At 39.8% G+C, this 53,384-nt stretch overlaps 1 protein-coding gene across 2 annotated transcripts; it reads right to left on the bottom strand.

The window, feature by feature from the left end:
* Nucleotides 1-10,831: 10,831 nt before the first annotated feature.
* MCM10 (minichromosome maintenance 10 replication initiation factor) lies at nt 10,832-51,360 on the bottom strand. 2 transcript variants are annotated; one of them, XM_036908087.2, is made up of 19 exons: nt 51,259-51,360; nt 46,749-47,087; nt 45,857-45,958; nt 45,598-45,738; nt 43,399-43,570; nt 31,622-31,787; nt 29,556-29,723; nt 28,191-28,307; nt 26,013-26,212; nt 24,050-24,150; nt 23,280-23,387; nt 23,075-23,192; nt 21,196-21,424; nt 19,993-20,137; nt 19,261-19,379; nt 17,455-17,568; nt 15,157-15,302; nt 13,450-13,492; nt 10,832-13,363 (listed from the first exon to the last, which is right to left on the bottom strand). In XM_036908087.2, the coding sequence occupies exons 1-19, from the start codon at nt 51,263-51,265 to the stop codon at nt 13,280-13,282; spliced, it is 2,619 nt and encodes an 872-aa protein (XP_036763982.2). In that variant the 5' UTR covers nt 51,266-51,360; the 3' UTR covers nt 10,832-13,279. The 2 variants fall into 2 exon arrangements, with proteins under 2 accessions (XP_036763982.2, XP_036763983.2); XM_036908088.2 differs by having other exon boundaries at nt 45,598-45,735.
* Nucleotides 51,361-53,384: the final 2,024 nt, after the last annotated feature.

Genomic DNA, 53,384 nt, shown 5'->3' with positions numbered 1-53,384 from the left:
CACCTGAGAAAGGATCTGCAGAGGCAGACCTAACCAGTCTCCCTGAAAAAGAATTCAAAATAAAAATCATAAACATGCTGACAGAGCTGCAGAGAAATATGCAAGAGCTAAGGGATGAAGTCTGGAGGGAGATTACAGACATCCGGAGGGAGATTACAGAAGTGAAACAAACTCTGGAAGGATTTATAAGCAGAATGGATAAGATGCAAGAGGCCATTGATGGAATAGAATCCAGAGAACAGGAACGCATAGAAGCTGATACAGAGAGAGATAAAAGGATCTCCAGGAATGAAACAATATTAAGAGAACTGTGTGACCAATCCAAAAGGAACAATATCCGCATTATAGGGGTACCAGAGGAAGAAGAGAGAGAAAAAGGGATAGAAAGTGTCTTTGAAGGAATAATTGCTGAGAACTTCCCCCAACTGGGGGAGGAAATAGTTGCTGAGACTACGGAGGCACAAAGAACTCCCAACAGAAGGGACCCAAAGAGGACAACACCAAGACACATAATAATTAAAATGGCAAAGATCAAGGACAAGGACAGATTATTAAAGGCAGCAAAAGAGAGAAAAAAGGTCACCTACAAAGGAAAACCCATCAGGCTATCATCAGACTTCTCAACAGAAACCTTACAGGCCAGAACAGAATGGCATGATATATTTGATGCAATGAAACACAAGGGCCTTGAACCAAGGATACTGTATCCAGCACGATTATCATTTTAATATGAAGGAAGGATTAAACAATTCCCAGACAAGCAAAAGTTGAGGGAATTTGCCTCTCACAAACCACCTCTACAGAGTATCTTAGAGGGACTGCTCTAGATGGGAGCACTCCTAAAAAGAGCACAGAACAAAACACCCAACATATGAAGAATGGAGGAGGAGGAAAAAGAAAGGAAAGAAATAATCATCAGACTGTGTTTATAACAGCTAAATAAGCGAGTGAGGTCAGGCAGTAAGTTAGTAAACAAGCTAACCTCGAACCTTTGGTAACCACAAATCTAAAGCCTGCAATGGCAATAAGTACATATCTTTCAATAATCACCCTAAATGTAAATGGACTGAATGCACCAATCAAAAGACACAGAGTAATAGAATGGATAAAAAAGCAAGACCCATCTATATGCTGCTTACAAGAGACTCACCTAAAAACCCAAAGACATGCACAGATTAAAAGTCAAGGGATGGAGAAAGATATTTCATGCAAACAACAGAGAGAAAAAAGCAGGTGTGCAATACTAGTAGCAGACAAAACAGAGTTCAAAATAAAGAAAGTAACAAGAGATAAAGGACATTACATAATGATAAAGCGCTCAGTCCAACAAGAGGATATAACCATTATAAACATATATGCACCCAAAACATTAGCACCAATATATGTGAAACAAATACTAAGAGACTTAAAGGAGGAAACAGAATGCAATGCATTCATTTTGGGAGACTTTAACACACCACTCACTCCAAAGGACAGATCCACCAGACAGAAAATAAGTAAGGACACAGAGGCACTGAACAACACACTAGAACACATGGACCTAATAGACATCTATAGAATCTACATCCAAAAGCAACAGGATACACATTCTTCTCAAGTGCACATGGAACATTCTCCAGAATAGACCACATACTAGGCCACAAAAAGAGCCTCAGTAAATTCCAAAAGATTGAAACCCTACCAACCAACTTTTCAGACCACAAAGGTATAAAACTAGAAATAAATTCCACAAAGAAAGCAAAAAGGCTAACAAACATACAGAGGCTTAACAACATGCTCCTAAATAATCAATGGAGCAATGACCAAATTAAAATGGAGATCCAGCAATATATGGAAACAAATGACAATAACAACACAAAGCCCCAACTTCTGTGGACGCAGCAAAAGCAGTCTTAAGAGGAAAGTATATAGCAATCCAGGCATATTTAAAGAAGGAAGAACAATCCCAAATGAAAAGTCTAATGTCACAATTATTGAAATTGGAAAATGAAGAACAAATGAGGCCTAAGGTCAGCAGATGGAGGGACATAATAAAGATCAGAGAAGAAATAAATAAAATTGAGAAGAATAAAACAATAGAAAAAAATCAATGAAACCAAGAGCTGGTTCTTTGAGAAAATAAACAAAATAGATGAGCCTCTAGCCAGATTTATTAAGAGAAAAAGAGAGTCAACACACATCAACAGAATCAGAAACGAGAAAGGAAAAATCACGATGGACCCCACAGAAATACAAAGAATTATTAGAGAATATTATGAAAACCTATATGCTAACAAGCTGGAAAACCTAGGAGAAATGGACAACTTCCTAGAAAAATATAACCTTCCAAGACTGACCCAGAAAGAAACAGAAAATCTAAACAGACCAATTACCAGCAACGAAATTGAAGTGGTAATCAAAAAACTACCCAAGAACAAAACCCCCAGGCCAGATGGATTTACCTCAGAATTTTATCAGACATACAGAGAAGACATAACACCCATTCTCCTTAAAGTTTTCCAAAAAATAGAAGAGGAGGCAATACTCCCAAACTCATTCTATGAAGCCAACATCACCCTAATACCAAAACCAGGCAAAGACCCCACCAAAAAAGAAAACTACAGACCAATATCCCTCATGAACATAGATGCAAAAATACTCAACAAAATATTAGCAAACCAAATTCAAAAATACATTAAGAGGATCATACACCATGACCAAATGGGATTCATCCCAGGGATGCAAGGATGGTACAACATTAGAAAATCCATCAACATCATCAACCACATCAACAAAAAGAAGGACAAAAACCACATGATCATCTCCATAGATGCTGAAAAAGCATTCGACAAAATTCAACATCCATTCATGATAAAAACTCACAACAAAATGGGCATAGAGGGCAAGTACCTCAACATAATAAAGGCCATCTATGATAAACCCACAGCCAACATCATACTGAACAGCAATAGGCTGAAACCTTTTCCTCTGAGATCGGGAACAAGACAGGGATGCCCACTCTCCCCATTGTTATTCAACGTGGTACTGGAGGTCCGAGCCACGGCAATCAGACAAAACAAAGAAATACAAGAAATCCAGATTGGTAAAGAAGAAGTCAAACTGTCACTATTTGCAGATGACATGATATTGTATATAAAAAACCCTAAAGACTCCACTCCAAAACTACTAGAACTAATATCTGAATTCAGCAAAGTTGCAGGATACAAAATTAACACACAGAAATCTGTAGCTTTCCTATACACTAACAATGAACTAATAGAAAGAGAAATCAGGAAAACAATTCCATTCACAATTGCATCAAAAAGAATAAAATACCTAGGAATAAACCTAACCAAGGAAGTGAAAGACCTATACCCTGAAAACTACAAGACACTCTTAAGAGAAATTAAAGAGGTCACTAGCAAATGGAAACTCATCCCATGCTCCCGGCACGGAAGAACTAATATTGTCAAAATGGCCATCCTGCCCAAAGCAATATACAGATTTGATGCAATCCCTATCAAATTACCAACAGCATCCTTCAATGAACTGGAACAAATAGTTCAAAAATTCATATGGAACCGTCAAAGACCCCGAATAGCCAAAGCAATCCTGAGAAGGAAGAATAAAGTGGGGGGGATCTCGCTTCCCAACTTCAAGCTCTACTACAAAGCCACAGTAATCAAGACAATTTGGTACTGGCACAAGAACAGAGCCACAGACCAGTGGAACAGAATGGAGACTCCAGACATTAACCCAAACATATATGGCCAATTAATATACGATAAAGGATCCATGGACATACAATGGGGAAATGACAGTCTCTTCAATAGATGGTGCTGGCAAAACTGGACAGCTACATGTAAGAGAATGAAACTGGATCACTGTCTAACCCCATACACAAAAGTAAACTCCAAATGGATCAAAGACCTGAATGTAAGTCATGAAACCATAAAACTCCTAGAAAAAAACACAGGCAAAAATCTTATGGACATAAACATGAGTGACTTCTTTATGAACATATCTCCCCGGGCAAGGGAAACAAAAGCAAAAATGAACAAGTGGGACTATATCAAGCTGAAAAGCTTCTGTACAGCAAAGGACACCATCAATAGAACAAAAAGGTATCCTACAGTATGGGAGAACATATGCATAAATGACAGATCCGATAAAGGATTGACATCCAAAATATATAAAGAGCTCACATGCCTCAACAAACAAAAAGCAAATAATCCAATCAAAAAATGGGCAGAGGAGCTGAATAGACAGTTCTCTAAAGAAGAAGTCCAGATGGCCAACAGGCACATAAACAGATGCTCCACATCGCTAATCATCAGAGAAATGCAAATTAAAACCACAATGAGATATCACCTCACACCAGTAAGGATCGCCATCATCGAAAAGACAAACAACAAATGTTGGCGAGGTTGTGGAGAAAGGGGAACCCTCCTACACTGTTGGTGGGAATGTAAATTAGTTCAACCACTGTGGAAAGCAGTATGAAGACTCCTCAGAATGCTCAAAACAGAAATACCATTTGACCCAGGAATTCCACTTCTACGAATTTACCCTAAGAATGCAGCACTCCAGTTTGAAAAAGACAGATGCACCCCTATGTTTATCGCTGCACTATTTACAATAGCCAAGATATGGAAGCAACCTAAATGTCCATCAGTAGATGAATGGATAAAGAAGATGTGGTACATACACACAATGGAATATTACTCAGCCAAAAGAAAAAAACAGATCCTACCATTCGGAACAACATGGATGGAGCTAGAGGGTATTATGCTGTGTAGTAAGCCAGGTGGAGAAAGACAAGTATCAAATGATTTCGCTCATATGTGGAGTATAAGAACAAAGAAAAACTGAAGGAACAAAACAGCAGCAGAATCACAGAACTCAAGAATGAACTAATAGTTACCAAAGGGAAAGGGACTGGGGAGGATGGGAGGGAAGGGAGGGATAAGGGTGGGGAAAAAGAAAGAGGGCATTGCGATTAGCATGTATAGTGTGTGGGGGGTACAGGGAGGGCTGTGCAACACAGAGAAGACAAGTAGTGATTTTACAGCATCTTACTATGCAGATGGACAGTGACTGTGAAGGGGTATGTGAGGGGGACTTGGTGAAGGGGGGAGCCTAGTAAACATAATGTTCTTCATGTAATTGTAGATTAATGATATCAAAAAAAAACAGAGGAAAAAATTAAATCAAAAAATTAATTGGATGATTGGAAAAGAAAAAAAAAAAAAAGAAAGGAATAGAGGGCTGCTTGTTTGCCTTCCATGTCTGATCTGGACTGGAGTCAATTGACACAAGTGGAACAAAGGTCAGAGATGTTCCTCTTGGTACTACTAGACGGGAGACACATGCAGGATCCCATCTGCTTCCTGCTGCTCCCTGGCAGAACGGGGAGCCTGAGCAAACCGGCCAGATCTACCCCTGGCTCAAAGTCTGTTCTCTTGGGATGGGTTCTTCATATCCCTAATTCCACACCTGGGTAATTTATGAACAGGCACATAGGAATGATGCATGCTCACCCTGAGGTTGTTTAACAAAGTGAAGCCAGAGATGGCAAACCAACCAACAGGGCTTGGTAGTCGGATAGCAGTGCAAGTTTAGCTGACTGTGAGCTCAGATCCTGAGTCATCCTGTGGCAACAGCAACAGGGTTAGAAGTGAGCTTGTTTCTACCCACATGAAATTGCCCTCTTGGTTGGCCAGATGCTGAGTCAGGCCTTGAGGGCCAGAATGTTTTGACCCTACAGGTTGGTAACCCCAATTTATAAGGGGTGTGTGTTTACACACCCAGTTGTACAAGAGAGAAGAGGTACAGCACTGCTCTCTCACCTCCAGCCAGGAAAATGGAGCAGCAATCAGCCTAGACTGGTGATAACCACACACTGAAATGCATTCTGGCAGGAGGGCCAGCGACCTGGTAGATGGCAGTCAATGGATTCAGACTTTCAGCCATACTTATACTCGTCTCAAAAGGCCAGCTGTGTCCACAGGGAGGAATGCTGGAGCCATATAGGTATCAAGAATCAAGAATGGTCTGTGGATGAGCCAGTTTAAAAGAACAAAACAGGCTGCCCTTGCCTCCTTGGTGTCCACATCAGTGTGCTGGCCCTAGATAAAGAGATTGGCAGCAATAGGAATTCTGTTACCTCATTCTACCCGTCCTTATACCTCAGGGTTTGCAAACTCCACTCAGAATTCCTTCACTAAAAGCCAATCACTGTCATTTCCTGGGCAGGGAGAAGCATGCCAGAGGGAGCACAACCCGAATCTGTGCAGCCACGTCTAACAGGAAATTAGCAATGGAGCTATCTGTATTTTTAGAGACTCGCTTGTCAAAAGATAGGCCTTTGGGATATTATTTTAACTGCCTCCTCTCTGTTCTCTCTTTATTATTTCCTAATAATAGGAAACTTATTTTTTATTCTCTAGTTTTGTAAACTGCCATTCTCTTTTCTTCTTCTTTTGGAGTGTATGTATGCTCCAGAGATTTTACAGCTTACTATCATGTGCCTTTATTTATTCCAGATTTCTTCAGAGAAGGTGGTAATTTTTGTGAGCCTCTGAATGATTTTTGAAAATCTAAAGAACTTGCTCTATGCTTTGTACTAGTTTCATTTGGTTGGACTATTTCATTTCTCATACATTTTCAACCAATTATGCTAATTACTTGGCAAGTTTTTCATAATTTATAACTTAAGGGATTTGTCCAAAAGCAAATTGATTAAAAATATGGATGCTCTAGTTCACAACTGGTAACTCTGGGATCTTACATACTAACACTTCAAAAAAAGTATTATCCATTTTCTACATTGTTTTGATTTTTTTTTAATTAAAAATGTGGTAATGTATACACATGGTTAAAAATTTTTAAAGGGCAAAATAAGAGTGTCCTTGTCTTGTCTCCCAAAGGAAACCACTATTCCCATCTTGAATATCCTTCAAGTGATACTCAAGACATCTAAGTATCTAACTATACTTTTTTTCCCTATTTTTACTTTTTAAACATTAAAATTCATTTTTGCCAGTGATGCCTACTTTACCTAGTGAGCCAATTTTCTACCATTTAAAAATATGGAGCAGAACAAAGGTCAGAGATGTTCTTCTTAGTTCTACCAGACAGGAGACACATGCATAGTTAATTTATAACTTAACAGTTTTCATGAAGTTTTCTTAAAGAAAAAGTTTCCCATGGGAATGACAATGTTTGAGGGGACAAACATGTCTGAAAAGAACACTGATATAATTGTAAAACAAAAGTGAAAAGTACATTTCTAGAAAAGTTTTCAATATTATTTAGACACAGTAATAGAGAGTCTCAAGTAACACATGAGGAAGTCTGAATCACTTAGTGTGTAAATGCAAAACTTTCCTAAATAAAAATGGCACCCTCATTAATATGAGGCAGTGAGGTCAGGGAGCAGTGTTTGAAATTCACCAATGAGTGAGCCCTGAAACCCTAGGCCTGACCCTGACCCTGTAAAATCAGAACCCCAGGACAGTGAGCACTTCCAATCTCTTTACTAGCAGCCTTGCTGTGTGGTCCCAGGTGTGTTAATGTAATCTCCTAAGAAACCTTATTTTATAAGTTCCCAGCTGGTTATTGCCAAAGAGCACTTTGCATTCATACTAAGAACCACAAGGACCTATCCAGTCACAGCACTGGTTATTAATAGGCTGAGACTGGTGTATAACACTGCTAAATGATGCTGAGAAAAATGAAAGAAGACCCAAATACACAGATATGTTATATTCATAGATAAAGTTTTAGTATTAAGGTGTCAATTCTCTCCAACTTGATCTGCACATTAAACATAATCTTAAAAATGCTGGCAGGAGTGTTTTGGATAGAAATCAACAAGCTAATTCTAAAATTTACACTGAAATGCAAAGGACCTAGAATTGCAAAACAAATTTTAAAAAGAACAAAGTTGGAAGACTAATACTACCTGATTCCAAGACTTATTTCAGAGTTCCTGTAAATTACGACAGTGTGGTACAGGCATAGCAGTGATATATACATTAATTTAATGGAACTGAGTTTAGAAGTAGACCCCAAAATACATGGTCACCTGGCTTTTGGACAAAGAAGTCAAAATAATCCAATGGGAAATTACAATCTTTTCACTGAGTGGTGCAGTAACAAGTGAACATCCATCTGGAAAATAATGACCCTCAACCTTTACACCTCACATCTTATACAAAAACTAACTTGAACTGGATCACAGAAAAAGTGAAAGCTATATTATATTAATAATCTATAAGAACATCTTTGTAATGTTAAGGGAGGTAAAGATTTCTTATCTAGATACAAAATGCATGAACCAAAAAGAAGGAACTGATAAAGCAGACTTGAACAGAAGGAAAATGGCTCTTTGAAAGACACTGCTAAAATATAAAAAGACAAGCCACAAAGGAGGAGTAAATATTCCTCACACACATCTGCCAAATACCTGTATCAAGAATGGAGAAAGAATTCCTAATCAACCCAATAAATAAGTTCACCAAAGGAGATGGGAGAATGGGCAAGAGCACATGAAAAGACACCCAATATTAAGTCATGAGGGAAATGTAAAGTAAGACCAGTGAGATACCAGCACACTCCTGTCAGAATGGTTAAAAATTAACGACTCACAATGTCAAATACTGGTGAGGATGTGGAACAAACAGAACTCTCATACATTACTAGTGTATGTAGGGTGTGTAAATTGGTACAACCATTTTGGAAAACAGTCCAACAGTTTCATATAAAGCTAAACACACACTTACCATATGCTCCAGAAATTCCACTCCTAGATATTTACTTGAGAAACAAAAATACATATCCACAAAAAGGCTTCTACCTGAATGCTGGTAGCAGATTTACTTGTGACAGTCCCAAACTGAAACAATTCAACCCCAACGTCCTTAAGCAGGTGAATAAACTGTGGAGCAAATCCATGCAGTGAAGTACTGAACAATAAAGAATGAACTACTGCTACATGCAGCAAAATGTTATGCTGAGGGAAAGGAGCCAGAAACAAAAGTGTATTTTGTATTGTTCCATTTATATGAGCCCCTAGGAAAGACAGATCTAAAAGTATAGTCACAGAAAACAGATCAGTGATGGCAGGGGCCAGCTGGCGGAGGCCAGAGGGTGGACTGACTGGGAGGCGGCGAAAGGCCATCTTCTGTGGTGATGGAATATCCTCTATCTCGCTTGTGGTGGTGGTACATATATTTGCCTAAATCTACTGAACCATACTCAAGATGTGTGCCTTTTAAGGTGTGGAATTTAGACCTTAATAACTGATTTAAAAACCCAATAGAGATGTTTTTGCTCAAACAACATCACCAGACTTGGTTCCAATCCTAGTGTAGACTGGTATTTTCTAATTACTTCTATTTTTAATCTGCAAAATAGGGACACTCCTGATTTGGTCCTGTTTTGGGAAATATTCTACAGTTGCTCATTATTTGTAGATTCCATGTTTGTGACTTCATTACTCAAACTTATATGTAACTCCAAAATCAGTATTTGTGGAGCTTTTCCGATCACTTATGGACATGTACACATGCAGAGCAATGAAAAATCTGAGTTGCCCAATGCACACATTCCGAGCTGAGGTCAAAGAGACACTCTTTGTTTCAGCTCTGGTACTGTAAACAAGTGTCCTTTTGTGCCATTTTTCCACATTTTTTTGCTTTTGGTAGTTTTGCATTTAAAATGACCCCTGAGAGTAGTGCTGCCTAGTGTTCTAAGTGTGGGAATGCTGCAATGTGCCTTATGGAGAAACTGTGCTAAGATGACCTTTGCTCAGCCATGAGCTCTGATGCTACTGTTCATGAGTTCCAGGTTAGTGTATCAACAATATATATGAAAGAAGACATCTTTAAATAGAAACACATAAAACAAGGTTATGTATTGATCTGTTGATGAAAATACGACCATAGGTTCGCTAAACAAGGTTATGTATTGATCTGTTGATGAAAATATGACCTAGGTTCGCAGCAAACCTATGGTCGTATTTTCATCAACAGATCAATACATAACCTTGTATTTCCCAGGGTTAGGCACTCAGGGAATGAAATGAGTATCGGCTAATTCAGTTAGTGGTGACTTCATAAAACATAGTGCTGTGAATAATCAAAATCAACTGTATATATATTTCTAGTTCTTTCTATCCTGTCTTGAGCTTTCACCATCTTGATTACCTTGCCTGGCTTTTCTCTGAAATACAAGTCTATGTTGAATATATGGTCTGAGCTCTGCAGGACATGACAGGGCTCTTTCCCACACTGATCTAAATAGTTCAGTAGTGTGGCTACATTCCTGGCTCGTTTTAATTTTCAAAGCTTCAACATCTTTTTCACAGACTCCTGTCAACTTAAGCCAACTGATTTCTTCCATCTTTTGTGCCTATTTATTTTCGAGATATATTGCCATTTCTTTCCTCAATATTGGCAAATACAGAATTTCATTTCTTGAGAGCTATATTTTCTCCAAATCTCTACCCATGGTATCAAAGATAGAAAAGTAGAGTAGAAGCTCTGATGGGCTATCAATGATATACTTGGCAAACACTCTCCTGTTTTTTTTATTAAGGTATTATTGATACACACTTATGAAGGTTTCATGTGAAAAACGATGTAGTTACTACATTCACCCACATTATCATTATCAACCCCCCATACCCCGCTGCAGTCACTGTCCATCAGTGTAGTAAGATGCCAGTCACTACTTGTCTTCTCTGTGCTGCACTGTCTTCCCTGTGACCCCCCCACACCATGTGAACTAATCATAATACCCCTCAATCCCCTTCTCCCTCCCTCCCTCCCCCACCCCTCCCCTTTGGTCACCAGTAGTCCCTTCTTGGAGTTTGTGAGTCTGCTGCTGTTTTGTTCCTTCAGTTTTGCTTCATTGTTATACTCCACAAATGCACTCTCCTGATTTTTAAAAATTAATGTTATCAGATGTATTTAATCTGTTATAAACATCAAGCTTTACTTCTATCATCACCAACTTTTACACAAAAACCCAATTCATGCAATCTCTTCCTGTCATCTTTGCTATATGTCAACTTGTAACATTTTAAGTTACTTTTGGAGAAGATTCCATATCAACCATTCAGAAGTTTCTTATTTGCTATTCTGGATTATTGTTATCTTAATTACTTCAGCTTTCCTTGTCTTCTTTGGAAAGGGAAAATATATTTTAACAAAACTCAAGAGAAAGGTGATTTTCTTTAAAACGCCACTTTTCACCTCTAAATAGAAAAAACCACAGAAAAAAAATCTATTATGAAGATCAGTTCAGATCAACTAGGTTCCCCACAAAGGACAGAGCCAGCCAGCCTTTGCTAATTTAGATCACTGTGAATTGTATGCATAACCTGTTCTGCTGGCCTGTGATTATAATAAGCCTTATACTGCCAATGCCAGCATAAGAAAAAATTAAATACACATTATGGAGTTATATGAAAGCATTTAATACACATTAATAAAGAAGATAGGATCAAAAGACTGATCTCGCTGATAAATAAATCATATTTCTAATGCAAACAATTAAGTCCCCCTTCTGGCCCACCTATCCCTTCTCATCCTTGAATATTCTAAGAAAGAAAGCATACATACAAAGCACCTCAAATGTTAAGCCCCCCAAAATTTAGAGTAACCAAAAAGTAACTCAGTTATGTTTTTACATTACTTAAAAAAATTTTTAACCAAATTTTAAAAGAGGAAGGCATCAAAATTTAGCCCACCATCAACCTTTACAAGAGTAGTACACTAATTCTATACACATGGGTATGGACTCTGATGATGCCTGTGATTCAAACAAGAATGTGTTTCTTATATAGGAATGGGAACGTTCAAACGCAACCTGGAGTTCAAGGCCTTGGCAGCTGCTCAGTCATGACCTACTTCAAACACTCTTGTTTTAAGTTTATCAGACAAATACACCTACTCTAAATGAGCCATTAAAAATATTAAAGTTCCTACTAAGAATTAAACATTTGATTTCTTTCTTCATAAGGTAAAAATAAAAACAAAACAAAATCTACTAGAAAGTGAAATACTCTTAAAAATAAAGTTATTAGGATATGACCTTAGGAAAGACACAAGGGTCAGATACAGCACCTTCCCCCAGAGCAGAGGTGGATGAAAACTAGAGCATGTGAATTTTATTTCTTGCTCTTGGAAACCTAAATCAAACACCTTCCATAACCACTTCTCATAAGTGTTATATTGCTACCATAATACTATCTTAGGGGAAACCTAATCTATTTCTAGTTAGAATTTAAATCCCAATATAATAATCCTACCGATTTACCCAGTCTTTAGGTAGTTATCAGCATTCACTTAAAACAAATGCTATTTGGAGAGTCACATTGCCCTGACATAGGAGGCTCTCAAATGGAATGTTTTGGTGGTAATTTGCTTGGGGTTGGACCTGCAATTCTCAAGGTGTATAATAATGTACATCTGTAAATCCCAAATTCCATGGGATTCTATCTTTACAGAAGGTCTGTTTTCCAGTCATGCTTCATAGCTTCTCAAATGTTGCGTTCATTTTGGTTAGAGGTTTCATAGTTTCTTTAAGCCATATTTTAAAATCTTGAGACTAGGTGTTCACATTACAGAGCTCCACAGTATTGTAAGGGAACACAGAAATCAGCATATAGATATGAACCAAAATGCCAAGTGGTTCAGTGACTTAATTTCAAAGAACAAATGGAGATAAAAGAACCAAAAGAAGGAACCTGACTTAATATCAAGACTATATTAAGGGCAATGATCCTAATTATCTAGGTGGACAGAAGTTACATTTATAGAATTTGAGTACTAAATAATACATTTCAAGATCATTTAGTCCAACTTTCCTCATTTTCCAGATAAGAAAACTGAAGCCCAGAAGCTTCGTAACTTACCTGGGGTGAGCTAAATTAATTCTTCTGCCTCTGGATGTCCATACATGTAAGTACTAGAACCTTATTAAAGAAGCAACCCTGCATACTCTATAACCCAGCAATACAGAAACACAGCTCTTGATTTACCTTCCAGTTTGGGGGCAGCCACCAGTAATAAGAAAAGACAATGGTATCTTGATTTTCCACTTAAAGATCAATGTTAAATTCGGTATCAAATGAACATAATAGATCAAAGTAAGTAGGGAAAGCTTGTAGGTTTCACAAGTATTTGTTTTGATTGTGTCCATTAGGAACTCGAGCAATTCAAGCCTATATCTTTGCTTTTCCAGAGCCACAGGAAGCAATGAGGTTGTGGGTGCCTGTTTGAAGTCAGGGCTATTTAAGGCTATTCAGAAATTTGGCATGTTCCTCTCCTCTCGGTAACAGGGTTTCTCCTCCTAATTTTGGACCTGTCTTTTCCTAGAAAAATGATAATAGTTTAGTAAGAAATGGGTCAACATTAGTTGCATGGGTCACTAAACTTCATCACTTTACAAATGACGTACCTTTAGCATTCCATCCCGTTCCCATTTGAAGAGGCCACAATTACTGAAACAAAAAACATGGTATTTACTGAGTTGTGAGGCACATAAAGACAGGACATGAAGACAGCAGTGCTCACCGTATCTGGGAAAAATATCTTCCATTCAAACAGAAGCTGATCAAGGCAACACTCACATTACAAGCTATGAGCTAAGTTACTGAAAATACATGCTCCAATAATTTGAGAAATGATCTGTAATAAGCTAGATACTTCAGACATAGGATATTAAATGAAAGTACAACAAGGCTGTGCACACTGTAGGTAATGAACATGAGCTTGGTTTCTACTGATGGTCACTCAGATTAGGAAGCCAGCCTTCTGATGCTGTGTAGTCTTTTTCCTTTTCTGGAACTAAAAGGTGGTGATAAGAAAGAAATAATCTTCCTTCTGGTCTGGACAATCCTTCCCCCTCTTTCATAACCCAAAGATGTTTACTCTCTTACTATCCAAAAAGCCTAGGCATTCTTGTTCTCATTTTTTAACAGGGTAGGTGAGTCCAACCCTGAGAAGAGATGTGGCCACTATGTGGGAAGCTTATTTTCTACAAAGTTTACTCTGGGGAAGAGAGAAGCAGAAAAGAAATATAATAAAGTCATAGAAGTAAGTCTTTCAGAAACCTTGGGTTTGAGAGGATCTGGAACACAGGATACTGCCTTACCTGCCTCATCCTTCCTCATCTGGCTTAGACTCTCCTCCTGCCCTGAGAGTCAGCATGCCTGACTATTTCAATATCTATTGAAAGAACTTTTGTAGCCTATTAGAAGATCAATGACAATATCATGAAAAAAAAATCACTGTTCTAGTCAGATGTTGGCAAATTATAACCATGGGCCAAATCCAGCCTGCCACTATTTTTATCAATGAAGTTTTATTTGAATACAGCCATGCCCATTTGTTTGTTTATTATCTATGGCTGCTTTCAAGCTACAAACAGCAAAGCTAAGTAGCTGTGAAACAGACCATCTGGTTTGAGAAACCTAATATATTTACTAATAGGCTTTTTACAGGAAACGTTTGCTCCCTTTTACCCTAGATCAAGAACAAGAGAAAGTTCAGAGAAAGCAAACAGCACCACCCAGAGGCTGAGAAGGCAGCTTGCTCTTTCATTTGTGAGTTTTTCCCTGGCTGCCCTTAAAATTCTTTATCATCAATTTGGCAGGTTTAATATGTGTTCTGGAGGTCTTTTTGCATTGAGGTAAGAAGGTGTTCTATTATTCTGGGGTTAAGGAATGGGAAGGGAGTAAAGACAGGGATAAAGGAACACAGACATAAGATGAGGAGGGCACTGGATGGACCAGTAGTAATGTACTACACTGTACAGTGATTAAAACTATGGGGGACTAGGATTTAAATACAGAAGGAACAGCTGCAAATAAACACGAAAAAAGACAATACACATACATTCCCCAACCCACCCTATCCTCATGTCATGTATTTATTCAAAACATTTTTGAGGTCCCACGATGGGCTGGGCACCATAGTAAGCACTGGGGACAAGCAGTGATGAGGACAGGCCCCTTCCCTCCAGGAGCATGCGGACAGCCAGGAGCGTTAAGAAGGTACAGCTCTCATAAGGGATTGCCCTGTGTTCCAATTGCACAAGAGCACACAAAGCTAGAAAATGGGTTTAAGACACCTTGGGACAAAGAACTCCAGGCAATTCTCATACCTGCAGTGCTTTCTGGGGAGCCTGTCAAGGGAGATGCTTCTGTTTCCACAGGGACACTTGAAAAACCTCTTAATACCGTCATGCCAGTGGTAGTTGTGCTGCTCGCCAACACAGGTCTCCAAAGGCTTGAAGTGGGTGTAGGCGCACTGCAGAAAACCAGAAAGGCACACATCTGGTCAAGAGCTCTGGAGGAAAAACTGGGCAGCTGCCACGAGGCTAACTGCTCCAGGAGAACTTCAGTTCTCCCGTCACCCCTCAGACAGCTCCTGGTGGAATGACCACCTTGTCTTCCAGCTGCAGGGACCCCTGGGATTTCTTGGGTTCCTCACACCGATACCATTTTTTCTCACATTTACCACAATTTCTGGTCAGGCATGACATACACAATAACATTGTGATATCAAGACAATTGTAAGGGCAGAAGAAAAGTACTGGAAACCTCTCAATAGCTTTGGCAGGTTGTCCTGAATTCACGGCAGTCGCTTAGTTATAGGACGCGGAGGCATGGGGCCTACTAAGGAAGGCTGATCTGCAGCTCTTCATTTTCTCTTACAAGGCTTCAGGAAATTATATAAGCTTATTACTACTATTCCACAAGCAATAAAACCAAGACAGAGACATTAAGTAATCCATGTTTAATTTTGATCCTCAAAAAACTGAAGAGTGATAGAAATGGTAAGCAGTGTCCACTTTAAGAAACAGAACATTCCCAGTACTTCCAAAGCCCTCCTAATGTCCCCTTCCAGTCACGTCTCCCTACCCTCACGCAAAGGTAATCATTATCCTGCTTTCTGATAGCAGAGTAGGTTTGCCTATTTTTGTACTTTATATAAATGGAATCATATGATGCATTGAAAAAAAGAACAAAAGACATGGTGGGTGAAGGTTGAAACAGATGCCAGGAGAGTACAATGTAATTTCTGATAATTACACTGAATCCATTTAAGTAACTCTTGATTTTAGCAACCTAAAAAAGTAGAGCAGAGTGGTGTCCCAGCTATAGTAGGTACAATAACCCCCACCAAAGGTGAACATGCCCTCTTCCCTGGAACCTGTATGCTATGTTACATGAAAAAAGGGGAGTACATTGCTAATTAGTTGATTTTAAGATTGGGAGATGATCCTAGATTATCTGGGTGCACCCAGTGGAATTGCAAGGGTCCTTTAAAGTGGGAGTGGGACAAGGGAAGGAGGTGGAGGATGTGACAGGGGGATGCACCTGCCATCACTGGCTCTGAAGGAGGAAGGGGCCGCAAGCCAAGGGACACAGGTGGGATCTAGAAGGTGGAAAGGTGAGGGAACGGATTCTCCCTTAGAGCCTCCAGAAAGGAGCGCAGCTCTGCCACCCCTGGACTTCGGCCCCGTGAGACGCACATAAGACTTCTGACCTACAGAACTGCAGGATAATAAACCTGTGCTATTTTGAGCTGTCAAACTGGCGGTCATTCGTTAAGAGCAGCAACAGGAAACACACACCAGCTCTGTCCAGGTTTATCACTGTCAGAATAAAAGCTGTTTTCTGAGGTAAAACCTTTACTTATTATCCAAGTTCTGAACTTTCTCAAAGAAGACTTACCTTTCGATGGCAGCTGGTACAGGGCCACCTCCTAAATGTACACAAGAATCTCAGGTTTTCAAAGGCATGAAGAAGAGAAAATTGTGCTGGTAAGCTATGCCTTCCCCCTCTTACATGTGTTCACAAGGCTTATTGGCCACATAGGTATAAAATGAGTGGTAATGGAAGGAACAGTGTTCAGCAATTTTTTTTTAGTCATTTTTCACTAATGTTGAGGAAAAGGGGACTATTTTTTAACAAACTTAGGGTAAAAATTCTACAAACATGGACAGTAATACAATTCACACTGTGCCTTGAGATTCAGTTTAGTAGGTTAAGCCCTGAGTAAAAAGGGACAATAGTTGGTCATAACATGTGATGCTAAATCAAGTCATTCAACCAAGGTCTCAGGACTGCGAACCATGAACTGAGGGTGTGCTAGGAACTTGAGAAAGAGAGGTGAGGATAACTTGGGTCCAATGGGCAACAGGGAAGAGCCACTAGAGGCTCATCTGCAAAACGAGCAGTGATGAAATAAGGGGAGACTCACTACAAGTGCTCTGCCACTGGAGCTCGGAGGCCAGGTCCTTGGCTATCATCGAGTTTGGTTCCAGCCTAATTAAATAACCCACGCAGGACTCCACTCACAAGACATGGCTCCGCAGCCCACAGGTTCTCTATGACCTGCTGAGTCACAAGAGAACAACACAGAGCCCATGGTCAGAATCATCTCTCATACTCACGGTCTTGCATGTCACTACTCGACATTTCACTTCTCGGATGTTTCTCATCTTTTCTTCCATTTGTTCTTTTTCTACCAGAGGCTCAAAATAGTGTTCCTGCAGCTCAGCCTCAGCCTGGAATCACAAGGCAAAGGAGACCTTATACCAAATGCAATATATCAGCAGCAATTCAGTAACAGTCAAACAGAACTGAAGAGACAAGCTAACTGTTATGAGGAAACTGGGTAACAGATGAATGAACTGCAAACAAGAAGTTGATCATAAATAGACTCGAGTTCCAATATGCAAAAAAACAAACAAAAAAATGAACAAAAGCTTTTGGTACTTTTTAAAACATGAAAGAAATACAAACTTGAAATGCTAACATTATTAACAGGTCATCATGTCAAGTGTGTACCAGTAGGAAATTATTCCTGCTGTTCCAACACAGACTCAAGCTACAGAAGGTATTCATATCTCCCCAGTGAGGACATCCCAGTCCATCAAAACTATTCTCCTAACCAAGCATTCGGCAGGAGTAGTCCCTGATGATTAGGTGAGAGGACAGAGGGGCCTTTAGGGCAGAATGTGGTTACAGCTCTTGGGTTAGTGCAGCTACCAAGGCACAAGGCCCTGAGGCCTCTGGTGCCCACACACGCAAGTCAGTCAGACTTTCAGAGTCAGCTAAAACATCATTCCAGACTGAGTTTTAGGTCTGGTAGAAATATATGATATATAACTGTCTTGTTATTTATTTGTTAATGAAAAGAAGAGCAGATCATTCAGAGTACTGGTACTAAATGGGGGCAGTACTGCCCCCAAGGGGACATTTAAAAAATCTGTGGGACACTTTGTTATCCCAAGGATTGCTACTGTTTGGCAGGGACAAGGGCTGCTAACGCTTCCTACAGTGCACAGAGTGGTCCTCACCACACATCAAAGGGTTCTTCTGAAAGTTCTATAGGGCATCTGTGTGGATGAAAAACTCAGCTGTAACCCTTGATCCTAGCTGCTTTATATACAACCCTGTAATATTTGTGCATGGTTTTAATAATATACATTGAATATTCCAAGTGCACAACTAGGCAACTCCTGTGTATATGGAGGGACAGCTGTACTTTGGTGTCTTCAAAGTTTCCCAGGATTATTTGCCATTCAAAAAAAAAGTCACATTGTCAAAGAAACAGAGCCATGTTAAGTTACTGAGAACCATATGAATCTTCACTTCTGCCTGTCTCACTTACAAATCCAGGCCTAACTACATTTCATGTGTAGTAGTGCTCATGTACTTATATGATGTATTACATATTTTTAATATACTTTATTTTCTTCTTTATATTACAGCTACAATACCATACTGGTATTTTTGAAATGACTAGTTAATTTATGTTATCCATGAATTTTATTTCAGTATAATGACAGAGCAATTGAAAATATTTGTTATTAAAAGAGGGCATTGGAAATGATAGGGTTCATAACTGATTTGGAGTATATGAAATGCCAATATAAAAATATATGAATGGAAAATCTCTTCCCATATTCCAAGGCAGAAAATAGTAGATAGCAGTGAACCATTTAAACATAACTTTGCCAGCAATAGTGGCATGTAAACATTTTTATAATGCTGAAGTCTAAATGATGCTCTTCAGTGCAAGGGCAAAGGCAAAAACTAAAATCTATTAGAAACATTCCTTCTTCAGAGCCAACTCAAACAAACTGACACAGCCACGTCTTGGTTGGGGTAAGAGAAACAGATACTTATTCCATGACAATGTGCCTGAGTCTGAAGGTCATCTCTATCTAATGTTTGAGCTTTTGGGTTCCTACCTCTTTTAGGATCCCTGTGTGCTTCGATTTTGCTTTTAGAATCTTCTGAAATTCTTCAGATTCCAGGTAGGCAAGTCGTTCTCTCCTTTTTTTCCTGGCAGGCTCCAAGTCATCCTCAGCTAGAGTAGAAAACAAAAACAGTAGCTGTTACAGAGGAATTTCAGGAAGCCATTGTGCCTCACGGACTCAGATTCCCTCCATTCTCTCCATCTGCCTCCAGGCCCTGCAAACTTAATTTACCCCAGTAGGTACCAGCAGAGGGAGGCTCTAGGAAGAGGGCTGAGAAGGGAAGCCTGATATGAGAGGTGGTATTTTGACCACTGGATTAGAACCTCCTTTTTACCTTAAAACAAGAACTAATTATGGTAACAACCATCAGCAAAAATCTTTCTTACAAACTGATATTAAAATAACACTGCCAACTTTAGAGTTTAAAAAGTAGAAGTAGGGCAATTTAAAACAAAGGAATTCTACTTTTTTCAAAGTAAATCTTTATACTAACATATATTACAAAGATCCAATGAGTCATCTTTTTCTCCAGTTTTCAATTTGTGCATAATTTCATTTCAATTCAACATGATTATAAAAACAATCAGCACTAATTGAATTAAGTTCTATTTCGGTCCATGCAGAGGTAAACTGATGTAATATCAGGGACAGTGGTTATGGTTTAGAACATCTCCTGTATAAACAGTTTCTCTCTCCCACTGCTAACTTTGAAATCTGCAGTACCTCCAGGAGAAAATGCGTTGTTCTTTTCTACACGTTCCTTCACTTCCAGGAAACCCTCGGCATCCTTCTGCTTCTTTTTCATGCTGTTTGGGTCTGTTTTTGTAAGAATCTGGCCTTTTGCCCTTAATTTGGTTATAGCAGCTAACTAGAAAAAGAAGATGGGGTGGGGAGGGAGGTTGGAAACTAAGCGATGAGGTAGGTGTCTGTAGTCCTGTACCCCTTCCAGTTACCAGCCAGGGAATTCTGGCTGTGCTCAAATATAAATTAGCAAAATGCATCTTCAGTTAGCATTATTAACATAATCACTAAAATTTAAAAGCACGGGAGACAGGTCTGTACGTTAATAAAGTTTCAGCTTAAATATCAATAGTTAAATACCAGCAAGACCATAGTCTTCAAGACACAAAAAGGAACCACATAAAATTTTGGAAGTCTGTTTTAGAATCAGACAGAATTAGGATAGAATTCTAGCTCTGCCACTTGGTAGTTTGTAACCTCGGGCAAATTATTTAATTTTTCAGCCTAAATTTCTACATTTATAAAATGGAGATGGCATTTACCTGTCTTTTAAGGTTGAGCCTGTGTGGATGAAATGAGCATGCATGCAAAGCATGTACCTGTATACAGTAAATAGCATGCCTGCATAGATCACGGGTTCCTCGTAATAAACATGCAGTTGGTATCAATATTACTGTAGGAGCAGCTTGGCTTGTAGCTAGCCTTTGCCTCCAGTTGATTATAGTGCTAACCAAAACAAAGCAAGAAAGGGTCAAGTCAGGAGCTCAGGGTGACCCAGGAAGTAGGGAGATGAAGTGTGCTGAGCAGGTGGGGTTCTCAGCACTCTCAACATCCACTTCAGTCAGAGCTCCATAGCTTTTATCTGTCTGCACACTGGGCTTCTGTGCAAAATTTCTTTTAAAGAAAGGTTTTTTAAACCATTATTTTACAGTCCTGTCTCAACAATTCCAAGAATTTTTCTTCCTTCTAGTTTATGTCCTTTAACCTCATAAGGAACAGGGTTGGATTAAATTAATGGCATTTTGTTGACACCATTACTTAAAGTTCCTTGGACTCAAATTATCATGATCAATAAATAGCTATTAGATGTCTGTCTTTCCTGGTTATACGTAGATGGAGTTTGAAACTCTATGTAGGTCTGACAGAATGCAAATTCAAATGTTGAAGAAAACAGATACCGGTTACCTTTTTGGCTTCTGCTAAAGCATTCAGTTTTGGTCTCGGTGGAGGTGACTCATCAAAAAAGAGAACATCACCTCCTTCTGAGATGCCTCGCCCAAGCTTGGGCATCTGTGTGGCTGGAGCCCCCTGCAGCCTGGGGAACTTGGCCCCTACTTGCAGAGACCGGGTAGGGGGCCTTTGAGAAGAGGATGCATTTGAGAGGCTCTGGGTCTCACTTGAGCATCGGAGAAATCTTTAAAGAAATATACAAGCACAAAATATACAAACTGGGAGACTGCAGGCAGGTCACCAGCTGATAAGTAGTGGTTAATAATATAATTTCCCCTCCTTGGTTAATAATTCAAATTAGCACACAATAAGAACTCTTCAGTTGATTAATTTTTCATTGACTAAGCTCTAATTGTTTTACCAATTTACAGCTGATTACTGTTTTTGCTAACTGGCTTTCCAGCGAACCACAAAACACAGCCCTGAAGGTGAGATGTGCACTGTATTTGTAGCCCTCTGGTTAGCCTAAGACCCTTAGGAACTTACTAAATCTCTCTGTATTTTAGCTTAATCTACTGGGTAGAGATAATACACGTGATACATTTGGTAGTCTTTAACAGAAAGGTGTTATAATTTGCATATTAATTTATTTTATAAATGGTTTTAAGGCCTATTTAAAAACAACAAACATCAGAAATCATCCAGTCTAAACGTCTCATTTTATAGATGAGGAAATTGAGACTCAAGATCCCATTGCAAGTGAAGCCTCTGGACTCATACTAGGTAGTCCCAGGCCAGTTGTCTTTTCACTGCCATATTCCCACTCTTGCAAGCTCTAGGCTGAGTTTGCAAACTTCCTATCAGATCCTGCCCGAAGATATGTTTTGTTTGGCCAGAAAAATTATGAAAAACTTCTCACTATAATGCTTTTAAACTGACAGGTGCTATTTCCCACAAGATCCACACTCCATGTGTATTTTTACATCCATATTTATAGAAAGAGTTTATATCATCTGTATGCATGTGATGAGTACCCCATAGATATCCCACCAGCACCTCACAGTAACCTGCCTGAGGCCAAATCTTTACTTTTCCAAAGTATTTCCTCTTGACTTAAAATTGACCTTCCTTTTCAGGAAACCATCTACCTTTCAGCAGCCCAGGTTTGAGACAGCATAATGGTTCCAACACTGGAGTAGAACAGATTTGAGTTCAAAACTTGGCTCCTCACCAACTAGCTCTCTGACCTTCAGTGACGTTAGTCATAAAACAAGGGTAATAATGCCTCAGAGATTATTCTAAGGACTGAATGAGACACTGTATTTATGTAGCGTATAGCACAGTTCTCCATACATGTTAAGCACCTATACATAGTACCTCTTATAACTATTCAGATAATCTGAGTTCAAGAATCTTTGATTCATTTGCCTTCCACAACCATTTCCACTTGATTCTGCCTCTAAAATGACTCTCATCTTCAGTGCCTCATTTTTATCATTCACCTGAACAACTATAAAATCTACTCATTGGTTCAGCCTATAATTAACTAAAAACCCAACTGTGGCAAAACAACTAAGAAATGAGAGCCAAAGACGTCAACATGTGCTTCCCATTTGTGAAACTCTCTTCACATGTTACTCTACTTTCTCTTTCCCACAGTGATGGCAGTTACTGTAATCTGTACCACTTGGTCTCAGGATTACTAGCATAAGTCAGAAATATCTGACGTTAAATGCTGTCTACTTAGATTATGTTAAACACTTAAAATTTTCTAAGTCAAAATCGTAGGCAACCATTCAAAATCTAAAGTCACATTTCTGAAATCTATTAGGAAATTCTGAAGATTCCTGAGATGAGTTATCTAAATAGGGAATATTAAGTCCACTATTCTTACCGTTTCTGCATTTCTTCTGACTTCTTTTTCCTCATCTCCAATACCTGCTGCTTCTGTTGCTTCAAGAGGGCTGAAGCTGAGATTGACTGGAAAGTGGGCTTTGGGCTCCCCAGGATGCCTAAAACACAAGCCACAGACTGAAGGGGGTCTGAGAGGCCATGGGAACTCAGACATGGGCACTGGAGCAGGTGCAGGCTGACTTTACCTGAAGACTTGGCTTTGGCTAAATGTTTCAAGTTCCTGGCTCCAAATGTAGGCAAGTCCATCAGTTCCCTGAATTCCTCAGAGCAAGACAAGCTCTTCTGGGGTATTCCTGGAATATACAAGCATCAGCTTTAAAGAACTCAAAATTCAGACAGTTTGATGTCATGGGACATCACATTTTAAACTCTGCATTCATAATTTCATTGTTTGTAAATAAAGTAGACAAAATACCAAGAGAAAATAGAATCCTTAACTTGTAACATCAGACTAGGAGGACTGCAGGGGGTATGACCAAAACACCGTATTTCGAGTAATGACAGGAATACTAACACCTGTGGGGTCATTTCATACACTATTTCTGGAATATGCACTATGGGTAAGGATCCCAACTCGGGCCCTGACCACATAAACAAAACCCCCAAGTACAGGGTGGAGGGGGCATTATCTGACCTAGGCAAATATTTTAACAAATCAACTGATAGGACTGACCAGGAACCTGATACTACTGATTCTAATGCTGGACATTAAGATTTAGACCCAAATACATTAAGAAAATTTAAAAAGCATACTAAGGCACAGCCACAATTGATGTGCTCTTTTTTCTGAAGATTCTGTCAACCAAGCTTGATTCTTTCATCTTGGGCCATATCACTAAGTATAGTGATGAGTGGGTATTTGTAACTTGAGAGTATGAACTATGACCAATTTTAAATTCTAAAGACTACATATTGAAGCTGGAGAAAGAAATGTACTACTGAGAAGCAAAATTACCGAGTTTTTGTTGAGTTTCCCGAATGATCAAGTCTGTGCCCTTAACAACCAGATTAGTCAAAGTGGTCTGAATCTTCTTTTTAGGAGCAATAGCAGCTGCACTGAAATGACAAGAGTTACCCCCCACCAAAAGAAAAATCACTGTCAAAAAGTTTCTCAAAGCACTGTGTAAGCACAGGAGCACAGGCATATACCACAGCCCTACAGCATAACCGGTGTATGCATTATGTCATAAATGTAAAACATCAGGAACCTCCAAATTTGCTTGATGCCATTCTGGAAGGCCAATATGGGAAAAGAAATAAAAATATGCCAATACTTTGATCAAGTAGTCTATGAATTTAGCTTAAAATAATTAAGGACTATGCAAAAACTTAGGCTACAGAAGCTTTGTTTGTAACGTAACATTGGAAACACCCCATTAATATTTTATTCATAGGAATTGTTTAAATAAATGATCACAGAGCCATGTAACAGAATACTGTGTAGCCACTAAAACAATGCAATTCAGTGAATATTCAATAAGGAGAGCATTCACTGTTGTATCGGGGGGAAGAAAAGGTTACAAAGTATTGGTATAATGTGATCTCATTGCATTATTACAAAAATTTTATGTATCTGGGAAAAAAACCACCTAGAAGCATATATACCAAAGAACTAACAGTTACCTGGGAGGTGGGATTATACATGCTTTAATTGATGTATTATTGGAAAACAATCTTTTTTGTTAATTGATATACACAATCTCATATTAGTTTCAAGTATACAACACAGTAGTTCAACAGTTACACATATTACTAAATCCTCACCCCCACTAGTACAGCTACTATCTGTCAACATACGAAGATGTTACAGAATCACTGGCTGTATTCTCCATGCTGTACTATTATCCCCATGACCAACTTATATTATGATTGAGAATTTTTGTGCCCTTTTATTGCCCTTGCCCTCCTCACCCACTCACTCACCCCAACCCCTCCCCCATGATAAGCACCAGTCACTTCTCAGTGTATGAGTCTATTGCTGTTTTGCTCATTCTGTTTTGCTGTTCTTATATTCCAGAAATAAGTGAAATCATATGGTATTTATCTTTCTCCGCCTGGCTTATTTCACTTACTATAATACCCTCTAGATCATCCATTGAAGCAAATGGCAGGATTTTTTAAATACATACATACATACATATATATGTGTGTGTGTGTGTGTATACATACACACATACATGGTTTATATTGTCTGATTTTGGCTGAATTGTATATACACACATATATTTTCTCTAATGTATGTGTAACACTTTTGCAGTTAGAAAAAATACAGCAATTATTTAAAAACCTTTAAAATGTGCCTGATATTGTAAGATTGGCAAGAAGTGAAATTTGCTCAATTTCTATTGGACTGGGGATAAAATCAATGTTCTGTTCTTGGACCAATGGTAGTTTCCTTGTGCCAGGTCCCCACTCTCATGTCCTCAGATATGCCTTCTATAATATGGTGACAATCACCTACTTCAGGGGCTCTATGGAGAGACTGAGATCCCCAGAAGAGAGGCCATCAGTGCCTGGCACCGCACTCCCATCTGAGGCTTCCTGAACTGCTTGTTCATTCACTGAATTAAATGTAGGTTCCCAGAGGTCTGCAGCCTGCTTCTAACAGTCACAAAGGAAATGTCAACACCATGATCAACACAGTTTAAATGGCCAAGCAATCAGCCCTGACAAAGCTGCACTGTTCATGTCAGAAGCCAGAGAAAATGTGGGCTCTGTGTTAAAGACCATGATGACACAACTCGCCTTACTTCTCCCCAGTCTGTGTATGTTCCTTACATGGGAGTGGACGAGACCCTTATCTGCCTTGTTCTGGGCAGTGAGTACAGGTTTTCTAGGACCATTACAGATAAGTACAGCCACCAGGTTTATTTTCATAAGACAAAATTCTTGTCCCAAAAGAAGCCCTGATGTCTTACATTGAGGCTGCATATGATGCAGAAGAAACACCTCCATAGTAAAAACCATCCTGACAGAGCCGTTCTCTCAGACTGGTGCCTTTTCGGGCAAACGTCTTAGGAATTCGTCCTCCAGAAAAGGTGGACTGCAAGTCGGATCGCTTGGCACTAAGCTTCTTGTACTGAGCCTGGATGTGATACTGGCAGTACTCACAGTCATTCTGCAAAAAAGGAAAAGCGGCTGCGTCAGGGTTAGGGTGACAGGCTGGGGTACAATGCAAGAGACACAGTTCCTTTTTCCTAGATTTGCAGGGCGCTGTTTTGTGTGCAGAGCCCTCCCTACTGACCTCCAAAGTCACTCCAAAAGTGCAGCTACACAGTGACTAAGGGGAAGAAGTTCTTTCCTCATATTCCACTTAAAGCACTAGTCAGGGCAGATAAAAAGCAGTAGAGTTTACCACTTCTGCCCTCTTCCTACAATGAAAATGAAAGCAGCTTCTAGGATGAACCTTAAAAACATCATGCTAAGATACAGTAAGAGCCACATATTGTAGGACTCCTCTCATTATCACCCATCCAGAGCAGGCAAATGCACAGAGACATGAAGCAGATCAGAGGTCACCAGGGGATGGAAGTAAGGAGAATGGGGAGTGGTTACTTGATGGGTATGCGAGGGGATGTTTTTATGGGGTGATGCAAAGGTTTTGAATTTAGGTAGAGCTGGTGGTTGCACAAGAGAGGGAATAGAGTAAATATCACTTAAGTGTACACTGTAAAATGATTAACTATAAATTAGTTAACAATTAAAAAACAGTAAAACAATTAAAAAAATAAAACAATACCAACTTTTATTAAGAGTTTTCTATTCCCTGGTTGACTCTTGGACAAATGCTACCCCTTCAGTGAAATGAACAAAGAGAAATAATGAACCATTTGTTCTATTGGGAGAACCCAGATATAGTGACAGTGGAGTTTTAATGATTTAGCTCTTATGTGGAGATCTGTCAGGTACTTCACTCTAAGGCCTCTTTTTCCAACTCTCCCTCCCTTCCATTTCCTGCTTGCTAGTTCATCTGTTAGGCAAGATTGAGGGGAGAAAAAAAAAAGAGATGAAACCAACACATCATTTAATACTTTCAGATAGCTCTAAGAAGAACCAGTTCATATCCATGAGGATGGCTGTCATCAAAAACAGACAATAGCAAGTATTGACAGTGATGTGGAGAAACTGGAACTCTATCTGCTGGTAAGAATGTACAGGATACTCTGGAAGCCAGGCTGGCAGTTCCTCAAAGCCTAAACATATTTACCATGACCTGCATGTTCATTCACTGAATTAAACGTAGGTTCCCTTCAACTCCAGGGAACTAAAAACATTCATCCACACAAAAATGTGTACATGAATGTTTATAGCAGCATTATTCATAATAACCAAAAAGTAGAAACAATCCAAATGGCCACTGATAAACTACATGTGGTATATCCCTGTAATGAATATTATTCAACCATAAGGAGGAATAAAGTACTGATACATGCTACAACGTGGATGAATACTGAAAGCATGCTAAGTGAAAGAAGCCAGACACAAAAGGCCACATATTGTACAGTTCTACAATATGGAATGTCCAGAATAGGCAAATCCATACAGACAGAAAGTAGATTAGCGTTTATGAGGGAGTGGGGGAAGAAGGGCTGATGGGGAGTAACTGCTAATGGGTATGGATTATTTGGGGAGTATAGAAAATGTTCTAATATTACATAGTAGTGATGGTTGTACAACTCCGTGAATATTTTAAAAATTACTGAATTGTACACTTTAAAAGGCTCAATTGTATGGCATGTAAATTATATCTCAATGAAACTTTTTTTTAAATGTATAGTGTACTTAGAGTATAGACTACAATTAAGGTCTTCAGTATATTTCATCACAGTGTTTGATCTCTGGCATTTATAGGTAGGCCAACTAGAATTCTGTCTTTCTTCTACCAACCTTTCAGTTGGCAATGAAAAATAAGTTTCCTAAGAAGTTAAACCCTTCCCTTCCTCTGCCCTCAGTTTTAAGCTGGCAATTATTAACCACACATCTGTTTTCTTACTTTGATATTTCCAAATTGGTCATTACAGCTGAAGTACCTACAATTTATTCCTATTAGCTCCATTTTATTAACAGAAAATCGTCCTAACGTGGCTGAAACCAACCAAATTAATGATTTGTGTACACGGCTCTCCATTCTTCTTCTTTGCTTTACAGGTCCCCAGGTCAAGAGCTTCACCCATAATCAGGACCTTCTGAGGATGATCAATAGATAAGCACACCTGTAGAAAAGAGGTGGGGTTAGAGTTAGAAGCAGCAAAGAAAGGTATGGCCTTTAACCAGCAAGACTGCTAAAAGAATGGTGTGAGTTAAGAAAGCTTCACAGTCTACAGGAGTTTGATGCCAGTGTCCTATAAAACAGTTCTAGAACTGGGAGGTGCAAGAGACAGTTTTCTACCCAATATCCATTCTCTCCTGCATCTGTACTATTAGAATCCTCATTTTATTAGGGCTGGCAAATGCTCAGCCCCAGTAAGGGATTTGTTCCCAGTGCTCCCAAATTCCTCATAGCACATGATGGTCATGTGACTATGTCCCAACCAATGAGACTGAAGCAAGAGGTGATAAGAAAGGTAGCTGGGAAAGCTTTTGTTTCCCTCATAAAAGCAGATTAAAAAAAAAAAAAAAAAAAAAGCAGATAGAGGAGGCTGGCTCACTTCCTGCCTTGAATGGAGATGTAATGGTGGGGGCTTCAGAGCCATCGTGTGACCAAGATGAAAGGCTGAGAGGCTCAGGCACTGGTTCTGACATCACTACACTGCCTGTGTCCAGAATTTTGTTATGTAAGATAAACAAAAAAACAACTGCTTACAGTTAAAAAGGAACTATAGTGAAGTTTTTCTGTTACTTGTAGCCAAACACATTCCAACCAATAGATGAACCATTCTCAAGTAAAGGCAAGGAATGAAATAACTTTGTCTCTCACTCCCCCTGATAATAATTATCTATGTCTATAAACAAAAGGAAGCTTCTTGCTGGTTCAGGTGGAGGATTGGTCTGTTGCTATTCACAATGTGTTTGGATTTGCAATTTATTAGAGAATCAGTTGTTAGTACACAAATTCTAATGCTGCTTGAGAAGATGAAAACTCACTATGATTCTAAGTTACAGCTATGCTTATGCTAACTAATGGAGCAAAGTTCTCTCAATTATAACATTCTGCCTTCTTGATAGCATCATGGAAATTTGTGAATGACATCTATGGATCTCAGCATAAGAGTTAAAAAAAACTTCAGGGATCTTGGCACTAACTTGAAAAGTAATAATGAAAAAAGTTGTTACAAAACACCTTAGAGAAGGTGGAAATTCAGAATATTGGTGGGTAAAGAACAAACAAAAAAAACCAGATCAAGAGAGATATATAAAAAAATGACTTATTACCTGCAAGTAGACTAATACAAATGTGTTTCATAGATCCTGGCCAAGTTATAAAGAGGAAAAAAAAACAAAATATGGAAACAGATCCTTACCTCCTCTGAACCATCCTTAGGCTTCATGGGGTTAGCATTGAGCAGCCCTATGACAGTACCCTGCTCAGTCTTCCAGAGTTCTTTGTGCACTTCTCCAAACAAGAACAATGACACATACTGTGTCAGGTCACGAAGATCATTCAGTCTCCAAATACTAAATGTTTTCCCCTGAAACAAATATTTACTCTCATTTTTAATAAATTTTGAGCAATGGATTATACTGTCTCCATTTATAGTTCAAATATTCTATTATGGAAGAATATATAAATAAAATCCACCCTGAATAGATAATCATCAGAATGCCTGTTAATTACAAATCAATCCTTTCTCTAGGCCTAGTGCTACCCTTCTCATTTTGGAAATGAAGGTAAAGTGAGGCAAGCCAGCAGCATACTTATTAGAGTCTCTAATTCTTAGGTCTAAATAGTCAGTGGGATAGCACTGTCTTTATAATCACACACACATACACACACACACACACACATACACACAATGTTAAAAGGACAAGCAGAAGCGGTGGCACTACCACTTAATAACTTACTGATATAAATTTAGCCCATCTATTATTTATCATTAGTTATATTATTAATATAAGAGAAGTTTCAGCTCTATGCTACGAAATCTGCTTAGCTTAGAAGAAAAACAAGACCATCATTTGAAGACAACTATTTTCATTTAACTATAAAATTTCATATATCTGAAGAAATGCAACTTGAAATGCTGTCCACTTACAATATGAAGCACTTCCACTTTTACAGATTTTTTTCAAAGCAAAATAATTCAAATAATAGTGAATGAAGCTGTTTCACAGGAGCATCTCAGAGTGGTTTGGTTATAGGTTATGGTAAGCTATTGATGGAATCCAGGTTGTAATTATTCTTTCATGGATTTGTAAAACACCTTTCTTGGAAGGCTTCAAATAAAATTTCACACCTATTATTTAAATGTCATTACAGCCACTTGTGATATAACTAAGAACTTTAATCAAATGAACCAGACTTGGTCATATTCACAGGATTCAGTAGATGACCCTTGAACAATGTGGGGGTTAGGAGCACTGACCCCTGTGCAGTTGAAAATCCAAGTATAACTGTTGACTACCCCAAAGCTGAGCTACTAATAGCCTACTGTTGACCAGAGCCTTATTGACAACATAAACAGTCAACACATCTTCTGTATGTTACATATATTATACACTGGACTTGTACAATACAGCAAGCTAAAGAAAATGTATTTTTCACAAATCTACACAAAATTTTCCAAGGTATTTACTGAAAAAAATCCATGTATAAGTGGACCCACACAATTCAAACCCATGGTGTTTAAGGATCGCCTATAATCTAAAATTCAATTCCTGGTGTCAGGGCTCATAAATCTAAGGGAAATTAGAGACTGAAATCAATATTGAGCATGAATTAATCACAGTATTTTTTTTTGCTGGGAGAGACTTCCAATGTAATCAAAAGCTAGTTCCTTCACTTATAGATAAGAAAATGGAGGTCCTTAAAGAAAGACTAAGTGTCAACTTAAGGCCACATTGCTAGTTTAAAGGGAGAATGAGGTTTAGAATCCAGGTCTTCTGAGTTGTCAGTACACAAAATAATTTTCCCATTATGACTCAGTCAACTGAGATTTTATACTTGTTAGATCTTTTGTAATATCCATCAAATTAAAAATACCATACTATGCTGGAACAGGTCTGCAATTTTAGAGCTTTGCAATTGACATCTTACAACTCTCCAAAGCATCTGTAAATTTAACCTTTACCCTACAAGTGGGATTAGTGTCACAGGGGAAACCACATATCACCCAAATAATGACAAGTGAAATGCAATAGGAATGAAGTAGACAACAAAAGCCCAAGAAGCCTGCACAATCAGTTCTTCACGTAGGGCATTCTTTCATGGATGCCACTCAGATCCCAATCTAGTGATGGTAGGGCAACCTGGGAACTTACTAGGAGTCATTCAAAATTAAATACTGGCAGGCTTAGGGTTAAAAAATAAAGAACACGCATTCCCATTGTCAATTTGTGATGAGGCCAATAAATCAATATAATGGCTTACACTGTTACAACTCTGGGGGGTGATTTTCTTCACTATTACTGCAAAAGTCACCCAGTCTGTATCTTCCAGCTTCTCACTTGCCATCTTTTCCTTGAGCTGAGACAATCTGATCAGTTTTCGGCCAGTCATTTTCTTGTTCATTTCTGTGGAGGACACCCGAGGCCGCCTGGGTCAAAAACCAGCAATTAATAGATTATATTCTAATAAGAGATTACTGGCATGGGGGGGCAGAGAAAAATATGGAGGAGTAGGAATGCAAGGAGGAAACCACCTCCCAAAAACACATAAAAGAAAAAATAAAGCAAATACAACTAAACCTGAAAATGACCTGAAGACTGTAGAATCACCTACAACTGAGGAAGAAGAGAAGCCCACACAGCAAAGTGTAAAGTGGCAGAGCTGCAACTGAGAGCAGGGCCAAGGCCCTCCCCCAATCCCAGCCCACAGCCAGGGGAAAGAGAAATGGAGTGGGGAGAAGATAGGAGCCCAGGAGCACTGCACACCTGGCCCTGGAGATCGACTCAGGGAGTACGAGCCCACATTACATTGGGTTCTGATGATTAGCAGAGTTGGAACACCCTGGTGGAACACTCTGGGATGCTCAGACTCCAGCCGCTTACGGAGAACAGGCAAGCTCCACTGGTTCCCATGAGACAAAAGCTGAGACAGCAGTTTGTAAGACTTGCCAGCAATGGGAGGGTTGCTAAAGGGGTATGGTGGGACAGAGCTCTCTCATCAGGAGAAAGGGCAGGAGGACCATACCTCCCCAGCTCTCCCTCTGCCCAACAGGTCGGGAACTACTGGGAGCCCCAGATGCTTCACCACCCTCACTGGCAACGCAGTCCCAAGTCACCTCCCTGCACCCATTGTTGGTGAGCCAACCCACTCAGCCCAGCAGCAGCATCAGACTCTGCTGCTGGCAGGCAGAGAGAGATTCTTCCAGCTTTCTAGGCTCCATTTCAGCCCAACAGGGGAGGTGCCTGCAGGAGCCAGCCCAAAGAGCTCCTTCCATCTCGCAGATGTTCAAGCCAGTGCTGTGCATCTGGCATGGGCAGAGCTGCACATCAGCCCTCTCACCCCACTAACCCTGCAACCCTGCAACCCTGCCATTGCTGCAGGACAGGCAGAGGGTGCCCCGTCCACAGAGATCCTAGCAGAGACTTCCGCTGGGATCACAAAGGCAGGGCTGAAGCAAACTGCCTGCACAGACTCAGACCACTAGTAAGATGGACAGAAAGGCAGCCCTGCCCACTGCACACCAAAACCTGGGAATCCAACAATACAGAACCAGACACTGGAGAGTAAAGAATCTTGAGCTCCAGGCACCACAGGACACCTCCTTCATAAAGCTATTCTTCTACAGGCCACAAAGCACAACAGAGCCATCTAATACCAAAGAAGAAACACAGAAACCCTGACAAAATGAAGAGGCAGAGGAATATGTTCCAAACAAAACTACAGGACAAGGCACCTGAAGGCTAAGTGAAACAGAGATCACCAGTCTTGATAAAGCTATCAAAGTAAAAGTTATAAACATGCTCACAGATTTACAGAAAAATATTCAAGATCTCAGAGAGGACTTCAACAAAGAGACAGAAGATCTGAAAAAGAGGCACTCAGAGCTGAAGAACAGAGTATCTGAAATTAAATAAACAATGGAGAGATTGAAGAGGAGATTACTGCAAATAGAGGAGACAGTGAATGAGATGAAAATTGGAGAACAGGAACACAATGAAGCTGAGGCACAGAGAGAAAAAAGGATCTCTAGGAATGAGAGAATGATAAGAGAGCTGTGTGACCAATCCAATGAAACAATATTCACATAACAGGGATACCAGAAGGAGAAGAGAGAAACAAAGGGATAGAAAGTCTCTTTTAGGAAATAATTGTTGAAAACTCCCCCAATCTAGGAACAGAAACAGACAATCAGTTCATGTGAGTGCAGAAAGCCCTTAACAAAAGGAAAAGGAACTCCAGGAAGACAACACCAAGACATTTAACAATTAAAATGGTAAAGATAAAGGATCAGCAGAGGTTATTGAAAGCAGTCAGAGAGTGAAAAAAGATTACTTATAAAGAAAATCCCATCAAGCTATCAGCAGACATCTCAGCAGAAAATTACAGGACAGAAGGGAGTGGCATGATATATCTAATGTAATGAAACAGAAAGACCTCCAATCAAGAATCCTCTATCTGGCAAGATTATCACTTAAATTTGAAGAAGGGAATAAACAATTTCCAGATGAACAAAAGTTGAAGGAATTCACCACCATTAAGCCAGCCTTATATGATATGTTAAAGGGAAAGTTGGAAATGGAAATGTTCCTAAGGCTAAATAGCTTTCACTAGTGAAAATAAACCCACAGTAAAGGTAGTAAACCAATTAATTACCAAATAACTACAAAGTTAAAGCAAAAGAAGCAAAATCAGTTGTATACAAAACAAATCAAGGAATACAAAAAAAGTGCAGATTATGACATCTAATACATAAAGTGTGGAAGAGGGAGGAAAGAAGAAAAAGTACTTAAGATTGTGTTTGAAACAGAGTAATCAACAACTTAATAGAGACTGTTATATAGTTAGGAAGCTATCCTTGAACCTCTGGTACCAACAAAATGAAAGCCTACAATAGATGCACAGAAAAAATTTAAAAAGAAATCCAGTGAGGAAAAAGATGGCAGTGCACATAAAAATCACATAAAACATGAAAATACACCAAATACAACTAATCCTGCAAAACCAGCCTGAAGATTGCAGAACAGACTGCCTACATCTGGTGAAAAGAGAAGACCTCACAGAAAACGGTAAAGCAGCAAAGCCACAATCTGGCAGGACACAAGCCCTCCCCCGACCCCAGCCCACAGGTGGGATGAACATAAAACACAGGGGAGGGAGTCCAGGACAGCTGAACACCCAGCCCTGGAGATCTGCTCCAGGAGCACAAACCCACATTACATAGTGCTCTGGAGATTAGTGGGGCTGGAAAGCAAAGATGGGTGGAATACTTGGAAAGACTGAGATTCCATTCACTTGTGGAGAACAGGTACGTACAATCAACACCCAGGACAAAAGAAAGGTGGGCAGTTTTAAAGGCTTCACAGCAGTGAAAGTGATGCTAAAGGAGCAAAGATTACACAGAGCATCCTGCTCAGGAGAAAGGGCAGTTAGACAAAATTGTCCCAGCCCACACAGCCCAGTGGGTTGGGACATCTCAGGAGCTTCAGATGATCCATTCTCCCCTAGCTGGCAATGCAGCCCCAAGGCCCACTACTGCGATACACAGCCCCTACCACTCCTACCTACTGGCAGGAATCGGTCCCGCATACCTGCTGCCCCTGCCATCGCGCAGGCCAGCCAGAGGGTGGCCCTGCCTACAGCAGCTACAGGGTTATAGCACAAAGGCTCTTCCCTGTGCGCTCAGCCCACTGGACCTGGCAGTAGAGGCAGGCCTTACAGCTCAAAAGGCAGGAAAGAGGACACCATCTACACAAATCTATTATCCTATAAGAAACACTAAAAAAAAAAAAAAATGAAGAGATAGGAATTTTCTCCAAACAGAAACTCAAGAAAAAACTCCAGGAAGAGGGCTTAGTGAAACTGAAATCACCAGTCCTTTCCTTGAAGATTTCAAAGTAACAGTCATAAACATGCTCATGGAGCTACAGAAAAATATTCAGTCTCAGGTAGCACTGCAACAAAGAGATAGAAACTTTGAAAGAATAATAAGAGAGCTGGGTGACCAATCCAAACAGAACAATATTTACATTATTGGGATACCAGAAGAAGAAGAAAGGGATAGAAAGTTTCTTCGAGGAAATAATTGTTGAAAACTTCCCCAATTTGGGGAAGGAAATAGTCTCTCAGGTCATAGAAGTGCAGAGATCTCCCAACACAAGGAACCCTAGGAAGACAACACCAAGATATATAATAATTAAAATGACAAAGAATAAAAACAAGGAGAGAGTATTGAGAGAAGCAACAGAGAGAAAAGCCATCACTAATAAAGGAATAGCCATCAGGCTATCAGCAGACATCTTAGCAGAAACCTTACAGGCCAGAAGGGAGTGGCATGATACATTTAATGCAATGAAACAGAAGGATGTTGAAGAATACTCTACCCAGCAAGATTATCATTTAATTTTGTAGCAGGCATTCCCAGATAAGCAAAAGTTGAGGAAATTACCAATGAAAAACTGTCTCTACAGTGTATCTTAAAGGGACTGCTCTAGATGGAAGTGCTCCTAAGGTTAAATAACTGTCACCAGAGAAAATAAAACCACAGTACAGGAAGTAGACCAGTTAAATTACTAAGCAAATACAAAATTAAATCAACTACTCATAAAGTTAGTGAAGGGATACATAAAGAGTACAGAATATGACACCTAATACAAAAAGACTGGGGGAGAAAGGAGGAGAAGAAGGTGAGAAAAAAAAGAACCTTTGGATTGTGCTTGAAATAGCATAATAAGTGAGTTAAGACAAACTGTTAGATAGTAAGGAAGCTGCCCTTGAAACTTTGGTAACCACAAATCTAAAGCCTACTCCCAATGACAATAAGCACATATCTATTGATAATCACCCTAATGTAAATGGACTGAATGCACCATTCAAAAGATATGGAGTTACAGAATGGATAAAAAAACAAGACCCATCTATGTGCCTACAAGAGACTCACTTCAAACCCAAAGGCATACACAGACTAAAAGTAAAGGATTGGAAAAAGATATTTCATGCAAATAATAGGGAGAAAAAGCAGGAGTTACAGTACTTGGACAAAACAGATTTCAAAACAAAGTAACAGAGACAAAGAAGGACATTACATAATGATAAGGAGGTCAGACCAACAAGAGGATATAACCATGATAAATATCTATGCACCCAATATAGGAGTACCTAAATATGTGAAACAATTACTAACAGAATTAAACAGGGAAATAGAATGCAATGCATTCATTTTAGAAGAATTCAACACACAACACACTTCAAAGGACACATCAACTAGACAGAAAATAAGTAAGGAGGCAGAGGCACTGAAAAACACATTAGAACAGATGGTACTAACAGACATCTGCAGAATACTCCACCCAAGAGCAACAGGATACAAATTCTTCTCAAATGCACATGGAACATTTTCCAGAATAGATCACATACTAGGCCACAAAAACAGCCTCAGTAAATTCAGAAAGATTGAAGTGCCAACCAGCTTCTCAGACCACAACGGTACGAAACTAGAAATAAATTATTCAAAGAAAACGAAAAAGCCCACAAAAACATGGAGGCTTAACAACATGCTCCAAAATAATCAATGGTTCAATGAACAAATAAACAAACAGAGATCAAGTAATATATGAAGACAAATGAAAACAACAACTCAATACCCCAAACCTGGTGGGAAGCTAAGAAGGTAGTTCTAAGAGGAAAGTACACTGCAATACAGGCTTACCTCAAGAAAGAACAATCCCAAATGAATAGTCTAAACTCACAATTAACGAAATTAGAAAAAGAAGAACAAATGAGGCCCAAAGTCAGTATAAGGAGGGACATAATAAAGTCCAGAGAAGAATAAAGCAATAGAAAGAATCCATGAAACCAGGAGCTGATTATTTGAGAAAATAAACAAAATAGATAAACCCCTAGCCAAACTTATCAAAAAAAAAGTGTACACATATAAACAGAATTAAAAATGAGAAAGGAAAAATCATGATGGACACCACAGAAATACAAAGAATTATTAGAGAATACTATGAAACATTATATGCTAAAAAAATGGATAACCTAGAAAAATGGACAACTTTCTATAAAAATACAAGCCTCCAAGACTGACCCAGGGAGAAACAGAATATCTGAACAGACCAATTACCAGCAATGTAATTGAATTGGTAATCAAAAACTACTTAAGAACAAAATTCCTGGGTAAGGTGTCTTCACTGCTGAATTTTATCAAACATTTAGAGAGGACCTAATACACATCCTCCTTAGTTTTCCAAAAATAGAAGAGGAGGGAATACTTCCATACTCATTCCATGAGGCCAGCATCACTCTAATACCAAAACCAGGCAAAGAGACCACAAAAAAATTACAAAACAATATCCCTGATAAACATAGATGCAAAAATACACAACAAAATATCAGCAAACTGAATCCAAAAATACATAAAAAATATCATCCATCATGATCCAGTAGGGTTTATTCCAAGATGTAAGGTTGGTACAATATTTGAAAATCCATCAACATCATACACCACATCAACAAAAATGACAAGAATCACACGATCATCTCAATAGATGCTGAAGAAGCATTTGACACAATTCAACATTCAGTCATGATAAAAACTCCGAACAAAATGGGAATAGACAGTAAGTACCTCAACATAAAAAGGCCATATATAACAAACCCACAGCCAACATCATAAATAACAGCAAAAAGCTAAAAGCTTTTCCTCTAAGATTGGGAATAAGACAAGGATGCACACAATACCCACTTTTATTCAACATAGTACTGGAGGTCCTAGCCACAGCAATCAGACAACACAAAGAAATAAAAGACATCCAGATGGGTAAGGAAGAAGTTAAACTATCACTGTTTGTAGATGACATGATACTGCACATAGAAAACCCTATGGAATCCACCAAAAAACTACTAGAACTAATAACTGAATTCATCAAAGTAGCAGGATACAAAACTAATTCACAGAAATCTGTTGTATTCCTATATACTAATGATGAAGTAGCAGAAAGAGGAATCAGGAAAACAATTCCACTTACAATGGCATTGAAAAGAATAAAATACCTAGGAAAAAGCCTAACCAAGGAGGTGAAAGACCTATCTATACCCTGAAAACTACAAGACACTCATGAGAGAAATTAAAGACACCAATAAACAGAAATACATCCCCATGTTCTTGGCTAGGAAGAATAAATATTGTCAAAATGGCCATCCTGCCTAAAGCAATCTACAGATTCAATGCAATGCCTACCAAATACAGCATTATTCAAAGAACTAGAACAAATAGTTGTATTATTAATATGGAACCACAAAAGACCCCGAATAGCCAAAGCAATCCAGAGAAGGAAGAAGCTGGGGGAATTGCACTCCCCAACTTCAAGCTCTACTACAAAGCCACAGTAATCAAAACAATTTGGTACTGGTACAAAAACAGACACGCAGATCAACAGAACAGAGTCCAGATACAAACCCATGTGTATGTGGTGAATTAATATAGAATAACAGAATGATGAATACACAATGGAGAAAAGACAGCCTCTTCAACAACTGCTGCTAGGAAAACCGGACAGCTACATGCAAGAGAATGAAACTGGATTGCTGTCTACCTCCATATATAAAAGTAAACTCAAAATGAATCAGAGACCTGAATGTAAGTCATGACACCATAAAACCCACGTAAGAAAATATAGGCAAAAATCTCTTGTAGATAAACATGAGCTACTTTTTCCTGAACATGTCTCCTTGGGCAAGAGAAGTTAAAGCAAAAATGAACAAATGGAACTACATCAAACTATAAGTTTCTGTACAGCAAAAGAAACCATCAGCAGAACAAAAAGGCATCCTACAATATGGGAGAATATATTCGTAAACAACTTATCCGATAAACGGTTAGCATCCAATATATATAAAGAACTCACACGTCTCAACACCCAAAAAACAAAAAACCTGATTAAAAATGGGTGGAGGATCTGAACAGACACTTCTCCAAAGAAGAAATTCAGATGGCCAGCAGGCACATGAAAAGATGCTCCACATTGCTAATCATCAGGGAAACGCAAATTAAAACCACAATGGATTATAACCTTATGCTAGTTAGGATGGCCAACATTTGAAAGAAGAAACAAATGGTGGTGAGGATGTGGAAGTATAGGAACCCTTCTATACTGCTGGTGGGAATGTAAATTTGTTCAACCACTGTGGAAGGCAATACGGAGGTTCTTCAAAAAAATAAAAACGGGGGAAATTCAAGATGGTGGCTTGAGAGGTGAGACGGAGAACTCCTCCCAAAACCACAAATAGTACAAAAGTATAGTTAATGAATACAACTAACCCTGAAACAGCAAAACGAAAGAAGGCTGAACAAGACTGCATACAAACCTCAAAGAACAGAGGAGACCTCATGAAACAGGGTAATGTAGGAAAGCCTTAATCGGGGGGACCCAGGCCCTTCCCCCACCCAAGCTCACCAGCAGGAGGAAGAGAAATGGAGTGGGGTGGTAGGGGGGGAGTGGAAGCTTGGGGCTGCTGAACACCTGGCCCTGGAGATCTGCTTTGCAGGCAGAAACCTACATTGTGTGGTGCTCTAGATGTTGGGAAGCTCTGACAGGTAGAGTGTTTGAGAGACTGAGATTCCAGCTGTTTGTGGAGGAGGTGATCCACACCCGGCCGCTCTGTGTCAGAGGAAAGGCGGGCAGTCTGAGAGGCTTCCTAGCAGCAAGAGGGCTGCTGAAGAGGCAGGGTTTGCACAGAGCTTGCTGCATCGGGGAGGGGAAAGCTGGACAAGGTTGTCTGGGCGTGCTCTGCCCAGCTGGTTGGGAACTTTGAGGAGCTTCAGGTGCCCCATCCCCCTGGCTGCCTACTCAGCTCTGAGGCCCCACTCTGTGACACGCAGCCTGCTGCGCCTTCCTCCTAGCCTGCTGGCACTGGATCCCGAACCAGCACTCACTCTGCTGGCATCAGGCCAGCCACAGGGAGACCCTGCCTACAACAGCTAGAGAGGTAAAGCACCTGTGCGCTTGGCCCACTGGCTCTGACACTGGAGACAGGCACCGCAGATGGGAATTACGAAACAGCTCTTTCCTCACCCCAGGCACCAACTCCACTCCCCTATGACCCCCAACGTCACTCTAGCGGCTGAGCAGCTCCAGAGACTGGAGCTTCTGGGCATTAGTGGGCACCACACAGATATATGAAATGTCAAAAGAACATGGTTCAGACCAAAATCTCACAAACCCCAGAAAAAGGGCCAAATGAAACTGAACTCACCAATCTTCTGGAAAGAGAGTTCAAAATAAAAATTAAAAACATGCTTATGGAAGTACAGAAAAATATTCAAGAACTCAGGAATGAATTCAAGTCAGACATTCAATCATTAAGAAATTCCATATCTGAAATGAAACATACAATGGAGGGATTTAAAAGCAGATTAGATGTAGTAGAAGACACCGTAAATGGAATAGAAACTAAAAGAGGAATACAAAGAAGCTGAGGCACAGAGAAAAAAAAGAATCTCTAAGAATGAAAGAATATTGAGAGAACTGTGTGACCAATCCAAACGGAACAATATTTGCATTATACATTATAGGGGTACCAGAAGAAGAAGAGAGAGAAAAAGGGATACAAAGTGTCATTGAGGAGGTAATTGCTGAAAACCTCCCCAATATGGGGAAGGAGATAGTCTCTCAAGTCATGGAGGTGCACAGATCTCCCAACACAAGGGACCCAAGGAAGACAACATTAAGACATATAATAATTAAAATGGCAAAGATCAAGGATAAAGACAGACTTTTAAAAGGAGCTAGAGAAAGAAAAAGGATCACATACGAAGGAAAACCCATCAGGCTATCATCAGACTTCTCAACAGAAACCTTACAGGCCAGAAGGGAGTGGCATGATATACTTAATGCAATGAAGCAGAAGGTCCTTGAACCAAGAATACTCTACCTGGCAAGATTATCATTTAAATTTGAAGGCGGGATTAAACACTTTTCAGATAAGCAAAAGCTGAGAGAATTTACCTCCCACAATCTACCTCTACAGTGCATTTTGGAGGGACTCCTATAGATTGAAGTATTCCTAAGACTAAATAGATGTCACCTAAGGGATAGACAAAGAATACAGAATATAATTCATAACATACAAAGAACGAAGGAGGAGGAAAAAGGAGGAAAAAAAAGAAAAAATAAATAGAACCTTCAGGTTGTGTTTGTAATAGCATACTAAGTGCGTTAAATTAGACTTAGATAGTAAGGGAATTACCCTTGAACCTTTGGTAACCACAAATCCGAAGCCTGCAATGGCAATACGTACATACCTATCAATAATCACCATAAATGTAAATGATCTGAATGCACCAATCAAAAAACACAGAGTTACTGAATGGAAAAAAAAACAAGACCCATCTATGTGCTGCCTACAAGAGACTCACTTCAAACCCAAAGACATACACAGACTGAAAGTAAAGGGATGGAAAAAGATATTTCATGCAACTAATAGTGAGAAAAAAGCAGAAGTTGCAGTACTTGTATCATACAAAATAGACTTCAAAACAAAGAAAGTAACAAGAGACAAGGAAGGACATTACATAATGATAAAAGGATAGGTCCAACAAGAGGATATAACTATTATAAATATCTATGCACCCAACACAGGATCATCTACATATGTGAAACAGATACTTATATAATTAAAGGGGGAAATGTTATTCCTAAAAACATGTGAATTTGCAAATTGTTTTTCTCTGATAGAACATTACTATCAGTTTCAGGTTTGATCATATTCTATATGGAAGGACAAGACAAAACAGAAAAAAAACATGCCTTTTGATTATTTCAGAAACCTTTTGGAATACAAAGTCCCAGGGCAAACTCAGAACAGTGAAGAACACTCAGAAAGAAAACACTGACATAGGTGGAGAAATCCTTTTCTTTGCCTGATTTCTGTGAGTTAACAGATATAGGTTACTATCAGGTTACTATCCTTTGGAGAATTTTCATGGCCTAAGTTCCAAGTATAACAATTATAAAGAGACTTAAACAACTGTGTAATCCCCTAAATTTGTAGGCCACTCAGAAGCTTTGGTTGAGTAGTTTCGACTTTGTCTATCTCCATTCGATCCACACATGCAGTACATTTGGGTCAGAAACATCCTTCATTATCCATGGCGAGTTTCAACTGGAACTGGTTGGAACATGTGATTTCATGTGAGGACAGGGAGTTTACTTTGAAAATGAACCCTGCAGCACCCACAATGAGAACCATAGCTTTTACTGTTCTCTGTCCTTCAGACAATGTAGCACATGTAACTGAGATCCTGAATTTTTTTTCGATTTTGGAGAGTGCTACAATATACTTCTCCTGCATACTGGCAACTACTTATTCTCTCCCTGCTTGATAATATAGTTTAATAAGAGTTTAGCAGTTTTAGTTTAGATTGACAATGTTCAGATATTTTAAAGGGTTACACTTGGCTACTTAGATGGACTGTACTCAACACAATTTGGTCTCAAAGGATTACTGCTCTGCCCTGGGCTTCAGTAGAAGTATAATGGAGATGCAACAGAGTTGTGGCACAGAGCAGAGATTTAAAAGTCCTGGCTTTTAGCTGAACTGATCTTGGGATTTATTCCTATTTTAATTGAATATCTTAATTTTTCCATCTAACAGAAGCAAAGACTACAAATTGCCTTCAAAGTTCTTAGGAAGAAAAAAGATCATAGCTAAAGATCACATTACAAGAAGCAACTACTATCCTGGCTAAACATTACATATCTTTATGTACCTAAAAATAGTCTCTTATCACTGTTTCTGTCAGTTTCTGATTAAATATACTATCATCTGTCCACTTCCTTTTTTCAGATAATTATCTTTAATTCATTATATAAACAAGAACAATTCTTCCTTAAACATGTCACATGCAAACTGTAGTGAATGCTATAGCTAGTCTTATCGCCAAGTTTTGTCAAGGTCAAGAGCTGTTGGTGTTATGTGATCTGCTGCACACACATACTATTTTAGGGCCTATGAGCAAAAAGAGAGTTTTAGTTACTGACCTGAGCCTCAGGCCAGAGAAGGTTTCCACAGAGACCACCATCTGAGCCATCTCCCCAGAACTCCCGGGGGTCCCTGAACTCTGGTTTCTACTCGTTCTACCAGGTGTATTCCCAGGAGTAGTTCGGAGTGGTTGGGAGGATGTACTTGTCCATGCAGATGAGATTTTGGGCTCTAGAAAATTAACAAAGAAATGAAGTGAAAAGAAAACCACAGTGATACCTACAAAATCTGTTTTTATAAAATTATTTTTTGTAATTAACACATGCAATAGCCAAATCTTGAGAGAGCAAAGGGAACCCATGAGATCATTTCTGCACTACCCTCAAAATCTCTGTAGTCTAGTCCAAAAGAACTTTCGGTGATGATGGAAACGTTTTACACTGGCTGTCCAATATGGTGGCCACCAGCTACATGTGGCCACTTATCACTTAAAATTGAGTAGTATTTCTAAATAAATGAATGTCTAACATAACCTAATTTAAATTTAAATACCACATGTGGCTAGTGGCTGCTGTATTAGACAGCATAGCTCTAACACATCTGTTCCTTTGTGCAGTGATGTTTACTGAGTATTCACACTGTACAAGCACTGTGGTAGATTCTATCAAGGAGTAAGAGCCTTTTTCAGGAAGCAGTAACTAGTGGAGATTCATATACAGATCAAATTCTACCTAAAGCAAATCCAAAGTTAGCTCCCCCTCCCTTTTGTTTTTTGTTCCATTGCATTTCATTCCATTTTATCTGTGGGGTGGGAATGAGTTAGGGGGGCGAGTTTATTTTACTATTGCTTGCACAAAATATCCCTGATGTGGTTGCTTTCCACATTTTAGAAGTGTTTGATAATGCCCCTGAAGGCCAGAAAGCTTGGGTATTTTCCTTAATAAAATGCCACCTCCCTTAAATAAAACTGTGTTGTTTACCCTCAGATTTTGGATCACTGCTCCCAAGCTAGGGTCCAGGGTAACCCTAGAACTTTACAATCTCTAGAAACCCCAGGCCCTACACCCTCAAAACCAAAGCTTACATACACTGCCTAGTGAAATATCTCAGTAATGCCAAAGGTCATAAAGGCATGGGCACTATTCATAAGTATTTACACTAAATATATAATTTGTTGTGCAATAAATATAAACATTCAGAGGCTACAGCTATTCTCTATTATGTCACATGCCAGTGCTATTCAGAAGAGCCCTTTGAATATGAGCAGTCAGTAGAATGCTTACTCTAAGCTATGTTATCTCCAGACCATTTTGTCTTAGAATTTCCAAAGAATTATCACCTTGGGCAAACATAGGCATTATAACAAAAGAAATACACAGGGCTTAAAAATCGCTTTCATTTTCTGTGTGCTGAAATAGGTTTTTTTTTCTGAGTAACATTCTGTATCCCTGGCAAAGAAATCTTTTCTAAAGAATGGACCCTCTGATTTAAAACAACCTGGCTTCAAATAAAATTTGACCACTTTAAAAGGAAGTGGCCTTTATCTCATAAGCCTGAAAATTAAATCTCTAGCTTGTTAGCACGAGAACTCAATCCAGTGGTTATACTTTCTATAGTTAAAGGCAACTACAGGACTAGAGTAAAAAACAATTCAACTTATTATCTAGTAAATACCTTCTCTGTACATAAGGATTTTCTAAGTACTCTGAGACAAAGAGAAAGAGTAGAAGATACAAATATGACTCTCATTTCCAAGAAACTTATTTTTCTCAATGGACAGGTAACACACACACACACACACACACACACACACACACACACACACACAGACACACACACGACAGGTAAGACAGACCAACACACACACACACACCCCCAGTTAAGACAGACCGACACACACACACACACACACACACACACACACACAGTGCCATGATGTATCTTAAAGAACCACACACAGACACACACACACACACGACAGGTAAGACAGACCAACACACACACACACACCCCCAGTTAAGACAGACCGACACACACACACACACACACACACAGTGCCATGATGTATCTTAAAGAACCACACACACACACACACACACACACACACGACAGGTAAGACAGACCAACACACACACACACACACCCCCAGTTAAGACAGACCGACACACACACACACACACACACACACACACACAGTGCCATGATGTATCTTAAAGAACCAGAGCTCTGAGAAGCCAGGAAGGCCTTGAGTACTACACCTGCAGGTGAAACCTTTGGCGTCCGAGCGACCCGCTTGCGTTTTGGTAGAGTAGGGACATCAAGCTCTGCAGAAAAGCATGGTGACTCCTGAATTCTCTGAACTTTCTTCTCCTTGAGAAGGGCACGGGGAGACTTACCTACTTGATTGAAAGTAAAAGAAATGAATACAAAAAATTTACCAAGAGTTGCATACAAAGTAATGTTATAATTTCTTAAGAACAGAAATGCATACTAGTCCTAGATTTACAGTTTGATTACCAGGGGATTTATGAAGGGCTGGACTTGGAGGCTGTTTAATTGTCGCTACTTTTAGCTGTTCTTGTAAGGACTTCATTTGCTCTTGCAACTTCCTTAATTCATCTAGGAAAAAAAATATACTGACTTATGATCCAGAGCAGAAGAAATATTATGCACCAAGAAAATGCTGGAATTATTTTTGGTGTCCACTCCTCCCTCCTAAAACCTTTAGTTCCACCATATAATCAATCATACTGAGAACTCGTGATTATCTTTGTATTTCCAAGAGGTCCCATAGAGAAATAAACTTTGTAATTCTAATAATTAAACCTCTAATACCTAAGATAGTTATGAATTTGTACTACTGACAGATATCATAGGTACATATCCCCAGTTAACAAGTTTTTAGGGCAGGGAATGATTTTATTTCATTAATTGAATATCATAATTAATATAATAAATGCTGGCTCTTATGGTAAAACAAATAGCCAACCACTGAATTTTATTGTAATTTCAAAATATATAATAAAAGATGCCAGGAGTAAGAAAGGGCACCACTCAAAGTTCAGGAATGGTCTCCTGCTCAAAGAGACTGTATAGTAGCTTTGCAGTCTTATCCCTGGCACCATATGCATATAAATCCCAAAGTAATAGTTTTCTGTAATAGGCAAGAAAGGTGTTAGAGCCATTCTATGAAGGAAGGATCAAGTATAGTTGGCTGACAACAATATAAAGAGCCTCTGTATGCTGAAATGCTGGCCTTAAATGTTTGATCTACTAACTCATACAGTATTTTTTTTGCAATCATTTACCTCCCCCACTGGAATCAGCAGCAATTTTGATGAAAACTGTCACACTGGTGTTCTTCATCTAGTCTATCATAAAGAAATTAGAAAACCAGTAGCTAGGGTACCTTGCAACTCTTGATTAGTTTTCCCTTGACTGGGAGCCGGGGTAGAGAGGACTCTATCTTCAGTTGACTGCAAAGTAGGAACTTCTTCATCTGTTAAATCTCCCATGTCTCCAAAGAGAGTGGCCATATTTTCCTTTTGGTCTTCAGTCTTTCCCACTTCTCCATCATCAGCCTCTTCCGTGTATGATTCACCGTCACCATCAGCATCAAAGAGCTCATCAAATACGTCAGGTTTGCCGTCTTCCTGGAGCAAGGGGTTACTCTCTTCTAAATCACAAGCCAAGGCTGACTCATTCTCCTCCAGCAGTGCTGTCAGCAGAGACAACTCATCTTCCTCCCCTGGGGAGAAAAAAGGAAAAGGTTAGAAAGTAAGCCTCACTGAGAAAAATGGCTAATTACAAGCACAGTTAATTAAACACTCAATATTAACCAGGCAATTAAAAACGATTCCTGCCAATTCACCATTATACATGGTTCAGCTGTTGCTCTTACCTCTACCTTTCCTCTTCCCAAATACTTCTTAGAGGACACTGGGCTAAGGAAGAAAGGGACAGTATCTGTTTGGGGAACCACACAGGCACTGAGCTAGATCTTTCCACCTGTGTTACCTCAGCGAATGAGATAACTTCCTGCATACCAACTTTAATGAAATTCAATCCCCAAGGGAATAACTCAAAACCTACTACACATACATTTAGGCCCTAGATGTATATATTCCCCACTTTTTAGTTGAGAAACTTTAAAAAATATAGAATGTGCAAAGAATTATACAAAAAATACTTACAGTCCACACCCAGAATTAACATTCATTAACATTTACCATGTTTGCTTCTGGTCTTTACATTAAACAGTAAACTTAAAAGAAAAAGTTTAAAAAGTTTATCATGCCAAATCTTACCCAAATTTCTTACTACTGCTTTCATTCCCCATTGCAATAACTGTCATAATTTTGGTACATCATCCCATTTCACGCTTTTTATATAAATACATAGGTATTGATAATCCATACGTAGTATTTGGTTGACTTAAAAATATTTACAACAATCATTTCATAGGGTATACATGACGCTGTATCCAGTTTTACTCAACATTGCATGTAAGGTTGATCTAAATAAAACATAGTTTCACTTTGTTTTTTTCAACTGTTATCTAGTATTCCATAGTAAGACCATATCCCATTTTACCAATCCATTTTCCAACAAAGGACATATGGGCTATTTCCAACTTCTTCCCACTACAAACTATGCTGCAATCATGTATTCATCCTCTCATATATGCGTGTGTTTCTTGGGAACACCTATCAGAAGTGGAATCGCTGGACTGTTGGGCATGCACATTTCTCCCAACCATGTCACCAGTATCTGACACATAATGTAAGGCATCTCATTGTTCTGATTTGCATTTTGAGGATTCCTCATGAGGTAAAAATTATTTATGTTTGTCAGGCCATTGGATTTCTTCTTCCATGCTCATTTTTTTTCTCTACTTGGGCACTATTCCTTTATAAAATCAGAGGCATATAAAGCAAAAATATTAAGGCTATTTCATGCATCCCCCTCACTTAAAGGACCGGCTGAAGTCCAGAAAGGTGACGGACCTGTTGACCTGTTCAGGATCATGTGGTGAAACAGGTTAACACAGGAGCGTGCTTGGGGATGGAGATCTCTAGATCAGCAAATCCATGTTCTTCCCACCACTCTACATTTCCTCACCAGAAGGAATGGAGCCAAGAGCCAAAGTCAAGGCATAGAATCTGATGAAAGGGTCTAAAGCTTTAAGTCAGAGGTTGCTTAACAGTTAGTTTGGATCTTTTCATCAACAAAGACTCCGAGACTGCAGGGTGCAACAAGAGAGAAGAGGCAATCTGGCTCCCTGTGCTGTGGGTGAGACTGGCACACTCTGCAAGGGAAACAAGAGGCCCTTCTCTAATTCATTCCCTGCTACTAAAGGAGCACACCCCAGAAGCGGCCTGGTCCACACTGCTGGGAGCCCCAGGAGAAGAATGTTGACCAGTGGCTCCAAACTCTTGGCCTTGAACCCATCTTTCAGGACAGCACCAGGGCTAATGCCATGATGCCTCCCACCCTGGTTTACCTCAGTCACCACCAAAACCCATCTGTCTTCTCCATGAATGCTGACCCCATCTTATTGCCTCCTTGTCCTCCAACCCCTGGGATCTGTTCTCTGGAACCCAGAATACACTATCAGCAAGTCTCCTATATCCTCAGCGGCTCTTATGACAGAAATCTGGCTGCCCCTGTAGCCCTGTTGAGGGGAAGTTGTTTAGTCGTCCACACCTCACACTGTACATGGTAGAAGTGTTAAGCACGAACCAGGCATGCAACAAGTATTTGGTGATCAGCTCCAGGGCCCTGATGTCTTCTTTGCTTACTGCTGTCACTTTGGAACCATTTATCTTTCTTCAAGACACAGTTTGTGACATCTGATTTTTTCATTAGGAAGTCCTCCTGGTTGCCATCATCCATTATTTCCCTGTGGATGCCTACCTGCTCCCTCCACCTATACTGCCTTCACCATTCTCAGTTACTTCAACACCCGAAGGATAAGCCACCCAACATCCTAGTCTTTCAGTCTCTTCACTTCCTTACCTTCAATGATCTTGCCCTCGCCCCATATCAGCCACCTACTCCCAAGGTCATTCCTTGCCATCACAGTGAAGGCACAACCTGCCTCTGAGATCCTGATTTCAAGCATCCATCCTCCTATCCTTCCACCACACCATTCAAGTACTCCCACCCAGCATTTCTTCCACTTTGTTAAGATGTCTGATCCACCCACCCTCCTACAGCTCCTTTCACACCCCTCATCCCCTTTCCTCACACCTTTGCTGTGGATCCATGTTCCACCATTATAACCACTGCCCTCTAATGATTAACTCCCTTTCTCTTTCATGCCCTCATGTTCATCGACAAAATCTTGACTCTGATTAAATCCAACAGACTATCCATGCCTGCATCCCAACTGCTGAACTTTCCTTGAGAAAGACGTGCCTCAATGTTGAATGTACCCAATACTAAACGCACCCAACAGTACCTAAAAGGCATTCAATACATCCAATTCAAAAAGCCCTGTACTTCCCCAATACATTTGCTTTCCCGTTCACTAACTACTTCATACGGTCTGTCCTCATAACTCTGACACCCTCTCCTCCCTATTTATTCTTGGCTGATAAATTCTTGTCTCACAATTTACAGAGAAAAAAATTGAAGCAATCAGACTTTGTCATCTTTCACTACCAAATCTGAATATACATTCTCTGCTCTTCCTCCTATGACAACGGACCAGGTGTCTAGTCCTATTTACGGCCAATTCCTCCATTGTACACAGGATCCCTACCTCTCAGCTCAAGGACTTCAGCCTACCAATCATCACCAGCTCTTTCTCCCACATCACCCTTTCTCCTGTTTTCCACCACAGTTCTTTCAGCATACAGACTCATTTTAGTGTCTCCCATTTTAGCAACTTCTTTCCTACTTTATTATCTTGTTCTACTAGAATGTAAATAGGAATGCTGCCCAACAGTACATTCTTAGCACTAGGAAAGGTTAATTTCACCTACACTGGACCAAACTGTGACAGCATGACAAACAAAGGACATCATATTAGATACAGTGGTTTCTTAGAGAACACGTACCCATTCACACTTATTTCCATAACCATCTTACAGCAAACAGTCATACTTGATATTACATTGACTGCCCTGGGGGTACTTTGATGATTTTAGGAAACAGGAATCTACCATTATACCAAGAGTTCAATCAGCTTTACATATTATCACAGTGTCATCAATTTCAACATTTGGTTCTCTTTTTTTTTTTTAAGGGCAAAGTGTAATAAATTTGCTTTTTAAAAAACCCAGTTTCAGACAATGAACTCAGTTACACAACCAGAAAAATAACACATTTTATTTGTTAAGGTCTTTTCATAGCCAGCACAATCATTTCTGGGTTCCTCACAGGCTAAGCTCTGTCAGTCAGAGCAACATCTCTTTGGTAGATCAGTATTTTGTACACACACCTGCAAAATGAACATAATTTGAAAGGACTACAAGAATTTAAGATTGAGCTAGACACCAAAACAGATTTCAATATTAATCATGAACTCTGAAGTCAGACTACCTGGGTTCTAATCCCTGCTCTGACAGTTTCCCCTGTTAAGTTACTAAACATGTCTTCCTGTCTATAAAATATGGTTACTGAGAGGATTACATCAGTCAGTATAATAAAGGATCTTAAAGCAAAGCTTGGCATGTTGTAAGTACATGCCAACTATCATTACTATGACAGACAGCCACTGCTGCCTGGAGAAATCCCACCCGATTAAAATAAATAACATTCAGTGATTGAAGTGAGATCTCTCTTGAATCACTAAGATAATACGCGAGGGTAGGGTAGCTATTTTCATTATTTTGCAAATGGAACAAATACCAAGTCCATGGACAAAAGACTGATTTTCCACAAAACAGAAATTGAGAAAACCCAGGACTTACCATCCATGCTGCCAAGAGAACAGCTGTAGTAGAGAAGTTCAGAGGAGGATCAGGTGCCCAAGAGGTGGCAGTAATGTGGAATGTCAAATCTGGAATCTCCACTGTAAGAAATCACCATTAGAAAAGTCACTCTTGATTCTTCTCTCTCCCTCAATAGCATATCTAGCAAATCTAGAACCCCACAAATCCTATGGGCTCTAAGCTAGAAATTTATGCAGAATCTGGCCATTTCTCACCCCACCACCATCTCCCTTTTTCTTGTCTTCAAACTATGGTTATAGAAACTTGGTTGAAGTACAGAGCAGTTTGTACAGATTACATGGAAGAGACAAATTGTGAACAAATATTATTGAGCTGGTCTAAATATTAGGAGTATTAACCCATTTTTATTACTGTAACACATTTGCAGCCGCCTACTGTGTAGCCCTACTTCGTTGCAGCCTTAAACACATCAAGATTTCAATTAAATACCAGTAGCAAAGCTCAGAGGCATTGTTGGCAATAATTAGGATATATTCATATTATTCTGTGCACTTTCCTTTTCTCATTTAAAGTGATTTTAAAAGCTACAAGAAAAAAGTGTAAATTTTCTCGACCATTCAACTTAAAAGTGCTCCACAGTATATGTGACTTTGGCAAAACCAATGTCAAGTATTAATTATGGTGCTTTCTTTTTATTTATTCAATAAACATTCCCATGGACTCATCATGTGCCCCACACTGTGTTGTCTCCTGGGGACTCTGCTGGATTGTAAGCTTTTTGAGGGTTAAGAGGTAACTGCCTTGTTTATTCTATAACCAAACACCATGACCCCCCAAATACTCTACCTCACCCTCACACCCAGGAGTAACAAGTGCTGTGGGTTCTACCTCCAAAATATTGCTCAAATCTTCCACTTCTCCCCAGTTTCATCACCAAAAGCCTAGTCCAAGTCTGCTGCCTGCAATACTGCATAAGCTTCCTGCATTGCTCTCTCTGTCCCTTATAACCTATTCTCCATATAACAGCCACAGTCATATTTTCCTTCCTGAGTAGTCTTTTAGGAACATAAATCAGATCGTGGTGTTCCCTGAATAAAAATTCTTTAATGATTTTCCATTGCCTTTTACAACAAAATTTACAAAGCCCGTGAGGCAACGGACAGTCCCTCTCCTGCCTACTTCCACTTCCTCATTTTTGCCACGCAGCTACTCCACCGAACTCTACCCAACTCTACCCACCACCCCTAAACGACTCTCCAAGCCAGACCAGCCCGCTTTCAACTTCCTGAACACACAGAGCTCTCGGGCCTGCCGCTCTTTGACTGGAAGCTCTTGCCTAGCTCCTTATCCCTCACACTCAGCTTAACCACCAGTTTTTTTCCTGAGCCCTCCAGACTCCCGAGTGGTCGCCGGCACACCCTCTCCCGCCTCGCCCTTTCCATGACTGCACTGCAGCTTCCTCAAGGTACTTGGTTATATCTGTCCTGCTCCTTCTGCGGGCGGCACCAGTGTGTGTTTGGAGCCTGGCCACCGCGCCTTCAACAACTATTAGCAAATCATGAGTTTTACGGAGCGAATGACTAAGTAAAAGAAAGCCCAAAGGCATGCATTTGGCAAACATTTAGAAGTCACTTTTAAAAAGAAAAAGAGAGTCCCTTAAGTAGAGCAGGCGGCCCGCCTCCTGGCACCTCCCCGAAGCATTTCGAAAGCGACCCCTCTCAGCTCGGCGCCGGCGAGCAATAGCCCAGTTCCAGGCTCGCTCCGGAGCGCCCCCGGCCTGCGCCCCTCCTGCCCTCGGAGCTTCTAAACACTGCGGTGATGCGCGCCAGTCTCCCCTGCGGCCCGAGGCCACCCGCGCACGAGAGCCCCGCGTCTTACCGGCTCCGCTCCCGGGCCCTTTCCACACATGCAGACGCGCCAAAATTCCAACTAGACTCCACCCAGCCTCGGACGTCAGGCGCACGCTGACCTGGGGCCGCGCTGATTGGCCACGTCAGAGGTCTCAGCATGAGCAACCTGAGAGGGAGAAATACCCGCCGTGCGTAAAGCAATCTGATTGGCGTACGTCACTTTACTACACCTCAGATAGGGGCAAGGGAGCTTCCGGTCCGGAAGCGGGCTTCTCCTCTAAGTAAGATGAAGTG

The sequence above is a fragment of the Manis pentadactyla genome, chromosome 3, assembly GCF_030020395.1.
Source record: "Manis pentadactyla isolate mManPen7 chromosome 3, mManPen7.hap1, whole genome shotgun sequence".
NCBI classification, from domain to species: domain Eukaryota; kingdom Metazoa; phylum Chordata; class Mammalia; order Pholidota; family Manidae; genus Manis; species Manis pentadactyla.
Note: the sequence above shows the minus strand (reverse complement) of the source record. Positions and strands in the feature narration are given on the sequence as shown.

Bases quoted from the DNA above. Each gene is read 5' to 3' on its own strand.
- MCM10 (XM_036908087.2), bottom strand. The intron at 45,959-46,748 runs GTACCCTAGCTA...TTTTTTTCCTAG, and splicing joins AACTAATCAAGAGTTGCAAG to ATGAATTAAGGAAGTTGCAA. The intron at 31,788-43,398 runs GTCAGTAACTAA...TTTTTGACCCAG, and splicing joins TTCTCTGGCCTGAGGCTCAG to GCGGCCTCGGGTGTCCTCCA.